This window comes from Oryza glaberrima, chromosome 9 (genome assembly GCF_000147395.1).
Source record: "Oryza glaberrima chromosome 9, OglaRS2, whole genome shotgun sequence".
In the NCBI taxonomy this organism is placed as follows: domain Eukaryota; kingdom Viridiplantae; phylum Streptophyta; class Magnoliopsida; order Poales; family Poaceae; genus Oryza; species Oryza glaberrima.
Window position 1 is genome coordinate 2,014,448 of NC_068334.1, and position 71,760 is coordinate 2,086,207.

The 71,760-nt window shown below is 41.9% G+C and overlaps 5 protein-coding genes across 5 annotated transcripts; 2 read left to right on the forward strand and 3 right to left on the reverse strand.

The window, feature by feature from the left end:
• Positions 1-20,042: 20,042 nt before the first annotated feature.
• Positions 20,043-35,671, forward strand: LOC127784106 (GDSL esterase/lipase At4g26790-like). Its single transcript, XM_052311297.1, has 3 exons — positions 20,043-20,447; positions 32,056-32,545; positions 35,303-35,671. Exons 1-3 carry the CDS (start codon positions 20,076-20,078, stop codon positions 35,494-35,496), a joined length of 1,056 nt encoding a protein of 351 aa, XP_052167257.1. The 5' UTR covers positions 20,043-20,075; the 3' UTR covers positions 35,497-35,671.
• An 11,167-nt stretch (positions 35,672-46,838) lies between these two features.
• LOC127784859 (multiple organellar RNA editing factor 8, chloroplastic/mitochondrial-like) lies at positions 46,839-50,548 on the reverse strand. Its single transcript, XM_052312263.1, has 4 exons — positions 50,163-50,548; positions 48,601-48,698; positions 48,429-48,494; positions 46,839-47,712 (listed from the first exon to the last, which is right to left on the reverse strand). The coding sequence occupies exons 1-4, from the start codon at positions 50,519-50,521 to the stop codon at positions 47,039-47,041; spliced, it is 1,197 nt and encodes a 398-aa protein (XP_052168223.1). The 5' UTR covers positions 50,522-50,548; the 3' UTR covers positions 46,839-47,038.
• Positions 50,549-56,041: 5,493 nt separating this feature from the next.
• Positions 56,042-58,817, forward strand: LOC127784860 (GDSL esterase/lipase At2g42990-like). Its single transcript, XM_052312264.1, has 3 exons — positions 56,042-56,509; positions 56,614-57,103; positions 58,361-58,817. Exons 1-3 carry the CDS (start codon positions 56,135-56,137, stop codon positions 58,552-58,554), a joined length of 1,059 nt encoding a protein of 352 aa, XP_052168224.1. The 5' UTR covers positions 56,042-56,134; the 3' UTR covers positions 58,555-58,817.
• Positions 58,818-59,673: 856 nt separating this feature from the next.
• Positions 59,674-62,688, reverse strand: LOC127784223 (upstream activation factor subunit spp27). Its single transcript, XM_052311410.1, has 2 exons — positions 62,280-62,688; positions 59,674-60,451 (listed from the first exon to the last, which is right to left on the reverse strand). Exons 1-2 carry the CDS (start codon positions 62,454-62,456, stop codon positions 60,320-60,322), a joined length of 309 nt encoding a protein of 102 aa, XP_052167370.1. The 5' UTR covers positions 62,457-62,688; the 3' UTR covers positions 59,674-60,319.
• Positions 62,689-66,843: 4,155 nt separating this feature from the next.
• Positions 66,844-71,647, reverse strand: LOC127785243 (tropinone reductase-like 3). Its single transcript, XM_052312674.1, has 6 exons — positions 71,272-71,647; positions 71,085-71,201; positions 69,725-69,859; positions 69,500-69,625; positions 68,483-68,584; positions 66,844-67,180 (listed from the first exon to the last, which is right to left on the reverse strand). Exons 1-6 carry the CDS (start codon positions 71,401-71,403, stop codon positions 67,031-67,033), a joined length of 762 nt encoding a protein of 253 aa, XP_052168634.1. The 5' UTR covers positions 71,404-71,647; the 3' UTR covers positions 66,844-67,030.
• Between the last annotated feature and the right edge of the window lie 113 nt (positions 71,648-71,760).

Sequence of the window (71,760 nt, forward strand, 5' to 3'; positions counted from 1 at the left end):
TTAAGCGCATGAAAGTACTAGGTGCATTAGTCAAACCAAAAGTCATTACTAACCACTCATACAAACCAAATTTAGTTTTAAAAGCTGTTTTCCATTCATCTCCAAGTTTCATAATAATTTGTTGATAGCCACTACGCAAGTCAATCTTTGTGAAAATTATAGAGCCACACAACTCATCAAGCATGTCGTCTAACCTAGGAATAGGATGATGATATCGGATAGTAATATTATTAATGGCTCTACAATCAACACACATTCGCCAAGAACCATCTTTCTTAGGAACCAAAATTACAGGAACTACATAGGGACTAAGGCTTTGACGTACATACCCGCGGTCCAAAAGGTCTTGAACTTGCCGCTGAATTTCCTTAGTCTCCTCTGGGTTGGTTCGATAAGCAGCACGGTTTGGCAATGATGCTCCGGGAATCAAATCAATTTGATGCTCTATCCCTCTCATGGGTGGCAATCTTGGGGGTATCTCTGCTGGAAAGACATCCTCAGACTCCTGCAAAAGGTTAGTAACAATAGGAGGTACCGAACTAGCAATATCATCTAAAGAAACCAAGGCTTGTTTGCATATCAAGAAATAGCACATATCATCATCTGAAATATTAGCAATGTCACATTTCGTTGCAAGCATAATTCCACCCTTCAACTTAATTCCCTCAACCTTAGAACTAGGTGAAAGCTTATCCTTTTTAGGTGGAAAGACAGATTTAGCCACTTGCTGATTTTCAGATTCATCAAGTTTCAAACTAGCAGCTTGCTCTTTATCAGCTTCTACAATTTCAGCAGGAGTCAAAGGTAGCAAAGTAATTTTCTTCCCATTATGCAGAAAAGTGTATTTATTACTCCTACCATGGTGTGTAGTATCATTATCATGTTCCCAAGGATGGCCCAACAAAAGTGAACAAGCTTGCATAGGAACCACATCACAATCAACAGAATCTGTATATGAGCCAATGGAAAACGTAACCCTACAAACCTGTGTTACCTTTGCTCTTCCGGAATCGTTTAACCACTGAATATGGTAAGGGTGTGGATGTGTACGTGTAGTCAAGCCAAGCTTCTTGACCAAATCAGAACTCACCAAGTTGTTGCAGCTACCTCCATCAATGATCACACGTGCACGACGGTTGTTGATGACGAAGAAAATCTGAAACAAATTATGGCATTGCAACCTATCATGCTGCTGTACCTGCGTGCTGAGCACCCGCTGCACAATGATGGTCCTGTAGTCCGTTGTGTCATCACGACCAAAGACTTCGCCATCCTCATCCTTAACTTCTTCTTCCCCTTCTGTAGCAACATAGGCCTGTTGACTAGGGCAATCTTTCTGCACATGCCCAAATCCTTGGCAACGGTGGCACTGAATACGTCCCGTCGAGGCGACAGATGAGGCACTCTCGGCGGGTACCTGCGAGGAACCTTTACCTGACTCTGCTGGTCATGGAGAAGGTTTTGGTGCCGCAGAAGCTCCGGATGCAGCTGGTCGCTTGCTTGCTAGCTGGGAGGACGCTCGAAAAGAGACGGCCTTGGGCAATCTCACAGATGGCGTCGTGCACGGAGTGTATGTGCTTGCCTTGCTCTTGCCCTGATGGTCGCGCCCCTGTAATTCCTTCTCTGCAAGCATAGCAAACCGAAACAACTGGTTGACAGAGTTAAATTCCTTATAATCAACAATGTTCTGAATTTCCTCTCTCAAACCAGAATAAAAACGACAAATAGCATCCTCGACCCCCTCCACTACGCCACAGCGTCTCACCCCTTTTTGTAGCTCACCATAGTAATCCTGTACAGATTTATTCCCTTGTTCCAAACGCATCAGTTTCTTGCGTAAATCTCTATGATAAGATGGAGGAACAAACCTATCGCGCATAGCTACCTTAAAGTTCTTCGCAAGTAATAGGTAGTACCCCCTCATCAGATAACCCAGCCCACTACATAATAGCAAAATCCTTGAACTCACTACTGGCTTGTCTAACTCTATGTTGCTCGGGTACAAGGTGGGCATTAAACTTTTGTTCTACTGTCATCTCCCAATCAAGGTTTTTCTCAGCATCATAATATCCCCAAAAAGATGGTATTTTAAACTTAACCTTAGCATAAGGATCATCGGGCACACGATTATTATTATTACCTTGTTGGTGGCGAGTGCCACCCATACCTGTGCGGTTTGTGCGTAGGCGACGTCGTAGCCGTGCTTGCCTTGTAGCCGGTGCGTCAATATAGCCACTGGAATCATACACCATGTCTTCAGGATGAGCATCGTCGTCACCACTCACCACTTCCTCATTGGAAGGTGTCTCCAACACGGCGACCCGATCAGTTAGCGTGGATATCTGCTTGTCCAACCTCTCCATGTGGTTCAGGAAGCCGATTTTATTGAAGGCATCTTGGACAGACTTTGCAACGGCCTCCGTGATGTCCTTTTGAGTATTTTCTTGGAGAGTTCGTAGTTGCTCTTGACTGACACAGTCAGCAAAATCCTGGGGACTCTTCTCACCTTCGTTACCTGACATTGAAACACCAAAACAGAAACAAAACGGTGAAGGTTATCCCTAATAATCTACTACACAGGTGTAGTGGTGCCTCTCAACGATTCTCAGCAATATGGAGTTCCTAACCAAGCTCTTATAAGGTTCTTACCAGCAAAGCAAATGATACCTGGAAGGCGTAGTCAGCGATTGCTGGGATCAAGAACCTGTGCTGTCCAGAAGTAATATGTAGAGCTAGGAAGGCCAAATATATGTATATGAGTGGTACACAATCTGATGACAGATAGTAATGCTGAATAAAAATCCCAATTCACTTGCCCTTAGTTGCTGGTCTACTCGTGTCCTAGACAGTAGTGGTAACAATTATGGCTCAAGAAAAAAAATGACACTAGTAAGCAGCAAAGAAGGACTTGCAGGCAAGCTTCGGCGAGTTTCAGCAAAAACTACAAAACCGAACTGGTACATAAGCTCAACGGAGCGCGTCGTGAGCTCAATGCACTAGTGGAAATCAACTTTTCTTTTTTTTTCTTTTATTTTTTTGATATTTTTTTCTTTTTCCAGAACACGAAAATAGGCACACCTCCAAGTTACAGCTCAATCGGAGTAGATATGTGGCCTATGGATTTTTCTGAAACCACTATAAACAAGGTGTAGGAACTTGTGAGCTCGAGCAGACAATTTTGCAAGCCAAATTTCGGAATTTTGGATTCGCCAAACCCGCCAAAGTTAAATTTTGCCTGATTCCGAGTCCGTATGCAAAAGTTGTCTGTTTGAAGTTTCGGCTTCCGGCTAGGTTTTCCAGAGGGGATATAACCTAGTCTATTATGCGGTGGAATTAGGATATGGTGGCAGCGGAGTTGTAGGGTGTTCTGGTGATGCATGGTGATTTGGATGGGTGTTTATGATGGCGGAAATGGCTCTCAAAGGATGAACCCTAACACACGGTGAAAGGTAGCGGCTAGGGTTACAAAGGACAAACACACGACTAGACTAAAACACGCACTAGACCAGCAACAGGAACTTAAACTAGGACTCAAACTCAATACTAAGGACTCTGAAAAAGAATCATGCAAAGGCTAAACACGGTCTAGGTTAAGGAAACTATCAACTAATTTTTTTTTGGCTTTTCTGTAGACTCTAGGATAAATGCGAAAAACAAAAACTAATCTAGAGCAAAGAAACTAAGCGAACCTGACGGTGAACCTAGAGCTCTGATACCACTTGATGTGCACTAGGCTTCCCGATCTTCCGAAAGGTTCTGATAAACAACGATTTGGGCGGAGTCGCGGCACAAATTGATCCGGCTTCTTGAACACGCACGCTCTTGAGTCCCGCAATCGCAGCACCACGTCTCCTCTAGTTATCACCCGTATCGAGACACGGATGACCTCGCCGAGAAGGCTAATCCCTGTTTGCCAATTGAAGAACACAAACAAGAACGAGATAGAAAACAACCAAAATTGCAGATGAATGATTAAGCTCATGAGTTGGGGTCTTACAAACCGATCTAGCGGTGAAACTGTTCTCGACTGATTAATCTAAGCAAAACCCAAAAACCTAAAGATGGCGGCGGGTACTGATATATAGAGTTTAGGGTCATGCAACCCTCTCTCGACGCAACCCTAATGGTTTCCAACACGATACACGGGCCAAAGGCCCAAATACGGTAACGCAGCACCGGAACAGATTCTGGACGTCAACTTGTTCGGTCAATTCCTATCGACTTGGAGAGAATTTGGACGTGGGACCAAAACCATTGGAAAGGTTATCTTCTTAGCTTTCCGTACATATAAAGAACGCCCCAATCCGAGGACGTATGCGAACATGGGCGCCCGTTTTAGTGCAGACTGGTCCTGGACTCCGAATTGCACCCGACGTCGACTTGGTTTGGGCCTCCACCTTGACTTGGATGTCCTCGATGATCCTCCATAGCTCTAAGTCCTTCTCCAAGTGTCTCCTTGTCCCCTCCATTGTTCCTAATCACAATATAATCATTAGGTAGCAATCTATTCTCGAATTCATACAAAGAAGAACATAGGAACGAGCTCACCTCTAAATTTAATTGTCGTGCACGAGCTCTTGTTGTCGGTCCTTGAATGACTGTTGGAGGATTGTTGTGTGTATCCAAGTTAGTGATGTCCGCATCACGCACGGTGAACTTTTGTCAATTAATGCCAATATTGACTTATATTGGCCCACGTGGGTGCGATGTTTTTGACCGGAACGAAAAAGTTCACAAAGCACCAAAACATGATTTTTGGACATATTGGAGTGTATTGGGAGCGTTCGTGCTAAAAACTCACTTCGTGATTCGCGCGGCGAAATTTTGTCAATTAATACCAATATTGGCATATATTGGTGTTGACAGAAAACACGAGGCCTGGGAGATCTGCTTAACTCCAGTGCAGGTCCAAAACTCGCCTTTGGATGTATGAGCGTACCAGTTGATTTGATCATGCAATCAACAAGAAACAAAGACAAAGAAACCGTGATCAAACCCATAAATGATAACCGATCGGCTAAATGCCGATGACACATCATTTATCTTTGAGCCGATGTCATATATAAATCGATCGGCAAGTGTTAAGTAAACAAATCAGAACTAAATCTATTCGATCGGCTGTAGATATCAATAATATATAATCTTTATATCGATATATACTTGAATCAAGTGATTGGGATAGATCGGTCACCTTGCCGAGACAGTATAAATCACTTAGATCGAAATACATACTAATAATGAGATTATATATATATTCATAGCATAGCCGATCAAGTAGATCTAGCATGTATCGGCTAATACTCCGATACCGCTTCGTGTTAAGATATTAAAGCAAATAGAATATACCAAACAGAAGCCTAATATACTTAAATGCAACAAGATCTTAACATGAAGGGCAGATCTAACATGTCAATCGATCATATAGGATAAAAGCAGTTAGATCAGATAAGATCGGCTGAAACTCCGATACTACCCTAATCGGCAACCAGTAGGCAGGCTAGAGATTGAAATTCTAAGCACGACTTAATAGATCAAACTCAACTGATACAGCATTAAGTATGAAAAGAAGAACAATATCTAGACAATCAAGCCGTTGGACGTTTCATAGAGTGGTGGATATCTCATATAATCTAAGCCAACGTCGTTATTTAACATAATCGGCTGCCTTCTGGTAACAGATGTTAGCCGATTGTAGGTTAGATGACGATATTGTCAAGGATTATACAAGATATATGATAACTTGACAGATTACATAAACAAGATTAGAGTATCATAAGGATGGAAGCACTAATCTCGAGAACACAAACCGCCATGACAAGTTTTACCTCTTGTTGAAGATCGAAACTGATGCAGCTCAACCCGAAAGCAAGAACTCGTCGAAATAAAGCAAAAAGGGTGGCGATGCGCCGAAATTGTATTGAACATGTGTGTTATCAATTACATAGGGCTCAGGGTCTATTTATGCCCGAGAATTATAAGATATGTCCATATTGGACACGACTCTTATCCCTAACAAACTCTAAGATACCATAAGTCTTTGCGACAGACTTTTGCCCACATTTATCTCTAAGGAATTTACACAAATATCCTAATTAATAGATACAATTGCCTTCCCAGGACTCTATCCATGCGTGGCAATCATCTTGAAGCACATCAATTCGAACCCGATGTCGTATACAAATCATATTATCGGAATCGGCTGTATCACTTAACTCAATCTGACTCAAACCTAGCCGATCCCAATCGTAGCCGATCCGGACTCCAGCCGATTCTTACTCTGTTTCCGCAACAACCCTTATCTTCGATTCCGCTTCGACCCCATCTTCATCTCCGATGTTGATATTACCAAATTTGGTCGTTAACAATTGGGCCACGTGGATATGATGTTTTTGACCGGAATGAAAAAGTTCAAAAACCACCAAAACATGATTTTTGGACATATTGAAGTGTATTGGGTGCGTTCGTGCCAAAAACTCACTTCGTGATTCACGCGGCGAACTTTTGTCAATTAATGCCATTATTGGCGCACGAGGGTATGATATTTTCGACCGAAATGAAAAAGTTTAAAAAACACCAAAACATGATTTTTGGACATATTGGAGTTAATTGGGTGTATTCGTGGCAAAAACTCACTTCGTGATTCGCGCCGCGAACTTTTGTCAATTAATGGCAATATTCGCATATATTGGCCCACGTGGGTGCGATGTTTTTGACCGGAATGAAAAAGTTTAGAAAGCACCAAAACATGATTTTTTGGACATATTGGAGTGTATTGGGTGCGTTCGTGGCACAAAATCATTTCGTGATTCGCGCGGCGAACTTTTGTCAATTAATGCCATTATTGGCATATATTGGCACACACTGGTGCGTTTTTTTTGACCGGAATGAAAAATTTCAAAAAGCCCAAAACATGATTTTTGTACATATTGGATTGTATTGGGTGCGCTCGTGGCAAAAATTCACTTCGTGATTCGCGCGGCGAACTTTTGTTAGTTAATGCCATTATTGGCACACGAAGGTACGATATTTTGGACCGAAATGAAAAAGTTCAAAAATCACCAAAACAAGATTTTTGGACATATTGGAGTGTATTGGGCGTTCGTGGCAAAAACTCACTTCGTGATTCGCGCGGCGAACTTTTGTCAATTAATGCCGATATTGTCATATATTGGCCCACGTGGGTGCGATGTTTTTCACCGGACTGAAAAAGTTCAGAAAGCACCAAAACATGATTTCTGGACATATTGGAGTGTATTGGGTGCGTTCGTGGCAAAAACTAACTTCGTGATTCGCGCGGCGAACTTTTGTAAATTAATGCCAATATTGGCATATATTGCCACACACTGGTGCGTTGTTTTTGACCGGAATGAAAAATTTCAAAAAGCCCCAAAACATGATTTTTGTACATATTGGAGTGTATTGGGTGCGCTCGTAGCAAAAACTCACTTCGTGATTCCCGCGGCGAACTTTTGTCAATAAATGCCATTATTGGCACTCGAGGGTACGATATTTTGGACCGAAATGAAAAAGTTCAAAAATCACCAAAACAAGATTTCTCGACATATTGGACTGTATTGGGCGTTCGTGGCAAAAACTCACTTCGTAATTCGCGCGGCGAACTTTTGTCAATTAATGCTGATAGTGTCATATATTGGCCCACGTGGGTGCGATGTTTTTGACCGGACTAAAAAAGTTCAGAAAGCACCAAAACATGATTTTTGGACATATTGGAGTGTATTGGGTGCGTTCGTGGCAAAAACTCACTTTGTGATTCGCGCGGCGAACTTTTGTCAATTAATGCCAATATTGGCATATATTGCCACACACTGGTGCGTTCTTTTTGACCGGAATGAAAAATTTCAAAAAGCCCCAAAACATGATATTTGTACATATTGCAGTGTATTGGGTGCGCTCGTGGCAAAAACTCACTTCGTGATTCGCGCGGCGATCTTTTGTCAATAAATACCATTATTGGCACACGAGGGTACGATATTTTGGACCGAAATGAAAAAGTTCAAAAATCACCAAAACAAGATTTTTGGACATATTGGAGTGTATTGGGCGTTCGTGGCAAAAACTCACTTCGTGATTCGCGCGGCAAACTTTTGTCAATTAATGCTGATATTGTCATATATTGGCCCACGTGGGTACGATGTTTTTGACCGGACTAAAAAAGTTCAGAAAGCACCAAAACATGATTTTTGGACATATTGGAGTGTATTGGGTGCGTTCGTGGCAAAAACTCACTTCGTGATTCGCGCGGCGAACTTTTGTCAATTAATGCCAATATTGGCATATATTGCCACACACTGGTGCATTGTTTTTGACTAGAATGAAAAATTTCAAAAGCCCCAAAACATGATTTTTGTACATATTGGAGTGTATTGGGTGCGCTCGTGGCAAAAACTCACTTCGTGATTCGCGCGGCGAACTTTTGTCAATAAATACCATTATTGGCACACGAGGGTACGGTATTTTGGACCGAAATGAAAAAGTTCAAAAATCACCAAAACAAGATTTTTGGACATATTGGAGTGTATTGGGCGTTCGTGGCAAAAACTCACTTCGTGATTCGCGCGGTGAAATTTTGTCAATTAATGCCGATATTGTCATATATTGGCCCACGTGGGTGCGATGTTTTTGACCGGAATGAAAAAGTTCAGAAAGCACCAAAACATGATTTTTGGACATATTGGAGTATATTGGGTGCGTTTGTGGCAAAAACTAACTTCGTGATTCGCGCGGCGAACTTTTGTCAATTAATGCCAATATTGGCATATATTGCCACACACTGGTGCGTTGTTTTTGACCGGAATGAAAAATTTCAAAAAGCCCCAAAACATGATTTTTGTACATATTGGAGTGTATTGGGTGCGCTCGTGGCAAAAACTCACTTCGTGGTTCGCGCGGCGAAGTTTTGTCAATTAATGCCATTATTGGCGCACGAGGGTACGATATTTTGGACCGAAATGAAAAAGTTCAAAAATCACCAAAACAAGATTTTTGGACATATTGGAGAGTATTGGGCGTTCGTGGCGAAAACTCACTTCGTGATTCGTGCGGCGAACTTTTGTCAATTAATGCCAATATTGGCCCACGTGGGTGCATTGTTTTTCACCGGAATAAAAAAGTTCAAAAAGCATCAATACATGATTTTTGGACATATTGGAGTGTATTTGGTGCGTTCGTGCCAAAAACTCACTTCGTGATTCGTGCGGCGAACTTTTGTCAATTAATGCCATTATTTTTGGCACACAAGGGTACGATAGTTTCGACCGAAATGAAAAAGTTCAAAAAACACCAAAACATGATTTTTTTTTTGACATATTGGAGTTAATTGGGTGCGTTCGTGGCAAAAACTCACTTCGTGATTCGCGCATGAACTTTTGTCAATTAATGCCGATATTGGCATATATTGGCGCATGTGGGTGCGATGATTTTCACCGGAATGAAAAAGTTCAAAAAGCATCAAAACATGATTTTTGGGTCATTGTTGGATCCATGCCAATTGTTTTGTTCCTTCTACCTTGCATCAATGTTTAATTCAATGGGATGGCGATGATATTGAAGCGGATACATCAGCCGAGGTTGCAATGACCGATGCTACAATTGAGTGGCGACATGGGAATATTCAATGCTTATCAGGGTTAGATCTTTCTAGCTATGATTTCATTAGTGTCTCCAATAGCAAATTTGTACCTATCTCTGTAAAGCCGGATAGCATAGCCGGATTTCATTAGGGCTAGGCCATATTACTTTGTACAATGAGTAAAGAAGCTAATTTAGAGTGGTTGCAAAAGAGGGTGCAAGAATATCGGTCTACAAAAGAACGATATTGGTGAAACTATTGAAGATTTTGATGAAGTAGAAAAGCTTGGTCAAGGGTTTACATCAGCCGATCCGTTGGAGGAAGTAGACATAGGTGATGGAACTAAACCAAGGCCGACTTTTGTAAACAAAAACATGAGAGCCGGTTATAAGGTTAAAATAATCGAGCTACTTAAGGAGCATGTTGATTGCTTCGCATGGGAGTATCATGAGATGCCGGGTCTTAGCCGTGATCTTGTCGAGCATCGGCTTCCAATTAAACCGGGTTTTAGGCCTTATAAACAACCACCTCGTCGTTTTAATCCTTTGCTATATGACTGGGTCAAGGAGGAGATTGATCGGTTATTAAAAGCCATGTCGTTATGCGGAGTGGGTATCTAGTATCGTCTCGGTGGAAAAGAAGGTGAGTAGTATGATTAGAGTTTGCATAGACGTTAGAGAATTAAATAAAGCTACTCCAAAAGATGAATATCCTATGTCTATAGCCGACATGATGATCAATGATGCCTTGGGTCATATGGTGATTAGCTTTTTGGATGGTAATGCCAGCTACAATCAAATCTTTATAGCAGAGGAGGATATGTACCAGACGGCTTTTAGGTGCCCGGGATTTGTTGGTTTATTTGAGTGGATTGTCATGACTTTTGGATTGAAGAACGCTGGTGCAACATATCAAACGGCAATGAATTTGATCTTCCATGATTTGCTAGGTATTATCTTAGAAATCTATATTGATGATATTGTTGTCAAATCGGATGGTATGGAGGGACATATAGCCGATTTGAGGTTAGCTATTTAGAGGATGCGCCGGTATGGTTTGAAGATGAATACTCAAATGTGCTTTTGGTGTGTTGGCTAGGATGTTCTTAGGGTTCATGGTGCATGAGAGAGGAGATAAGATTGATCCTAAGAAGATAGAGAAGATTCGTGATTTCAACACGCCGACATGCAAGAAAGAAGTTCAAAAGTTGCTATGTAAGGTGAATTATTAAAGGAGGTTTATATCTAACCTAGCGGGTAAAATCGATGCTTTTGTCCCTATACTTCATTTGAAAAAAGAAGCTGATTTTACTTGGGGGGCAAAACAACAAGAGGTGTTTGAGGGATTGAAAATGTATTTATCTACTCCACCATGGTGCGAGCGCCTAAAGCCGGAATGCTGTTTCGGTTATATATTGCCTCCGAAGACAAAGTCATTGGTGCTGTTTTGACACAAGAGGAAGATGGCAAGGAATATATCATTACATATTTGAGCTGCCGTATTTTGGATGCCGTAACGAGGTATGTCTTTATAGAGAGACTTTGTTTATGCCTATACTATGCTTGTACCAAATTGCGGCATTATTTGTTATCTAGTACATGCATAGTTGCTTGTCAAGCCAATGTTATTAAACACATTTTGCAAAGGCCAATTCTAAGTGGGAGAATTGGCAAGTGGGCATATACTTTGATTGAATATGATTTGGCTTATGGACCATTGAAATCTATGAAAGGCCAAATTGTAGTTGATTTTATAGTAGACCGTCATGTAGATATTGCTTATGAGAAAGAGGTTTTCTTGGTTGAAGTTATACCTTGGAAGATTTATTTTGATGGTTCTTCTTGCAAAGAGGGTCAAGGCATAGGAGTAGTTTTATTTTCACCTAATGGCATGTGTTATGAGGCATCGATTCGTTTGGAATATTATTGTACAAATAATCAAGCCGAATACAATGCTTTATTAGTCGGCTTACAAGTGATGGAGATTATTGGAGCTACACATTCGGCTTACACAAGCTGATGGAGGCATGTGTAGTTTTGGCGGAGAGTGCCCTGGATCGACTCCAAGTGCTCCCCTAGGTCCGACATTCGCGCCTCCAAGCCCTGGCATTGTCGTTCATGCCCCGCCACAAGTTCCTTCATCTTTTGAAGGTCCTCGCACGTCACCTCGAGGTCGTTCTCGAGTTCCTTGTCGCAGTCTCCTGAACTCATTCTTCTTCATGCGCATCACAGCGGCAAGCACGAAGTTGTCATGGAAGGCTGTAGCGAACTCCTCCCAGTTTGGTTCTCCAGCATCTTCTTCTCGGCTTCTTTGTAGGTGTCCTACCAGTCTCCGGCTGGTCCATCCAGTTGGTTAACCACGAAGATCACTTTGTCAGCTTCACGCACTCGAACAAAGGTCAGCTTCTTCTCAATAATCCATAACCATTCCTCTGCATCCATGGGCTTTTCGGCTGTGGCGAAGGTGGGTGGCTTGGTCCTCATGAATTCTCCAAAGCTCGATCCTCCACGATTATCTTGATTGTTCGCCATGGCTTGCAGAAGTTGGGTTTGGGTGGCCATAACTCTAGCTAGAGTGTTTAGGTCGGGTTCTTGAGTTTCTTCATTGTTGGTCGACGCCTGATGTCGGCTAGCCCTCTGTGTAGATCGTTTGGGTAAGTAACCTAATTTCCTAACTAACCCTCATGGTTTTATCCAGTTAAGGGAGTTCTTTTGATGTGAACTTTGTTTAGTAAGCATGGTGGAATAAACTCATTCATAGCACAACAATAATAATATGATAAAGAATATCACAGAGTTCCACAAATAGTACATAAATCATGATGCAATCGACTGCATAAGTACGCAGCCCAAATAGAGTTCATCCAAAAGCTACATCGAACTAATCATCAAACTACTCGTCAATCTAGGTGGGGGATGTGTCTCGCGCTATCCAAAAACCATATGAAGCGAGAGCGAAGTCGTAGTAGACCTCCATTCTAGTCGTCCAACCATCCGCAGGATCCTGGCGCGGGAAGAGGGTAGTCGCTGGCTCATGCAAATCTGAGTCCCCACGGCTCAGAGGTGGTGGCCTCCGGATCTGGCTTGGGCTTCTTGCCCGGGGTCGTGTACTCTTGCGGGCAATGCTGAGGGTGCGAGGGCGTCCGACGAAGGTGATGCGGTAGGTAGGAGCCTTGTCCTCTGAAGGGTCGGTGATGTCCGGCTCTATCTCCTATGGCTCAGTATCGGTCCCCTCTGTCCCAAAGTCGACCTGGATCGGAGTCTCCAAACTATATCCCGGCTGCGGTGAGGGAACAGGGATCAGTGGAGTGTGCACAACCTCTATGGCTGTCGGCTGTGGTGCAACAGGATCCACCAGGTAGGGTCCCGACTCGATGGCTAGCATATCAACCTCCTCTAACAGAGCGTGGAACGCTAGCGGGTACAACGGAGTAAGGAAGAAGTAGCGGTCACGCCCTATGGCTCTAGAAGTGGAAGCTCATGCGGTGCTGACTGTAGCGGCTCGAAGCTGCTCCTCAAGCGGGCTGACGTGCTCCTGGCTCTTTCTCAGCTGCTCCTCGAGTGTATCCATCATCCCGCGGCGGTCGTTGTACTGATCAGATAGTTGCTGAAATTGGTCGCCATGGACCTGGAGCTGTGCCTTCAGTGAGTCTATCTCACTGCCCCAAGCCTGGTGCTCCTCCTCAAGCTGTAGCTGCTGCGCTGTGAGGTCGGTCACCCCTGTCTCCAACTCTCGCAGACGCCTCTGCTGATCGTCGATCTCCAACAGAGCCTCCTCATAACAATCATCGACGGCCTCGGCCCATTGGGACAGTCGGGTCACCATCGGGTTGTAACAGCAAGGTGTGTCTCGAACTGTGCAGACAGAGTTACCCTCCTCCCGGTACGGGTGATGAGCAAACCCGGTACTCACCAACTTAGCTTGGTGAATAGAGCTAAGTCAGAGGAATGCCACCCGGGCTGCGTCCTGCATCGCAGTCTCAGGCGAGTCGCGACGGTAGCACGTCAGGAAACAGTAGGGAACCTCGGGTATCTCAAACACCTCATCATACGGTGCAACTCCAAAACATACCCCTCTGCACGTGGTACCTCCATCTCCAAGGTAGAGACACCACTATGCATGGATACTGCCTCTGCTCGGCTATTTCCGCTAGGTCTATACCCATTCGAGAAGTATGGTTGTACGGAGGGTCGTTTCATGCTTAACTTCATGGCTCGGTCCTTACCTAACCAGGGACGACACTAGCCTTTTCCGGATACCACCCAAATCCTCCATCCGCCCCAGTCGAAAACAATTGTTTAATTTTATTTTTCCTGTCACAAGTCATGTCATCAATATCATGGCAATATGGCGCTCATGTCTCCACATGCCGTATCTCAATTACCTTCTCAAAGGTAATTGCCCAAGCATAAAGCATTTTCATAAATTTGAGTATGCAAGATTCTAGAGTAGCATTTGTAAGCATTTGTCATAATTGACTAGGGACTCATATGTAAACATGGTTACAAGGGAATAAGGGGTAAACAATAATTAAGGAATGGCATAATAACAAGTAGGATATTCATTATTGCATGCAACTTTATTTGTAAACAAATTAATTTTGCAACTTGGGATCAACATGCTCAAAGAATAGTTATAACTTGCCTTGCTCGAAGTCTAGTGGGTCTTGTTCCTCACTCAGATCTGCAACTCCCTCTGGGTCTAAAAATACGTGCGGACAATTGATTTGAATTCGATTAGAATTCAAATAAAATCCAAATAAATCCAAATAGAAAGCGAGCGTGGAAGTCGGTTTTCTATACCGACCAAAATTATTTATTGATCGACATATACTATTTTAAACACCTATTTTACTTTCCTTCACCGATTTAAAGCATTTACTAATGCGATTCACCTAATTAATCCGCCAAAGATTTAAACCCTAATAATTAACCCGGAATTCCTATCACAATACAATTATACTCTAGAAATTCCAAAAATAACCTACGATTGATCCCCAACTATTTTATTTTCGTAATCCTCTCCTTTTCCTTTTCTCTTTTCTTTTCTTTCTTTCTTTTCACTCTCTTCACCTTCTCCTCTCTCTGTTTCCTCCCTCTCTTCTTCTCTCTGCCTACTCGAGCAGCAACGGCAACCAAAAGAAAAAAGGGGGGGCTTACCGGCAACTACGCAGCAGCGGGGTGCAAGGTAGCGGCGCTCCAGCGGCAACGGCGCAGCGCGGCGGCACAAGGGCGGCGGTGCGGAAGCGGTGTGGGGAAGAAAGGGAAAGGACAGGGAAATGGGATGGGGAAGAATGGGGAAGGGGAGGGGGTATTTATAGGGCGTGGGGAAGGGGTGGCCGGCCTTGATTGGCGACGGGACGGCTCAGCACGCGGGGCTCAAGGCGGCGATGGCGACGCGACGGTGCGGCAGCGAGGGGCTCGGCACGGTGACACGACACGATGGCGACAGTGCACGGGTGGCACGGGGCTCGGCGCGGTGCGATAACGGAGACGACGACACGCGCGGCGATGGGACGGCAGCGATGGCGACGGGCGAGCGGCGCGCAGCGTGACAGGCGGCAGCGGCGCACGGGACGCGAGGGCACAGTGTGGCAGCGGAGAGCGATGGCGACGCGCGACGGCGACGCATGCGGCGCAGCAGAGCACGGTGCTCGAGGGCTATGTGGGGCACGAGGCACCGATGGGACGGCAGTGAGGCGACGGCGCGCAGCAGGCGGCAGCGGCGCATGGCGATGCAACGATGATGGCGGTGCGGGGCCCGAGGGCGCGGTGGTGCACGCAGCAGTGATGGCGATGGCGCACGGCATGGCAGCGGCGACGGGACAGCGACGGCGACGACGGCGCGGGGCTCGGGACGGCTTGGTGCGGTACGGCAGAGGAGGGGAAAGGACATAATGAACAGCACCTTTCCTATTAATTATTCTCTCAAGCCTATTTCCTGTTCAAATCCTACCCCATAAATCCCAATTCTTCTCACAAATGGACTAGCCCAATATTTGTGTGGTTCCAAACATAAGTTATCCAAATTTTGTTATTTTCCATATATATATTTATATATGTTTTGTAACCTACTAATTTAGAAAATAAGTTTATTCTAACCTAAATTTAATTAAAGTAGGTAAAGCGCCCATATAGAATATTTTATTTATTTCGAACCATGCCTACACTCTATGTTAAATTGTATCACAATTATATATTTTGTTTATTACTATTTAGGGTTTATTCCCATTACGTTTCTTTATATTAAATGTTTTAAATTAAACACCGCAACAGAAATCCCAAATAAAATAGGCAAACAAATCCGGCATGACGCAATTTATTCAAAAGTTTTTGAAGGTCCGTATTTTAGGGTTTTGATTTCGTTGGTCGAATTTTCAAGGTGTTACAGCTAGCCATCTGACCAGTGGGTCCTGGCTGCCTGTAGCTAAGTCCTGTCTTTCCTCGAGCGATATTGAAGAACACATAATTTGATGGTTTAATAATAATTAAATAACTCAAAAATATCCACTTTAATTGCACCTAAAATTCGGATGGTTGTTTCTCGGCCATACGACCTCCTAATTGACCCTTTTAAATTGTTTATTTTTTGTTATAACTTAAACAAGCCGTGTTTGTTGTTTTTATGTATTGCTCTCGTTTTTTCTTAGAGTTATAGCCTTGTTTTGTTGTTCGTGTAGTTGCCGCCATTTCAGAGTCTCCCGCGGTGCAGTTCGAGTTCGTCGCAAAACCTTCCGAAGCCCTCCTTTTCTCTGAGCAAGGCAAGTCACACTCTCCTTGAGCATATTGAATCCCAGTTGTGAAAAGTATTTTAATTTAAATTATTGCATTCGCTTTATTAAATTTACCGCGTTATAACTGTTTTACTTAGCCATTCCTACATTTTCATGTTATGGCCTTATTTATTTAATATTGTGTATTTACCTTTGACAACCCTAGGTAACAAAAACCAGCTAGTGAGAACTCTATATGTGGTGCTTACTAGGCATTTTAAGATTATGCTTAGCCCTACTTAATTAGAAACATTGTAGTTGTTTTATAATAATCTAGATTTTGGGGAATGACTCTATAATCTTGATAATGATGGATTCGAGGCTTGTTAGCCTGGACAGTTTGGATCTCTCCTTTCAAAATTCCCAAACTTGTTTTCGGCTAGGCTCGAGGTGCATGGTTTTGTTTGTCGCACCTCGGCTGACATAAGGACCGGTCTTCGGGGCACGATTGCAAAGCATATTCCGTACTACCACATGTCTAGTGGGTAAGGCTTAACGTAGCGGTTAGTGCGGTCATGAACATGGAAGACACGGATAGGGATGGAGGAAGCCCAAGTCTAGGGCTGACATTCCTGGCAGTTGCGCCCGGGGACATAGACTGTCCACCTGTCCCAGAGTCTACTGGCCGTGGAAGTCTATGTCGGTCTTCTTTGTTTAGGACAGTACTAAACGATGGGTTATGTCGCGATCTTGGCTCTTCGAGTACCTTTCTAGTATCGCGATGCACGGCTGACGTGTAGTCAAGACTGCGTCTTGTGGGTAAAGATGTACACCTATGACCAGAGTTAAATCTATTCAAATAGCCGCGCCCTTGGTTATGGGCAAGCGGAGCAATGACCCAGATGAACCGTTGTCCTCGTCCTCGTCTTCGCCGTCATCATCATCATCATCATATGATGCGAGCGGAGGATCCTTCTCATCGGTGTTCCAGTCGTCCGATACGTTTACAAAAATCGTTCCAAAGTAGACAAATCAATACGTTAACGTCCGAAATACCCAATGATCTATAGGAGTAGGCTCGATCTGTTACGAGTATAAGGTTCTTACGGTGAATAGGTGAGAAATCACTTCTTTTAGTATTCTTTTTATAAATAATAAAACAATTTCCCATGCATTTGCGCAGGCTTCCCATGCGATCTCCGTGTACACGTATAGTGTGCACGACTCGTGAAATAGCATGCGTAGATCCATCACAAAGGGAGGTTTAAAATCAAAAAAAAAATGCATAGCAAGAGTGGAAAGGCATGGATCTAACCATTGTAGAAAAATCCCCCGAAGATTTCGAGTTCAAAACCTCCCCCCCCCCCACCTCATCAACGGGAGTGGATTTTGATCCCTCGAGGGGATATCCCCTCATTGCTTGCATGTCACTCAAACAGTTACGAAAAAAAATTGATAAGATGTAGTAACATATGATATATCACTCCACAAACATGCAACTTCAAATTCATTTTCTACATCTCGCAATGAAAAAAACAAATTTGACTGTGAATATACATTAACTAGCTGTAGTTTAATTTGTTTTTTCGTTGCGAGAGGTGTAGAAGTTGAATTTGGACTTGCATATTTGTGGAGTGATATATCAAATGTTAATACATCTTCTTAATTTTTTTCATAACCATTTGAGTGACATGTAAACAACGAGGGTACATCCCCTCGAGGTATCAAAATAGTTTCGCCAAAACAAGTGAGACCCACATTTCCGTCTGTGCAGAGTATCTTGTTCCCACATGGCTTCGTGCCGCTTCTCCCTTGTTGTGATCTACCACATCTTTATTTAACTTAATGTTGTATTTTGGGGTAAATTTACTATCCTTAAGATGGTAACTAGAGATACCATATTTTTTAGTAAAATTTTGGTACCTTTAGGTTCTAAGAATATCAAGGTACTAAAAATTTTAGTGTAAAATTTAGGTACCTTTAGGTACCTTCCCAAAGAATGTAAAATTCCTCTATATTTGGAGAGCTCAAGATTTGGATAAGAAACTATTGAGTAGTTAGCCTGGTGAGAATCTAAAAAAATAGTTTTCCAGTTCATTTTCTCGATTCTATAGCTTCAAATTCTCATAATCTAGATGAGATCTGAATTATTTGGAGGAGATAAAAGGTTCTAGAATAAGCTCTAGCAACTAGAAGCTCTCTCAAATGGAAAATAGGTCCTTTCTTAGATGGCAGTTTCAATTTAGGGCATGTGGCCCTCATTTGGATGGGTTTCATTTTAGCATGAAGGACACTATTTGTCTATAGATTCATTAACATCTATGTGAATATGGTCAATGCTAGAAAGTCTTATAAACTGAAACGGTGGAATACTTTTACAGGAACTATAAGAAACGGTCGGAAAATATTCATTTTTGTGAGTTTTAACTATTTTGGGCCAACTTGAATGTGACAGGGACAGAAATTGAAAAAAAAATAAATTTTAGAAATGGTAACAGTTGGTGAAGAAATTATTATTATATTTGTTTTTGCAGAAATGGTATCAGCCATGACCGGAATATTTCTTTACCATTCCCACCCCTAGTCATGTTTATAGATCTAATATATAGATTAAATTCTCTTTTTTTTAGAACTCACAAACGTATTACTCCCTCCGTCTCATAATATAATATAAGGGATTTTGAGTTTTTGTTTACAATATTTGACCACTCGTCTTATTCAATTTCTTTTGAAATTATTATTTATTTTATTTGTGACTTACTTTATTATCTACAGTATTTTAAGCACAACTTTTTGTTTTTTATATTTGTAAAATAAATTTGAATAAGACGAGTGGTCAAACGTCGCAAGTAAAAATTTAAAATCCCTTATATTATGAGACAGAGGGAGTATACGGTGTAGCCTAAAATTCAGTGAACTCTGCTACTCTGCTAGGTTGAGTTCAAACTTCAAAGCAGCACTACTTTCATACACATGTCCCACAGACAATAAAAAATACGTCCGGACTGAAGCGGATGCTGGAAATCATGAAAATCATGCTAGCGTAGCAGCTAACAAGATACTCCCTCTGTTCTATAATAGGTAACGTTTTTGACTTTTTATTTGCAACGTTTGACCATTCGTTTTATTTGAAAAATTAGTGCAAATATAAAAAAAGATAAGTCATATGTAAAATACTTTTGATAATAAAGCAAATGATAAATAAAATAAATAATAATTTCAAAATTTTTTGAATAAGACGAATGATCAAACATTGATAAAAAAAACTCAAAAAGACAATTAATATGAATCGGAGGAAGTACTTGAATGCAACCAGAAATTTAATTGAATTGAGCTGGAAGCCAGAAAATTAGTTCAAGGAGAGTGAAGAGAAGCTTAGCTGAGCTGTCACTCTCAGGAGCGTTGCCCATTCTTGTCAAGCGGAGCAGAGTACACCGCCTACAACGACAGAAATCTGTACAGAAAAGAGACCTAACATGTACGTATGAATGTTAATTTTCATTTGCATCCTCCACGAAAAACAAAGTTTACTTCCTTGCTTAATTCTCTTCTTCATCTAGACTTAAATTTATTGCATGATGTAACAACAACAATCGTACTAGCTACAGTGCGTACATCCTAACTATTAGGGCGTTATCTTTTCTGTACTGATGATTTGGTGATTGATTTCATATCAGCTTTCACGTCCCTTCAATGCAAACGCAGGCATCCAACCACTATATAAATATGCAGTGTCCCTCTGATGACTAATGCAAATCAGTGACAACAACTAAGATGACCTCACAGCAATTAGGCTGCTGCTGGGTCCTCCTAATTGCCTTGCTATCGTGCAGCGCAGCCACTGCCAGCGAGGTCCCGGCGATCATCGTGTTCGGGGACTCGACGGTCGACAGCGGCAACAACAACTACATCCTCACCGTCGCCAAGGGCAATTTCCCGCCTTATGGTCGCGACTTCGACGGCGGCGTCGCCACCGGCCGCTTCTCCAATGGCCGCCTTGTCACCGACTTCGTGTCGGAGGCGCTGGGGCTGCCGTCCTCCGTGCCGGCCTATCTCGACTCCACCTACACCATTGATCAGCTTGCTACTGGTGTCAGCTTTGCTTCAGGCGGCACCGGGCTCGATAGTCTCACTGCCAGAGTTGCAGTAAGTTAACTCATCTCCCAACATATAACCTTGCACTTGTCTTTTTTGAAAGGAAAGCGGCAAGAGTATTGCCGAATATATTAGAGGAAAAGAAAATCACGGTTTACATGTTGGTGATTACACGATCAAAGCGAGATGCAACTTATATAGAGACCAAGACCTTAAAGCCTGGTGCGAAAAGAGAAAGACTACGATCATGGCGGTTGGAAGCAAAGCCGCTTTCCTGAATATCTTGGATGATCTGGTGTGATGTCCTTCACACATCTGGTTCTTCTCCTCTGAAGATCTTTGCATTCCTTTGGAGCCAAATATGTTACCACGTCTTCACTAGAGCTCCCGCCTTTCTCTTTGCTTCCGTCTTGCTTTTATTCTGCAAGATACACCTCATCCATTCTGTTATGGAGCAGTAAGTCTGGATATTTTGAATTCCTTGGGCAGCAGTGACAAGATTCCACGTTTCTTTAAAGAAATCACATTATCGAAACAAGTGGTCAGTGTCTTCAAAAACTCCTCTACAAAGAGGGCAAATCTAGTCACACTCCCAATGCCGAATTAGCATGTTTTCACTGTTAGAACTTTGTGATGTAGAATGAGCCAGCCTAAGAATTTTTGTTTTGGAAGAGCTGACGCCTTCCAATTCAAAAGGAAAACATTATCCGGCTGTGATCCTATGAATTGAAAGAGATAGGCACTTTTAGCCGAATATATGGCCGCGTTATTTCTTTTCCATGAAATTGTGTCTTCCGTTCCATTTAGCAAAGTAACTTGGCTCAGGAGTCCTCCTAGTTGGATGAGCTCCTGGATCTCTTCAAAATTTGAAATTTGTCTGAGAGAGTGAATCCATCCATCATTTGTGAGCTCGGTGCCAACATTTCGATTCTTCCTCTTTGCCAGTTTAAAGAGGTTTGGTGCTATGTCCTTTGGACGCAATCCATTGAGCCAGTTGTCTTTCCAAAAGATTGTTCTCCTTCATCCCATGTGAATCTGAGTGCATGCTTGAATGTCCTTTTTAGTGCATGGCAATTCCATCTTGTCCCATGGCCTAGATTGATCATGCCATCTCATCCACAGCCATCTTATTCTCAATGCCGAAGCAAATCTTTCTAGGTCAATAACTCCAAGCCACACCCCCCCACCCCCAAATTTCCTCTGGCCTATAGACTACTTTCCAATTAACCAGGCTAGCCCCTGGCTTTACATTTTCAGATTCTTCACCTTTCCAAAGAAAAGCCCTTCGCATCTTATCGATTTTTTTATGACCCATTTAGGGGCAGGCAGAGCAGTCAAGTAATGAAATGGGCATAGAGATCAGTACAGATTTCACCGGCGCTTCTCTTCTAGCCGAAGAGTAAAATCTTCCCTTCCATCCTAGAATCTTTGCTCCAATTTTTTCCAAGAGAGGAATATAATCAATTTTCCTTAGCTTGCGAAGATGTAAAGGAAGACCCAAATAATAGGTTGGAAAAGAAGCCAAGGTTCCAGGTAAATCTTGGGTGATGGCAGGTACATCAATATTTGCGCAAGCAATCGGCAGGATTTGTGTTTTATGAACATTGTTGGATAGGCCTGAGATCATCCCAAAAAAAGTCAAGAAGTGATCTGAGGTTTGCAAGATCCTGGTTTGTGGGTTTGATGAAAAGAGCAACGTCATCTGCATATAAAAAAAAACCCTGAAACCAAAAGGGTCAGCTAGGAGGTGTGAGAGGACATTCAACTCCTTAGCCTTTTTTAAAATATAATTGAGTGGCTCCATTGCCAATATGAATAGCATCGGTGACAGGGGATCTCCCTGTCTCACTCCCCTAGGATGCTGAATGCTCTGGCCCGGTTTACCATTTAGGAGAATCTAGGAGGAGGATGATCTAAACAAGGCACAAATCCATTCTCTCCACCTTGACCCAAAGCCGAAAGCTTCAAGAGTTTCTAGAAGATACTGCCAATTGACAGAATCAAAGGCTTTGGTTATGTCAAGCTTAAGCATTAGAGTTGGTTTCTTGGTCCTATGAAACCTCTTGACCAAGTTTTGAATGTACAGAAAATTTTCATAGATGGCCCTCCTTTTAACAAAAGCACTTTGATTTGAAGAGATCAACTCAGGGAGTTGTGGTCCTAACCTGTTTGCAAGGATCTTGGATATAATCTTGGCAAAGCTATGAATGAGACTGATTGGCCTAAATTTATCTGCTACAGTGGCCTGCTCATTTTTTGGTAGAAAGAAAATGAAGACCGAGTTTAGGTCGTCCAAATGCTCTGAATTAAGATTGAAAAAAACCTTTTATTGCTCTAAAGAGATCCATCTTGATCATGGTCCAGCAAGATTTGAAGAAGAGGCCAATATAGCCATCTAGACTAGGAGCCTTCAACCTTGCACTTGTCGATCGATGTTTTGATGGGTTGGGTGCTATATCACATTTCGAGTGGTTACAATTCAAAATCTTTTGCTGAACTTTAAATATAAATATAACAGAAGGCCATTAGCCTCATTGCCACAGCCCTCTCTGTCACAAAGCTCTGCATGCCTAGCTTTGCTCATTTTCAATCTTCAACACCAATATAGCTCGGATTGACAAGCGCCTCGCCGACTTGTCTGACCAATATACCTTCGTCATTCGGCATATACCTCATCCTCCTTTCCCCAAGGTACAATTGATGCTATTGACAAACGACGAAAGGTGTCCTTTTGGACAGGAGAGAAGCACTGCCGTTGTGGCAATTGCAAGGTAGCTTGGGATTTGGATTGTTCCCCAAAATCAAAGGAAGCCGTCGGTGTTAAAAATTTACAAGTCCAAAACCGCTGCCTTCTCCAAAATTTCCTACTAAAAAGGCACGATGTAGGCACGGTGCCGTGGATAAACTGTTTCAGACACCACTACGGCGGGTCTAAAACTCGCAATCTTGGATATAGACTCCTGTCTCCGGAGTTACGCCGCATCTTCAAATATCTGGTCGACAATGGCCGGTTCTCACCATCTTCTAGCATGACACTTGGGTCAGCGATCACCCCATCGCCCAAATTCTCCTCACCTTTTATTCACACGCAATCCGCCCCAATGTCTCAGTCGCGGATGCAGTTACATCCCTGAACTAGACCTCCATTCGTTTCACCATTGCAGTGGTCACACTCACACAGTCACATTGAACATAGAAGCACCGATCCTCTAGACATCACCTGCAAACACCTGCAAACTGCCCTTGAGTGCCATGGCGTACGAACTCAATTTCTCTAAACATTTTTTCACGAACGTGCAAAAGGATTACACGTCAATATATTAGCATAAAAAGAGTTTTTGTTACCCAACACAACCGGTTAGACAAGCCTATGCCACGGAAGGGAAGAAAACAAAAAAAAACAAGAACAAGAGCTGCAGCTAAGTAAAAGAAAGGTAAACTACTGTGAACAAAAGCTACTCCAAATTGCGAGAGGGTGAAGGCGGAGCCACACTACACTCCCAAAAAATCCTCAAAAGTAGCAAAGCCGGCGGAAGACCATAGATGACCCTCCGAGAGGACGGACTCTAGTACCACGAAGACCGAGGAGAGTGCCGAGTCGAAAACCCTAGAGTTTCGCTCCTTCCACAGGTACCAAGAGACCAGGAGAACCAGAGAGTCGAAGCCGGCGTGAAGATACTCAGGTAAGCAGGCCCTAGTAAACGGACACCAAACCTGCAGTGAGCTGCCACGCGGGGGGGGGGGGAGGGGTGAGAGGGCAGCCCAGCCGGGCGATAGCACACGGTGCTAGATCTGCCGAGAGAACACACAGTCGAGGAGGATGTGGTTCGCCGTCTCAAGATCCTGAGAGCAAAAGGGACACTCAGAGTGCCTATTGATACCACGTTTCTGAAGAAGATCAGTCATCCAGCAGCGCTACTAAAATGCAAACCAAAGAAAGAATTTGCATATAGCAGGGCCCTTCATGTGCTAGAGCAGATCAGCACAAGCAAAGTAGTGCTGGCCAAGGAAGAACGCCCAGTACGCCGAGCGTGCTGAGTAACATTGGTCACTCATCTAACGCCAAACAAGTCGATCCACAACACCAAGCGAGAGCTGGGTAGGAAGCACCGCATCCTAAACTAGAAGGAACCGGGACAGTGAGAGCACCGTGGATGTCACAAATTCAGGAGTTGTTCGCTAGGCCGGAAGCAACCGTGCAGGAACCATGGAGATGCGGGGGCACGTCGAGGAAGAGATCAGGAGCCAAGGAGGCCACCGAGACAATTTCTGGAAGCCAATCTGGGAAAACTAAGGCCAAACCAAGTGCAAACTCTTACTATTGACCGCACACAAGTGAGTGGACCTACACCTACACAAGTAAGGTGAGTACAGGTGACCTCGACACGCAGCCCATTTTAGCCTTCTGCTCCTACGACAAGAACGTTGAGCACCTCTTCCTCCAATGCTTGCGACAATCTGGCTCTTGCTAGGACTCGGTGACCAATTGGTCGCCTCCCAACCGCGGATCAAAGACCTCTGGGACCTCCAACCATCATGTAACAAACCAGCCCTCCACAGGTCTAGCCACCATTTCAAACAACTTAAAGCATCAAGACATCTTCAACTCCACCAATGACTCCACACTGCGCGTACTAAGGCATTGCGCCAACAACATTGCCATGTGGTCACATATTCACATATATAACCACCGAATGGCACACGAAAACAACATCTTACCTCATGGGCACATACACTATCTATAAAAGGTCTCCTAACAACCCTAAATTCTAGAATTGTAAACTTTTTTCTTTCACCATTATCAACAATAGGATGGCAATACCTGCCATAGTTTCCCTTCAAAACATATTCTATGTTCTATATATACAACATCAATATATATATATATATATATATATATATATATATAGTGATATCAACAAGTTTGATCCCTTCTGGTGTCTCATAGATTGCTTTCGGCTTTATCTCATACTATTTTCAATTCAATTGCTTTCACATCTCTCTCTATCCCCTTACGTCTCTGTTTGATCAAAGCCAAGCTTGAAGGGACTCACTTAATAAGCATACTAGTCTATTGCCTGATGTCATCCATGACCTCCTTCATGATATTTGTCATGCATTTTTATACTAGTGTTCATGTTTAGACTCTTTTTTTTTTTGCAATGATGTTAATATTGAAATTCAGAATCATCTGTTTTTTGTGTCAGTTTTTTTTAGAATCACTCCTTTGTTAATCATGCATATGCCCTATCCGGCTTTTTTAGTGACTCTTTTATACTTTCACATTTCTTTAGATCTGACTTTGACCATCTTTACATTAAGATGTGACATTATAATATAATTAATATTATATATCATAAAATCATTTGTAACTAAATATCTTTCTAGTTTGTTTTGAACATGCTGCGTGTTGTACATTTACTCTCGTCACAATTTTTTTTTTAATTTTCCTGTGGTTTTGGTCCTGATCACTCATGATAAGCGCAAGTTCAATTTGTTAGGCTGAGTACGGATCCTACGTCCTGCCACAATAAAGAATTAAACGGCAATTAAGCCATTACAATTATCAGATCTTAAATGGAGCTTCATCTTCAAAGTTCAAGCGCATTTAAAACTTCTCAACCTTTGAAGTTTACTTAAGTCGAGATTTCTTTGACACCACACCTTCTAAACATCATAAAACATCTCTTTACAAGTTTTAAAGGCAGGTATGATCGGAGTGGGTATGACATCTCTTGCACACAATATAAGAAATGCTATTTTAATTTTCAAAATTTCACTCGCGAATATAAGCATGTTTTGGATTACTTCTATGATCACTTGAAAAAGTTACACACCCAAGAGTAATAAGTACCCACATTAATCTAAAATCTGCATTATTCATATCATTTCAGGATAAATGGACAACAGAGGGAAATATTGATTAAGCGTTGCTCTCAAACTTTAATTACTCCACTGTATATATACATGCGTGCGACTAAGATTCGCGTGAAGTTTCCACTTTTCATTTCAGTGACCAGTCAAATGTTTTACTACGTATCTTGCGATAAGTGACTAGTGACGTGCTGACACATATATGTGATAGTATTAAGACATATACATTACTTATCACTGGATCCAACATTTTGTCCTCAAAATTAAACTACTCTTATCTTACGTCAGGAAGGGAGATGTTGATGTATATCCCTACCACCCAAGTTCATGTTCACTTAAGCTCATTTGAGTGCTTATTTTCATCTTATACAATACTACATCTGTTTTTTAATATATATATATATATAACATTATTGACTTTTTAGATACATTTTATCATTCGTTTTATTAAAAAAAATTCCTTGACTTATACTTTTTTATGTTTGCACAAAGAATTTGAATAAGACTAATAATCAAACCTATGTAAAAAAGTTAGTGGTGTTGTATACTTCCTTCATTTCATAATGTAAGACTTTCTAGCATTGTCCATATTCATATAGATGCTAATGAATCTATATATATTATAATGTCTAGATTCATTAGCATCTATATAAATATGTGCAATGCTAGAAAGTCTTACGTTGTGAAACGGAGGAAGTATTAAAAAAGCTAAGGTAGTGTATGATATCCTTTATTTTTATTCTTAAAAGAACTCTTGTCTCTTGCGTGCCTCACATCTCCCTTTCCCCATTATTTCAAATTCTCACACCCCTCTGTCTGTTGGATCATAGCAAAGTCAAGGTGAGCTGGGCGGGCGCTGGGTATTCCATGTATTCACGAGAATATCCAAAAAAAAATTAGGAAAAATAGTTGGTATAAGTAGGTGTATATTACATATGTATATACTCAACTAGGTCTCTAATACTTTATTTTTGGCCTTTTGTTTCTCGGCAAATTCACTCGTCATAGGCTCCAAGCACACAACACTTCTAATTCAGTAGCCAACTGTCTTAAATCCCCTAACTCTAGCGCCCACCATACACCAGACACATGACGTAAGTGAATATCTGGCCAATAAATCTTGGAGATGAGTGAGAAGCCAATTGCTGCATGTTGTGCATGATGACCAATCATAAGACCTGGTGATTAGTTCACCTCTTCTAGTCATTACAAAAGAAGTTCCACAGTGCCTACCATTGCAAGCCATATATTCTGAAGGAAAGAGGATTTCTCTGGTTTTGATTATGCCATTTATACTAACTAGGAAGGAAGCCCGCGTGATGCGTGGGCATCATAGTTATTGTTTATAAAATAAAATTAGAAGAAATCCTATGATACCATATTGTAGATTACCTTAAATCAGAAAAGAAAGATCATCTAGCTATACTATGAAATAGACCATGGATTTTGATATTAAGAATGTCTCCAAGATTAAAAAAATGTCACTCTGTGCCAGTTATCTCTAAACTCATCTATCACCACGACTTATTATCATTTTCTTGTAAACTGGTTGTCCATTTAATTGATGAAACTGCATCTCTACGACCAAAATAAACCTAACACATCATTAATACACTAAAAAAATTCATCCTACTTCATACCTAAGTGTTCATGTATCACCTTTGTCCAAATCAACGTGTGAATATTCCAAAAATTAATACCACACTAGTTAATTGGATAGCATCGTTAAACTTACAAACGAATGCCCCTCTAACTAGCAAATACCGGCAGTCAAGGCTTTATTCTCTAATGGCTTCAAACATGGCTCCCATATCTAAATAGTCATCCCCTCAAGACTTGCGTGCATGGAGCATAATATTAATGTGTAGTTCACTATCTCACCAAACTCATTTAGGATTGTGTTGATAAATAGGCCAATTGAGCTCAATTGCCAACAGTGCCCAACCAGTATGACCACCTCAACTCAGCCATATGCATACCGCTACGATACTTACAAGTATCTTGCAAGCTCTATTATTTGTACTCTTGAACCATCTAGGGTAGCATAGAGAGAAGATGCAGATCATGAAAGTAGATTTTTTGAAAAAATATATGTTTAGTCGATTTGTTGTATATATATATAGACACAATTTTGTTTATAGCGTTAATTGGTTCTACTTAAATTTTACTAGGATAGATATAATTTTTCTCTTTTGAAAATAAACGGGGTTGATCATTCAACACTAGTTTACAAAATTATAGCTAAAGAGGTTTAACACTACAATAATTTCTGCAGCACCATCATCGTTGTTTATAGCCTAGCACCGAGTTTGTTTTCAATACCTGTTGTTCATAATTTCTTTAGAAATCTTTACTATTTTTAAGAATATATTTATTTTGACAAACATAGCTAAAGGGCTAGATGTTTTCCTTTTCCCTTAGAATTTCTTAGATTTTTCTCTATCTTGTTAGAGTCACATGGCGGTCCAAAAGCATTTGTAAGAAGTTTAAAATATTGGTTAGTGTTGACTATTACTATTTCAACTTTGAGCATTATAACTCAGCCATGTATATCTCTAAGCTATGACAGCATAATCTACGTTCTTTTTAGAACTATTTGAACAACATGTCAAGGGCTAGAATGTGAATCTGCGTGCCCAATTTTTGAATCAAAGTATAGTAGTTGATATGCCTTTTTAAGGAAAATTTGACACTTTATTCAATCACACTGTCCAGATTAATTACAATCTGCCTCTGGAAAAATTAATGGATTCGGCAGCAAGAACCATGTGAAAACAATATTTGTTTGAGCAATAATCCTTCATAAATATATGGGTTAATTTGAGTTTTGATTTTTTTCCATTGTATTATAGATCTAATTTAGCTATTGATGGGTTATGATGTAGTAATTTATGTTTTAAAATTTATTTAGAGATTAATTGGAAGACTATTTGGATGAAAATGCCATGAAAATGATAGAATTTGGTTCATGCGATATTTTTAATGAAAATATAGTTAATTTGAGATTAGATGTGAAGGATTAATCATGTTTTCCCAATAGTACGTACATAGTTTTTCTCATAGTTTTTCTTTGGTAATCTTTTTCCATAGTACATAACACGAAAGATTTTCTTCTAGGGTTTTTCTCCGGTGAATAGTTATGCTTTTTTTCTCACGTATGAACGCATGGGAAATTTAATTTGCTGGGCAACTTTTTTTATAGATCTAATTTATCCATTGGTTAAAATAATGGGTTCACCGTATTAAGTGAAAACCAAGTGCCAAATATTTTTTTCTCGGAATTTCTTGGATTTTCTCTATTTTTCTAGAGTGCCATGCGGCGGCTTGAGAGTATTTGTAAGAAGTCTAATAAACTTTTAGTATATATTAGACTTTGAAATTTAAACTAAAAAATGTTTTTTTCAGCTCTTTTTTCAATTTGATGGGACATAAATCTTGTTATTATATATTACCATATGCATATCACCTGTTATCCATTTTTTTACAATAAAACTTTACTTTTCACTGGTTTTTCATCTTGACATTAAACTGTGATATAATGATGCAGCCTCAATTCCACCTAAGTAATCTAAATTGTTTTGGACGTGATAGTGATAAAAACTTTTGATGCCATCCCTGGTATCATGCATTATTATGTTCACCATTAGTTTTTGTTTTCCTACGGTATTCATCATTTTCAGTTTTCAGTCTTAATCATTCACACTCATGCATGCTGTAGCCAACCAGTCCGGAAGTACAGCTAGCACATTTAACAATACCGTATTCGAGCGCTGATTTTAGGACAAATTAAGATATGTATACAACAGAAGGAAATATTTAAACGTTACTCTCAAACTTTATTTTAGACCATGTGTTCTTCAGGATTCGGATCTGCTGCAATGGTAACTGCAACTTAGGCAGTAGCTTGTATTGCTCATCTTTGGATGCAAATTGGATGGTCCCGGTTAGCACAATGTACTGGTCGTTGTAATGTAGCAAAAGTTAATTTATAGTTCAAAAATGCCGTTCTTAGCATTACTGTAGGTCCGAATATTAACCTGGTAATATATAATCACTGAAATGGATGGCCGAAATTGCACGCAGTTCTTAAGTTGGTTGCAGTCACTTGCCAATCTAAATTCTGTTCCTTTTTGGTGCAACCGGAACTATTTATAGGTCCATTTAGTGTGTGTTCAATACTCCTTTCCATCTTATTCTCTCTTGTTCTGTAAGCATGTTTTCCAAACTATTAAACAATCTGTTTTAAAAATAAAAATTCTATAGAAAAGTTAATTTTAAAATATCTTAATAATCTATTTTTTAGTTATTTTAGTTAATATTTAGTTAATTATGTGCTAATGAGTCGTTCCGTTTTATTTACATGTCTACAAGTGTTACAAAATTGTGTTACAGTATTCAGGTTCTGACGTAGTGTTAGCCTTAACCTTATGATATTTAACCCCCAAAATTCAAAAAAAAATTATTTCCAGAATGTAAATTGTTTCGGTTTTTATCCTAAATCAAAATTTTGAAGCTCGACAAAATTTATAGAAAAACGTAGCAACATTTTAGCACCCAACAAATATATTATTAAAATATATTCAATGGTGGATTTTAATGAAATAGTGTTGCAGATGTTACTAATTTTTTTCAACTTGGTCTGACTTAGTATAAAATCAAACTTACATTCTGTATGAAAAAAAATAAAAGTTGTATTCTCACTAAAAAAAGAGAGTCAAAAAAGTCACCTTGAAACTTTGTCACTCTACTAGTATATACATAACATAACGCAAAATCTAATTCGAGAGCACTCTCGATTTAGTCATAACTAGCGACGCCTATCCAAAATCTAGATATGTGTTAGCTGGAAGAATCTTACTTTACTATAGTACTAATCCATTAAGTAAGTAGGGGAAATATTCCTATCATCTATGCATCAAATAAAATTTTCTCTTAAATTACTCATCCGATTTATCTGATTACACCGTTGTGTTCGTAATAATTAAATCTTTACAACAAGATCTCACATGATTATATTTTGATGAAAAATCACAAATTACTTTTATGATATGTCTAAATTACTTTTAGATTTCACTAAGTTACTTCTTAGACATATAAAAGTAAATTTAGTAAAGCCTAAAAGTAATTTACATATATTATAGAAGTAACTTATAAGAAAAAGAAAAATGTCTTTTTTCATTGAACAAATTATCATATATATAATTTACTTCTAGATTTGATTAAAATACTACCTATACATTCATGATTGCTATGAGGTGATTACTTTTATTATCTTTTTTAGTTAATTTTATAATTTGTGCTGATTAATTTAATTTCTAGATAGAGTCATGTTTTTATCTCTACAACGGATTTACTTCAAATGACATGCCAAAGTTACCTTCGTTTTGTTCTAAGTTATTTCTATAATATATGTAAATTACTTTTAGGCTTTACTGAATTTATTTTTATATATCTAAGAAGTAACTTAGTGAAATCTAAAAGTAATTTAGACATATCATAAAAGTAATTTGTGATTTTTTATCAAAATATAATGATGTGAGATCTTGTTATAAAGATTTAATTGTTACGAACACAACGGTGTAATCGGATCCGTAGATCGGATGAGTAGTTTAAGAGAAAATTGTATTTGAAGTATAGGTGGATGGTGTCTTTTATAAATAGAGTGGTAGCTGATCTAGACAAACCAGCTACCACTAGCTGTGTAGATACGTCCATAACATAAATGCCTACGACCGAATTTCTGCTACTACTTGCTAACGAGCATCTATGTTCTTACTAATTACAGTCCGTGATACCACTGAGCCAGCAGCTGGAATACTTCAAGGAATACATAGAAAAGCTAAAGCAAGCCAAGGGCGAAGATGTCGCGAACGAGATCATCACCGAAGCGCTCTACGTCTTCAGTATCGGCACCAACGATTTCATCATCAACTACTTTAATCTGCCTCTCCGGCGCGCAGTCTACACCACGGCGGAGTACACCGCTTACCTCGTTGGCGAGGCTGCAGCCGCCGTCCGCGACACCCACGAGCTCGGTGCCCACAAGATCATATTTGCCGGGCTCGCGCCGATCGGGTGCTTGCCATCGGCGAGGACGCTGAACCACGATGCGCCGGGGGAGTGCAACGAAGAGCACAGCCAGGTGGCGGTGGCATTCAACACCGCACTGACGGAGGCCATCGGCAAGCTCAACGACGAGCTCACCGGATTAAGGGTGGTATATTCAGATACTTACAGTGTTTTGTCCGCCATCCTGTCCAACCCGTCATACTACGGTTAGTGCTCAATCTTGCTCGTGTTTTTTTTTTTCATTTTTAAGACCTAAGGTCCGTTGAAAATAAATCCAATAGATTATGTGTTTTATAATTTTATTTGAAACAACCCGTATTAGATAGTGTGACGTTTCTATTGATATAGCATGAAAAAATACAAATCTATAGTCCTGGGTGACTATAGTCCAGAAAAAGAAAAAAACAGCCACACCACGCGTATAACACAGATCCTGCAGCTAAAAACAGAACAAGCACGCAACACACTTAAGGAACGGAAATGCTACTGGGCGAGCGATCGCCCAGAGCGATCAGATCCGATCCCCCTCCCCCTCCTCTACGTGGGTTCCTTTTTTGGCACCGCATTATTTTCCTATTTTAGTAAATTTATACATCTAAAGTTTATACACCTCGAGTTTATACATGTAAAGTTTATACACCTAAAGTTTAGAGACCCAAAGTTTATAAGTCAAAAGTTTATATATCCGATTCAAATTTGAATTTGAATTCAAATATTTTTTATATATAGTATTCTTATACATCTAAAGTTTATACACCTAAAGTTTATAGACCCAAAGTTTATAATTCAAAAGTTTATATACCCGATTCAAATTTGAATTTGAATTATATTCGATTCAAATTTGAACTTGAATTCAAATATTTTTTATATATAGTATTTCTATACATCTAAAGTTTATACACCTAAAGTTTAGAGACCCAAAGTTTATAAGTCAAAAGTTTACATACCCGATTCAAATTTGAATTAAATTCAAATTTGAATCGGGTATGTAAACTTTTGACTTATAAACTTTGGGTCTCTAAACTTTAGATGTGTAAACTTGAGGTGTATAAACTTGAGGTGCATAAATTTACTAAAATAGGAAAGTAATGCGGTGCCAAAAAAGGAAACCAGGTGGAGGGAGGGAGGGAGGGGGGAGGGGATCGATCGCTACCCCCATCTCCAGGCGATCGATCGCCCATGAGGATCCCCCCTTAAGGAATGGGTCTTCTAAGCAACACCAAGAGTGCCACCGTCGCTATCCTAAAGAACCAGGGCATGGTTTTCACCGGAAGAACCCACTGAGAAAGGAGAGAAAATGCAGTAACACCCCGAGGGGAAAGCGACGCCCGCACGTGTCACCGTTGCCGGCCCGAAGGCTAGGCCTTCGCCCGTAGTTCCTACTCTCCCACACCAATGAGTGCATATCTGATTCAGCCGAAACCAACAGCTAGTTCCCTTCAACACGCAGCGACCGCGTCGACGCCTCGCCGCTAGCCGGTCATCAAAGTAGGATCTCAACCTCCGGAGCGCTCCAATTCCATCCACGTTGGTGGGTTGGAGAGGTAGAGGGTGAGAGAGAAGAATGGATCCCCTCTTCCACCCCACCCCCCTCCCCAACTCGCCCGTGCAACGTGGCCTTCTTGCGGTGGCAAGCCGCCACCACAAAAGGACTGACGCCTGGAAAGGAGCTCGCTACAGCCTTCAACGCCCACCTGGCGCTACCGTCGTCGCCACCTCGACCAGCCTGCCCGTGTTTGCAACAGGCCGCCTGGTCATCACCGTCGCATCCGTCATCCCACCGTGGCAGCCTCACCGCCGCTGCGCCCTAGCCGTGCTATGCTCCTACCATGGCAAGCTCATTGACACACCGATCCAGCCTCCACGCCACGCTCGCTAGCCACGTGGCCTCCGCTCCACGGTCACCACGCACTCATCGGCATCCCACCGTCGGCGTCGCCCGCATCTGCTGCCGCTCACCACAATTCCTTCCTCCGGCTAGCTTCTACCGTCGCCCACGCCGGTCGAGCCAGCTAGCCGCTGACATCACTCACATCTCCCGTCGGCCAACCACCTGCGCTTCCCGCCGTCCAGCAGTTGTCGTCGCCTGCGCCTCCCACCAGTCACAGTGACCTCTCGATGTGCCGCCCGTGCCTCCTGCCGCCATCCACCACCACCTCCTGCTGCCGTCTGCTACCATCTCCTGCCACCGTCGCCTGCGCGTACTCTTGCCGCCATCGGCTCACCGCGCCTGCTCCTTCGGTCAGCTCCGACGGCAGCGACACTAGATCCAATCGGGGGTGAGGGCGCCAGATCCGATGGTGGCGGTGCCGGCTCCGCAGCATCGGACTGCACCATCGCTCGGCCTTCCGAGTGCACCATGCCGCCTCCTCGCGCCGGAGACGGACCGCCAACGAGATTTTGGCCCCGCCGCCACCATCTAGGTGAGCTGCGCGATTTCTGGTGGCGCTCCGGTGGTGGCGAGGCGGGGGGAGAGGAGGGGAGGGTGGCGGCAGCGGGGGATAGGGTTCGCCCCCAGTGGTCTGCGCGTGGACGATGCGGGAGCGCGAGAGGCCCATAAAGCTCATATGTGCTTTATAATAGTCTCTACTAGAAGTAAAATCAATGTAGATGTTCTTATTTTCTAACCTAATAGATGATGCTGCCACTTCAATTACTGGCAGAAGAAGTCACTACTTAACGACTTACATCTCTTTTACTACTAGTGACATATACTGATAGTACAAATGTAGAATACACAGGGTAGTATAAAACTTACGCATGCACAGAAAGAATCAGAAATCACACATACCAAATCATCAACTTGATTATTTCTGTTCCATGACACCAGAAGCAAGACATCATCGATCTGCTTGTATATCTCATCGAAAATTTAAATATGTATTTTTAATATATTATTTTAATGCCATATTACCTATGTGTCAATTGGCCAGATTAACTCTACTAAATTTTGTGGTGATCAGGGTTTGTGAATATAGCTCAAGGTTGCTGTGGCACAGGACTTATTGAGACATCCGTCCTTTGCGGCTTCAACGATCATTTGACATGTCAAGATGCTGATTCTTATGTGTTCTTCGATTCAGTCCATCCGTCGGAGAGAACATATCAGATTATAGCTAACAAAATCATTAATACAGATCTTAAATTAGTACTATGATATGTATGTTCCGAGTTTACATGTAATGATAATTGAAATCTATACTGAGATATAAGCTAGTTGAACTTTACTACAGCCATCCACGAAAAAGTGTACGCGATCATTCCTGACCGTCTGATCTCAAGATTCAATGGCCAAAATCGATTCCATGCTCTTCTGGTGAAATCATCTGTTAACTTCCCAATCCTACCTCACCTCTTTGTACCCCCTCGTCGTGTGTGTTAATAACTAAATTTTAACTCCTAAAGTAAAAATAAGAAAACATGATTATAGAAACACCCCAGATTAAATAAAAATTGTGTTTGCTATTTGAAAAGACAGCACGAATATTTAGTTGAATGGGGTCTCAACAAAACATAAATAAAACGGTAACCATCCAACCTCATCGCTGGCCTATCAAGTCAAATAGCAAACACATTATGAAACCCGAAGCGTCGAGTAGAGAGCATAAGAGATATTGCTAGGGACAGCCAATTCCAGCCTAGGACAAACCCGTTGCACCACACAAAGGTGGCAACGAGATGTGTCACACATCTCAATAGAGTGACAAATTGCTAGAGGTCTATGACATCTCAAATGCTCTAAACTCACACTCATGTGAAACTAGTTTTCAGGCTAAGCACTTGTCTCGCATTTTCATCTAAGCAATGATAAATCAGAAATAAGGCATGAATGTAAACTAAGATTCATATTACAACTAGTTTAATTATAAAGTGGCTGACTAGCCAAATATATCGAGTCCAACAGAAGCTTGTATACCCATCCCCATAAGCGGATGATGTGGACATCACTCCTTCCAATACACGCAACAATCCTCCAACGGTCATTCAAGGACCGATAACAAGAGCTCGTGCACGACAATTGAGTTTAGAGGTGAGCTCGTTCCTATGTTCTTCTTTGTACGAATTCGGGAATAGATTGCTACCTAATGATTATATTGTGATTAGGAACAATGGAGGGACAAGGAGACATCTGGAGAAGGACTTCGAGCCATGGAGGATCATCGAGGACGTCCAACTCAAGGTGGAGGCCCAAACAAAGTCGAACTCGGGTGCAATTCTGAGTCTAGGACCAGTCTGCACTAAAACGGACGCCCAGGTCGCATACGTGCTCGGATTGGGGCGTTCTTTATATGGATAGAAAGTTAAGAAAATAACATTTCCAATGGTTTTCGTCCCGCATCCAAATTCTTTCCGAGTCAATGGGAATCGATCGAACAAGTTGACGTCCAGAATCTGTCCCGGTGCTACGTCACCGTACTTGAGCCTTTGGGCCATGTATCGTGTTGGAACCTATTAGGGTTGCGTCGAGAGGGGGTTGCACAACTCTAAACTCTATATATCACTACCGCCGCCATCTTTAGGGTTTTTGGTTTTGCTTAGATTATTTTGTCGAGAATAGTTTCGCCTCTAAATCGGTTTGTAAGACCCCAACTCGTGAGCTTAATCATTCATCTGTAATTTTGGTTGTTTTCTATCTCGTTCTTGTTTGTGTTCTTCGATTGGCAAATAGGGATTAGCCTTCTCGGTGAGACCATTCGTGTTTCGACACGAGTGATAACCAGAGGAGACGTGGTGCTGCGATTGCGGGGCTCAAGAGCGTGCGCGTTCAAGAAGCCGGATCGATTTGTGTCACGACTCCGCCCAAATCGTTGTTTATCAGAACCTTTCAGAAGATCGGGAACCCTAGTGCACATCAAGTGGTATCAGAGCTCTAGGTTCACCGTCAGGTTCACTCAGTTTCTTTGCCCTAGATTAGTTTTTGTTTTTCGCAATTATCCTAGAGTCTACAGAAAAGCCAAAAAAAAGTTTAGTCGTTAGTTACCTTTACCTAGACCGTGTTTAGCCTTTGCATGGTTTTTTTTCAGAGTCCGTAGTGTTGAGTTTGAGGCCTAGTTTAAGTTCCTGTTGCTGGTCTAGTGCGTGTTTTAGTCTAGTCGTGTGTTTTCCTTTGTAACCCTAGCCGCCACCTTTCACCGTGTGTTAGGGTTCATCCTTTGAGAGCCGTCTCCGCCATCATAAACACCCACCCAGATCACCACGCATCACCAGAACACCCTACATACTCCTCTGCCACCATATTCCAATTCCACCGCAAAACAGACTACATTGTATCCCCTCTGGAAAACCTAGCTGGAAGCCGAAACTTCAAACAGCCATAACTTTTGCAGATGGACTCGGAATCAGGCAAATTTTAACTTTTCGGATAAGAGAAAAAATTTTTACATCTGTTTCTCCCCCTTTTGGCGGGTTTGGCGAATCCAAAATCCCGAAATTTGGCTTGCAAAATTGTTTGTTCAAGCTCACAAGTTCCTGCACCTTGTTTAAGTGGTTTCAGAAAATTCCATAGGCCACATATCCACTCCGATTGAGCTGTAACTTGGAGGTGTGCCTATTTTCGTGTTCCTGAAAAAGAAAAACAAATATCACAAAAATAAAAGAAAAAAAAGAAAAGTTGATTTCCACTAGTGCATTGAGCTCACGACGCGCTCCGTTAAGCTTATCTACCAGTTTGGTTTTGCTGTGTTTGCTGAAACTCGCCGAAGCTTGCCTGCTAGTCCTTTTTTGTTGTTTACTAGTGTCATATTCTTTGAGCCATTATTGTTACCACTACTGTCTAGGACACGAGTAGACCAGCAACTAAGGGCAAGTGACTTGGGATTTTTATTCAGCATTACTATCTGTCATTGGATTGTGTACCACTCATATACAAATATTTGGCCTTCCTAGCTCCACATATTACTTTTGGACAGTACAGGTTCTTGATCCCTGCAATCGTTGACTACGCCTTCCAGGTATCCTTTGCTTTGCTGGTAAGAACCTTATAAGAACTTGGTTAGGTACTCCATATTGCTGAGAATTGTTGAGAGGCACCACTACACCTGCATAGTAGATTATTAGGGATAACCTTCACCGTTTGTTTCTGTTTTGGTGTTTCAATGGCAGGTAACGATGATGAGAGGACTCCCCAGGATTTTGTTGACTGTGTCAGTCAAGAGCAACTATGAACTCTCCAAGAAAATACTCAAAAGAACATTACGGAGGCCGTTGCAAAGTCTGTCCAAGATGCCTTCACTAAAATCGGCTTCCTGAACCACATGGAGAGGCTGGACAAGCGGATATCCATGCTAACTGATCAGGTTGCTGCGTTGGAGACACCTTCCAATGAGGAAGTGAGTGGTGACGACGATGGTCATCCTCAAGACACGGTGTATGATTCTAGTGGCTATATTGATGCACAAGCTACCAGGCAAGCACGGCTACGACGTCGTCTACGCACAAACCGCACAGGTATGGGTGGCACTCGCCACCAACAAGGTAATAATAATCATGTGCCCAATGATCCTTATGCTAAGGTTAAGTTTAAAATACCATCTTTTTCGGGATATTATGATGCTGAGAAATATCTTGATTGGGAGATGACAGTAGAACAAAAGTTTAATGCCCACCTTGTGCCTGAGCAACATAGAGTTCGACAAGCCAGTAGTGAGTTCAAGGATTTTGCTATCATATGGTGGGCTGGGTTATCTGATGAGGAGGTTTTACCTACTACTTGGGAAGGACTTAAGGTAGCTATGCACGATAGATTTGTTCCTCCATCTTACCATAGAGATTTACGCAAGAAACTGATGCGTTTGGAACAAGGGGATAAATTTGTACAGGATTACTATGGTGAGCTACAAAAGGGTGTGAGACGTTGTGGCATAGTGGAGGGGGTCGAGGATGCCATTTGTCGTTTTTATTCTGGTTTGAGGGAGGAAATTTAGAACATTGTTGATTATAAGGAATTTAACTCTGTCAACCAGTTGTTTCAGTTTGCTATGCTTGCAGAGAAGGAATTGCAAGGGCGTGAGCAGCAGGGCAAGAACAAGGCGAGTATATACACTCCGCGCACGACGCCATCTGCGGGATTGCCCAAGGCCGTCTCTTTTGGGGCGCCTTCCAAGCTAGCGAGCAAGTGACCAGCTGCATCCGGAGTTTCTGCGGCACCAAAACCATCTCCTCCACGACCAGCAGAGTCAGGTAAACATTCTTTGCAGGTACCCGCCAAGAGTGCCTCATCTGTCGCCTCGACGGGACGCATTCAGTACCACTGTTGCCATGGGTTTGGGCATGTGCACAAAGATTTCCCTAGTCAACGGGCATATGTTGCTACAGAATATGGCTACGTCACCACCTCCGGCGTGGAAGAGGAAGAGGAGGAAGAAGAAGTTGAGGATGAGGATGACGAAGTCTTTGGTCGTGATGACACAACGGCCTACAGGACCATCATTGTGCAGCGGGTGCTCAGCACGCAGGTACAACAGCTTGAGAGGTTGCAACGCCGTAATTTGTTTCAGATTTTCTTCGTCATCAACAACCATCGTGCACGTGTGATCATTGATGGAGGTAGCTGCAACAACTTGGTGAGTTCTGATTTGGTCAAAGAAGCTTGGCTTGACCACACGTACACATCCATATCCTTACCATATTCAGTGGTTAAATGATTCCGGAAGAGCAAAGGTAACACAGGTTTGTAGGGTTTCGTTTTCCATTGGCTCATATGCAGATTCTGTTGATTGTGATGTGGTTCATATGCAAGCTTGTTCACTTTTGTTGGGTCATCCTTGGGAACATGATAATGATGCTACACACCATGGTAGGAGTAATAAATACACTTTTGTGCATAATGGAAAGAAAATTACTTTGCTACCTTTGACCCCTGCTGAAATTGTAGAAGCTGATAAAGAGCGAGCTGCTAGTTTGAAACTTGATGAATCTGAAAATCGACAAGTTGCTAAATCTGTTTTTCCACCTAAAAAGGATAAGCTTTCACCTAGCTCTAAGGTTGAGGGAATTAAGTTGAAGGGTGGTGTTATGCTTGCAACAAAATGTGACATTGCTGAAATTTCAGATGATGGTATTTGCTATTCCTTGATATGCAAACAAGTATTGGTTTCTCTAGATGATATTGCTAGTTCGATACCTTCTGTTGTTGCTAACCTTTTGCAGGAGTATGAGGATGTCTTTCCAGCTGAGATACCCTCGAGATTGCCACCTATGAGAGGGATAGAGCATCAAATTGATTTGATTCCGGGAGCATCACTGCCAAACCATGATGCTTATCGAACCAACCCCGAGGAGACTAAGGAAATTCAGCGGCAAGTGCAAGATCTTTTGGACCACGGGATTCTATCGCCGTTTCGTCAAAGATTTCAACACCTTTGCTGCACCATTGAATGAGCTGACGAAGAAAGGGGTGGTCTTCCATTGGGGAAAGACATAGGAGAAGTCGTTTGACACTTTGAAGGACAAGCTTACACACGCACCATTGCTACAACTTCCAAACTTTGGTAAGACTTTTGAGTTAGAATGTGTTGCTAGTGGAGTTGTCATTGGGGGTGTGTTGATGCAAGATGGTAAGCCTGTTGCATACTTTAGCGAGAAGTTGCATGGTCCTGTTTTGAATTATTCCACGTATGATAAGGTATTGTATGCTCTTGTACGTTCTTTAGAAACGTGGCATCATTATTTGTGGCCTAAAGAATTTGTTATTCACTCCGATCGCTTAAATATCTTCGCTCTCAAAATAATTTGAATCGTAGACATGCTAAATGGGTTGAATTTTTTGAATCTTTTCCTTATGTTATTGCTGATGCTTTGTCTAGGTGCTATACTTTCTTGTCCCAACTTGATTGTCAGATTTTTGGACTTGAATCAATTAAAGAACAATATGCGCTTGATCTTGATTTTAATGAAGTGATGTTGAATTGCAAAGAGGGACGTACTTGGAACAAATTTGTGATCAATGGTGGATTTGTTTATAGAGCTAATCGTCTATGTATTCCAGTTGGTTCCGTTCGTCTTTTGTTGATACAGGAAGCGCATGGAGGAGGGTTGATGGGACATTTTGGAGCTAAGAAAACGAAAGATGTTTTGGCCTTGCATTTCTTTTGGCCAAGGATGAGAAAAGATGTTGAGAGGTTCATGGCACGTTGCACCACTTGTCAGAAAGCTAAGTCTCGTTTAAATCCACATGGTTTGTATATGCCTCTTCCTGTACCTTCTATTCCTTGGGCAGATATTTCTATGGACTTTGTTTTGGGATTGCCTAGAACTAAGAGGGGGAAGGATAGCATTTTTGTTGTGGTGGATCGTTTTTCTAAGATGGCACATTTCATACCATGTCATAAAAGTGATGATGCTGTTCATATTGCTTATCTGTTTTTCCATGAGATTGTTCGCTTGCATGGTATGCCTTCTACTATTGTTTTAGATCGTGATGCAAAATTCTCAAGTCATTGTTGGCGCACACTATGGAACAAGTTGGGTACAAAGCTATTGTTTTCTACCACATGTCACCCACAAACAAATGGCCAAACAGAGGTAGTCAACCGTACTTTGAGTACCATGGTTAGGGCTATTTTGAAGAAAAATTTGAAGATGTGGGAAGAATGTTTGCCTCATGTGGAGTTTGCATACAATCGAGCAACACATTCTACTACCAAGGTAAGTCCTTTTCAGGTAGTATATGGTTTCAACCCTCGTGCTCCTATTGATATCTTGCCTTTACCTACTAGTGAGAGGGTTCATAATGATGCAAAAGCACGTGCTGAATTTATTTTGAAAATGCATGAGACAACTAAGCATAACATTAAAAAGATGACTGAAAGGTATAGAATTGCTGGTAGTAAAGGTAGGCAAGAAGTTAAGCTTGAACCGGGTGATTTAGTTTGGTTGCACTTGAGAAAGGATAGATTTCTAGAATTGAGAAAGTCTAAGTTGATGCCTCGCGCTGATAGTCCTTTTAAAATTGTTGAGAAGATTAATGATAATGCATATAAACTTGAGTTGCCTCCCGAGTTTAGGGTTAGTCCCACGTTCAACATTTCAGATTTGAAGCCATACTTGGGAGAAGAAGATGAGCTTGAGTCGAGGACGACTTCAATTCAAGAGGGGGAGGATGATGCGGACATCACTCCTTCGGATACACACAACAATCCTCCAACGGTCATTCAAGGACCGATAACAAGAGCTCGTGCACGACAATTGAGTTTAGAGGTGAGCTCGTTCCTATGTTCTTCTTTGTACGAATTCGAGAATAGATTGCTACCTAATGATTATATTGTGATTAGGAACAATGGAGGGGACAAGGAGATATCTGGAGAAGGACTTAGAGCCATGGAGGATCATCGAGGACATTCAAGTCAAGGTGGACGCCCAAACCAAGTCGAACTTGGGTGCAATTCAGAGTCCAGGACCAGTCTTCACTAAAACGGGCGCCCAGGTCGCATACGTGCTCAGATTGGAGCGTTCTTTATATGGATGGAAAGCTAAGAAGATAACCTTTCCAATGGTTTTGGTCCCGCGTCCAAATTCTTTCAGAGTAAATGGGAATCAACCGAACAAATTGATGTCCAGAATCTATCCTGGTGCTGCACCACCGTACTTGGGCCTTTGGGCCGTGTATCGTGTTGGAACCCATTAGGATTGCGTCGAGAGGAGGTGGCACGACCCTAAACTCTATATATCAGTACCCGCCGCTATCTTTAGGGTTTTGAGTTTTGCTTAGATTATTCTGTCGAGAACAGTTTCGCCGCTAGATCGGTTTGTAAGACCCCAACTCGTGAGCTTAATCATTCATCTGCAATTTTGGTTGTTTTCTATCTCGTTCTTGTTTGTGTTCTTCGATTGGCAAACAGGGATTAGCCTTCTCGGTGAGGTCATCCGCGTTTCGACACGGGTGATAACCAGAGGAGACGTGGTGCTGCGATTGCGGGGCTCAAGAGCGTGCGCGTTCAAGAAGCCGGATCGATTTGTGTCGCGACTCCGCCCAAATCGTTGTTTATCAGAACCTTTCGGAAGATCGGGAACCCTAGTGCACATCAGCAGCCGACTAGGGGTAGAGCCCTATCAAACCAAGTCATAAAAGAAACAATCGAATCCGAAGCACTCAACTTAATTTAAATCTAACATGTACAAACAAGATTAGGATAGTAACGCAAGAGTCAGTGCATTAACTTGCACTGGCAAGCTCAAGTCAAACTAAACCCAAAATTTAAAGCAAGGTTTTCTTTAGCTCAAATTTTAACATAAAGATAAATTTTGGTTCGCAAATAGTTGTAAAGGAAGTTGACAATTCAATTAACAAAGTATACTATGAACAAAGATGTAATATAATATTCATCGTATCATCATCATAACCATACCCTTGCTGCCCCTCCTGGCAACAAGGCATAATTCCATCATCATTTTCATCCAACCCAATCCAATCCATCATTTCCAAGTTCACAATTCACAAACACAATTCATGACCGTGAGTACAGCTAATCGATTGTTTTTAGAACTCTATAGAGTTTATATATATTTACCTACATCATATGAACACTCTAGTTTATTTTAAGCTTGCATTGCTTCACCACACTCTGCACGTTGAATGTGATCTAAAGGTCATAACATAGCTTTTACATTATATAATGCATAGCCTTGCACAACACAGTAGGTGTGAATACACCCTGGCAATGACCCAGAACTTTAGGTGGTGGACCTATGCCTTAAACCTAACACCGTGGCACTCACATCCGTTCCCCCACGAGGCACTATACTATTGAATTGGACAAATTTAGACGCCTAAACTATCCAAATAAAAAGTAGGGTAAATAGGTAGTTCTTATGAATCATCGCTCAGACTAAATCATTCTTTCCCGGCCTACCAAAATGTAAGGCTAGACATTATATAACTTAATTAGCTAAGACCACCCCATAAATAGCACATGTGAATGTACATAATGCTTTAGTTAGTGATACGAAGTTCAGTCCTTAACTGACTCAGGCGAACACTCCCCCTATCGATGTGCATCTACTACCATATGCACACCACTTGTCGCCCAAGTCTAAAATCATTTTTTCTCATTTTGGTTCACAGATACTTAGCATTTTCATTTTCTGTCCAGCAATAAACAAATTCCCAAAATTTCAATCATGAGATGAGAGGAAAGGCTATTTGCTTAGTTGTAGGCATGACTAAGCAACTAGCATAATTATAAGCATATTTAAACCCAAATGAGCATTTAGAAAATTCCCAAACTCAACCTATGGTTACAAACAGCGGGATGTCAATATGTCAAGGTGGATTATGTAGCAATAAGGTTATAGCTACCATCAACCAAGTTTTAAATAAAATATCGTTTTTATAAAATGTCAACATGTGCAGTTTCACAAACAACACATTTCATCTCCCAAATCATTGGTTTCATTGTGATCAAAGGGAAGGGAAGGTAGAACTTGCCTTGTCTTTGGATATGTTGGACAACACCTAATTCACTCCTTCACCGTCAATGCAATGATCTATACAAAATGCACAATATACAAATAAATACTTCCTCCGTTTCATATTATAAGACTTTCTAGTATTGTCCACATTCATATATATGTTAATGAATCTTGATATATATGTGCCTAGATTCATTAATATCTATATAAACATGGGCAATGCTAGAAAATCTTATAGCCTGAAACGGAGAGAATATCAAATTATGCGAATAATAAAAAATGCTCCGAAATGCATGATTTATGCACAGTGGGCATGTACTGGTCTAAAATGATTTTAGGTGAATGAATTTATATTTTATCTATTTTTATTTGAGAGTTATGAATTTTATAAATTATGTATTATAGTATTTATCCCTTAGGAAGATATTTGGAATGGGTTTAAGAGGTAGTTTTGTCAAATTCTACCTTACAGTGATGAAGTGTTTAGTTTTCTAAGATCAACCTAATTGGTTTCACAATTTTTTGGAGTTTGTATGATTTTATTATGTATTTTACAAGTAGTAGTGTGGTATGTGTTAACAATTTCCTATATAATATTTTAGAGACTTATTTTTTAAAAATAGTATTGCCATATGTTTTTGCTAATAGAAGAAGATGGTTCTATTAGCCTAACAAAGCTGAGTTCATAATATTTGAAGCTAATATGAATTTCCTATGAATTTTTTAAGTTGGATTATGTGTGTGACTGTGATGATCATTTTACTATACAAATTATTAGTGCTGATTTTGGGTACAGAAGGTGTTAAATTTTATTTTACCAAATTGAATTTCACATTCTGCTGGTTCTACATAAATTCGGGTTCATTCCATTTGGAGTAAAAATGAATTTTCTATCAATTTTACAAGTTGAAGCATGTTTTATGGTTCTTATACTACATTTTACTACATTAAAGTTCAAAATCTTGTGATTTTACAGAAGTTTAGTTCAATATTAAAAGGAGTTAATGTGTATTTTATATGAATTTTTAAATTTATAACAAGTATTATGTCTATTATTTCTTATATATAACTTAGGGGACTGCTAGATTCTGCTCAAAAACATCACAAAGAAACTCTTCAACAACAAAACCTACTCCACAATGCAATATCCGCCAAACACTCAGCACTTCATGAACCCGTCGCCACCTCCCTTGTCATTGCCACCATACCCGCCTCCCTCGTCCTCCTCGTCGCCACCATGTCTCCACCACCACCCCAATCGCCACTATCATCGCAACCCTAGAAATCACTCTAAGAAGACAGATTTGGGGACGGACTCCCTCATCCTCCTCGTCACCGCCATGTCTCCACCACCACCCCAATCGCCACTATCATCACAACCCTAGAAATCACACTAAGAATGCAGATTTGGGGACGGAGAGAGGAGCCACCACCACCCCAATCCACTAAGAATATCATCGCAACCCTAAAAATCACACTAAGAAGGCAGATTTAGGGACAGACTTCCTCGTCCTCCTCGTCGCCGCCATGTCTCCACCACCACCCCAATCGCCACTATCATCGCAACCCTAGAAATCACACTAAGAATACAGATTTGGGGACGGAGAGGGAGGAACCTAAATGCAAATATGCTCACACTAGACCGGCAGATCGCCACGTAAGACAATCAATCCGATCAAACGTGCTTTGGACCGGCCACGTGAGACAGTCAACCCGATCAGACGTGTTTTGGACCAGAATTATTCACTTAAACAAGATCATGGATCATAATGTTGATTTTACTATATCATTGACATAAGTGACACCATACTCCAACTTTAAAGACCGATCATGTAATTTACTTAAAAGTAATCATGTTCATGTATCCTTCCTCCAGCCACGAACAAGTGTTTCAAAGAGCACTACTGCACAGGGGCGTGGCTGCCAATTGTACAACTGTTTGGTTGCACCCAGATGTAATCGAGCAACATCAACAGAGACAGAGCACACATATGACAACAATTTACAGCTCAATAGAAATGAAACTAACAGAGCTGCTTCCGAGCTCCGTGCGAGAGCAGTTAGCAGTGTATTTATTTGGACAAAAAACACTAGTTGACTAAACATTTATAATGCTAGAAGTGCCTCAAACAATCGCCAGTTTCAGACACATCGAAGTAATTAGTCGACACATAAGAAACTGAGTTTGCAAAGCAGGGTAAGAGTATACATGCGATAGACTCCAAAACAGACAGCAAATAGCGTTATGCTCGTACTAGACTCTACATATTATTTGTTCTAGCAGTGTTGTTCTACTGGTAATTCCTCCCTGGCTCATCCCTCTTATAGGCCGGCGCACCGGCATTGTAGTTATCGCTGCCTTGCTGGTAACTAGGGTTGCCTCCTTGGCCTTGGTAGCCTGGTGCACCACCAGCAAAGACAGGGTTGCCAGCTTGATAAGGAGGTGGGTTGCCGGCTTGATAAGGAGGTGGGTTGCCACCATGGTAACCTGGCCCTCCTCCCTGGTATCCAGGGTTGTTGCCCTGGTAAGCAGAGGGTGGGGGTGGGGGTGGACCTCGGTATTCCTGGTTGCCACCTTGATAGCCAGGGGCTCTACCTTGGTAACCAGGCACACCACCCTGATAGTTTGTATAGCCTGCTTGCGGATTTGGTGCATGGGGCTGGTAGCTTGGAGGAGCACCTGGATTTGGTGGAGATGGAGGTGGAGGCATCGGAGGAGCATCACGAGGCAGGACTGGGCCCTGCCCTGGTGGGGGAGGGCTGTTGAATCCCTGCCCAGGAGGCACATCTCTGTTCTGGAAGTTGTGCATGTTCTCCCTTCTCCTCTCGAAATTCCTTGACCTGTCAAAGTTTCTAGGCCTATCATTGCGTCGGGTCCTTTCATTGGCACGTGCATTGTTTCTCACCCACTCCTCATGGTACTTAGGGTCATAAGGAACAGCTTCTCCATTTATAAAAGGCTCTCCTGTGATAAAAGATAATATGTCAAATACACCAAATGATCATAGATCACATCTCTATGATTCCATCACATGGATAAAGACATTACAAAACAGATAAAAGTAATTATGAACTCATAAGATTATGCTAGATACAACTATGAACTCAACAACAAACAACACACTAAGAACATATTTATTCAAATTCTCAACCACAGAAGATGGTACTGCCACGGACAGCTCACAATCAGTACCACTACCATGACATATGTAAAGCTACAACCAAGGTTACCATTTACTCCCTCATAGCAAGATAACTAAATAGATATTACTGACTCAAGTTTATAAAGTTTGCTTGAATCAGTTGATTTCACTGCGATGAGTACTGATAATCAAGCAATCAACTTATCAGATGGTCTAGGAAAGAAATAGCAAACTAAATTAAAGATATCCTTAGTACTATGAGATTTCACAAGATATAGGCTCCAAATAAAAAGTTTAGTGGTATGCTAGAATACAAGGTGACACCAGAGCAATCAGCAGAAGAGTACTCTACGGTTAAGCATATACTTGATGCGGAAAAACATAACCTCTATAAAAACAAGTCAGATATTATCAGTTCAAAGCATTGCACAGGGACATTAGAATTAATCATTTTAGTCATAATATGCAAATGATGTAAAAACAGTTCCAAAAAAGAGTGATGATCTTTTAATTCAATAAGGAACAGAATGAACAATACCTCCATAGTCCTTATTTCTGACATCCAGATATGAGTCTGGAAGAACCCAGCGGACCTTGGGCAACTCTAGCAAAATAATTTAAAAGCACAGCATTAAAGCAAAAACAAGTGAAACCCACAAAACATCCCCTACAAAGAATTTCACATAACCATATCACATAACCATAAATACCTTTGAGTTTGTAGGAGAGTTCCTCAGATACAAGAGCACCAAAAGCAAAGTAATGCCGAGTTGACACTGAGTATATCTTATGCCGTGCTTCGTCCTCACTGGAAAAAAGGGTGCATTTGGTTTAAAAAACTTATGAACAATTTATACAATGGCTAATACCCAGGGCATATATCAAGAAAATGAGAAAAAAAATAAGCACATAAATTGTTCTATAGAAAGACTTACATGATGCGATAGTTAAAGAGAAACCAGAAAAACTAGCACATGCTACCATAAAGATGGACGCCTAAATATGTCAATGGTCGACAGATTTGATATAACACATCAATTTTCAAAACAGGGCATGAAGTATGCTTAAAAAACATCCTGTTAATAACAGGAGGACATTAACACAATCAATGTTTCAGTTCCCTATCGAATCATCTTAACTGTAGCTGTGACAGTAGCCTCAGCTGAAAGAAGCTTCTCAAAATTAAAGTTATTGAAAAACAATTTGAGATCAACCATGTCACAAGAAAGATTAAATGGCTTGGCTATGTGCTGCATTGAGAAGAATGTCTTGGACAATATTGATCTTGAAACCATCATTAATGATTTTGCATCGAGAAATGCCCGAAGGAGTTTTTTTTTTATGAGAAGCAAATGGATGTCTGTCATCTTTTCTTTTGTCAAGTATTATTAATGAAGTCCCTGGAGCTTGATCCTTATTCAAGATTTCAAGGTAACCGTATTAATTCCATTTTAATGCTTTTTTTGGTATTTTTAGCAACATATATAGAGGATATTATCAATACTTCCTCCGTTTCACAATGTAAGTCATTCTAGCATTTTTCACATTCATATTGATGTTAATGAATCTAAATAGATATATATGTCTAGATTCATTAACATCAATATGAATATGAAAAATGCTAGAATGACTTACATTGTGAAACGGAGGGAGTATTTGTTTTCACCATGATTAGCTGATGAATGCTTTAAAAGTACTATACTTTAAAAGTGCCAAGCGCATCTGTGTATATATAGAGAGAGCATACGTCTTAAGGGGCCATGTCAAGGAGTTCGCCTAGGGCCCTCAAAAATTTAGAGCCAGCCCTGCTGTTAATAACAGGAGGGCATGACCTCCCTTCTAATTTACAAATTACCCCCCACAGAAATACTAATTTATTCACCCATAATAATTTACTACTACATGTAACACCATGAGAACATATTAATATGGAAACAGCAGCAAGTTAAAAGAAATTGACAAATACATGTGGAAGTTGAATATCTAAATAAACTCCCAGTTACATCTGTGAGAATAAAATGAAATATGCATCAACAACATAGAATACCCTATCACTGAAACAGATATTTATCAGCCAATCCACCACAGATGAAGTTAACAAGTAACACCATGGAAAAACTTAACATATCACCTAATTATAGTATCACCAAATCAACTTCCCCCGTCCCATTTCCTCACCCCCAATCACGAACCATCAGATTAAAACGAGAATCTAACGGATGTGAGATGCGCATGAGAGGAAGAAGGGGGAGGATTGCCAAGATGGCTATACCTTCCAACGATCTGGGCGAGGGTTTTGATGTAGCCGTCGATAATCTCATCGCGGGTGGGCTCGGGGTTGGAGGGATCGCCGGGGGGCGGGTCCATGACGACCAGCCAGTGCTCGAAGTCGCACCCGTCTAGGAGGATCGTCTCCTTGGGGGGCCGGTTGCTCCAGTTCGGCGACGAGTCCCGCAGCGACGAGGTCGCCGGCTGCGTGGCGAAGCACCTGGCCCCCGCCGCGGGCGGGGCGAAGGGGGCAAGCGCCGCCGGCAGGAGGCTCCCCGCGGCGGCGAGCGGGCGGAGGAAGCGGGAGGAGGCGGCGGCGGCGGGGAGCCTCGAGAGGAGGACGAAGCGCGATGCCGACACCATCGTGAAAAACCTAGATTGGGGAATGGGGGAGGCGAGGGTTTAGCCGCCCATTTTATAGCCGCATATTATACACGACAGTAAAAAGTGGCTACTATCTATCATCGCGAAAAACCTAGATTCGGGAATATGGGGAGGCGAGGGTTTAAGCCGCCCATTTTATAGTCGCATATTATACTCGACGGAAAAAAGTGACTCCTATCTATCATTCCGATTTTTTTTGAACCATCTAAATCTAGCAGCTCAGATTCTATACAACAAAAAAATTAGACAAAAACAGAAACTCCAAACACAATTCGATCAGCGATTTGCATCCGAACCCATTAAAAAGCCCAAGTAATCAACGGAGCTCATTTAATAGCGGAACCTAAAATTTATTGTTCGTGTTATATTAACGTTTTCTTTACAACAAAATTACACCAACTATTATTTAACATCATTTCGCCACGTGTAATTTTAAATTGATATATTTTTTTTCTCGTTGCAACAGACAGACACCCAACTAGTATTTATAAAAGCCCAAATATCACCCAAGCCTTTCAAAAGGCCAAATAATGTCAAAATCCAAATAGAATCCGAACCCATTAGAAAGCCCAGATATAATAAAAAGGCCCATTAAGCAACTCAAAGCCGAACACAGGCCCAAACAAATTAGAAGAAACACAAGATTGGAATAAGTTCACTTTAGGTCTCTCAATTTGTCATCGAGTTCAATATTCACCCTGGACCACAAAACTAGTGCAAATGAGATTCCTCGACACTTTTGTCCACCGTTTTAGCTGATATGACGTCTACGTGGCTCCTTTGACTAGGTATTCATCCCACGTGGCCTTGATGTAGTGCTTACGTGGCAATTTAATCTGGAAAAATAATAAAACTTGTGGGGCCCACATGTTAGTGACACACAGAATAATAATAAATGGTGGGGCCCATGTGGCCCCACATGTCATCTTCACTACTCCCCTCTTATCTCTATCCTCTCTATCCCCTCTTCTCACTATCCTCTCTCTCTCCGCCCATTGGAGCTAGCCGGCGGAGCGGGGTGGCCCCACATGACATGTATTATGTATTGTTGATGCATCTTGTCGAGAGGGTTCGACGAGATCTCTCGGCGAGTAGCCTTCGCGTCCTCCGGCTTCGTAAACTATGGTGAGTGTGTCGGTACTATGATTCGATGATCCGAACCCCTTAGGGGGTGTGCCTTTTATAATGTGAGTTGCCTTAGTCTCCGAGTAGAACTCGGAGACAATGAACCCTGCATAATATAAAATAAACCCAATCCTCTCCGAATAGGACTCTATTAATCACCAGCCCATGAGGATATTTTCCATAATATCTTGTAGATTTCGTTATCACATATGGAAACATACCATATACACGAAGGTATACCGTACCCGTATTTTCCATAAGGTGTGGGATAGGAGGTATGCCTTACATGTAACCATGACATATGAGAGGACGTGCCATGGAATAAACAATATTTATCTTTCTTGTATTTTTTTTCTTGGTGGAAAACCTTCATCGTCCCCTATCTTGCATTTGAGTTTTTTTTGGAGGATTTGGACCTCTTCGACCGACATGACTTGCTTCCCCTTGTCGCTCCGAAATTTATTCCATGTCATGGGCGCTGAGCCTTGCTGTGATAGTGGAGCCATGTTTGCCTCTGGTGGGCTTATTTCGGCCTAAGCTGCCTCCTTGTCGAACTATGCATGGATTTTGTTGTGGTGTTTTATGTCTTCCTCTTACCTGGCGTAGCCATCAATGATGCAAAAGAGGTGATCCAGGGTTTTTGGTTGCTTTCGAGTAATCTTCCTTGTGAGGTCACCTACGCGAAGGCATGCCGAAGCAGTGTTGTTGACCGAGGCTTCGGCAATGTCTTGAAGTTATCATCTTGCTTGGGAGAACCTTCACGCGTACTCAGGTGTTGATTCGCCAAGTTTTTGTCGTATTCCGCACAACCCTTGCTAGGTCTTGCATTCTTCGTAGCTTCCCCGAAAGTTTGTGGCGAACACATCCCTCAACTGCTCCCCAGAGTAGATCCTACTTTCTGGGAGATTGAAGTACAAAGACTGGGGAAAACCATCTAAAGCGAAGTGTATGCCCTCTGCTTTAGTGTTTTCGTCCCCATGAGCTACTTTGATTGACGATTCGTAGATTGACAGAAATTTGCTTGGATCTAATTCACCTGTGTACCTTGCCACATATGGGTACTTGAACTGGGGTGGGATTGGGTGATTCCGAAGGATACGGGGGAAGCCCGACCTTCTCGATGTAGGATCCGGATATATCATGAAACCTCACGAAGTGCTACTCGTGCAACGCACCTTTCACCATGAATTCACAAAACCACACATTTTGATAGGTTGATCCACTCAACCATGCAAAAGTGAATCTATTACCCCCCCCCCTTAATTCCCTACAAGGAAAAGCAAGAACAATCTATGGCAGAACTCCTAATTCCTCTCTCTAGTTTGGCGGCGGTGGCACAAAACCTAGGAGAAGAACAAGAGCAAATTTGCTGAAATTTTCATTTGGATAAACGTGATCTACCCTGTTGGGTCGTGTACAAAGGCATATATAGCCTATACATGGGTTAGAAACTAACTAGAAACTATATATAACATAATCTGGGAACCTATATGCAACACGATTGGTTTGTTTCGGCTCTTGCGGTGAAACCAGAAGGAATTTGTATCGGTGCGACTCTCCATCACATGGGCCATGAAGTTATATTTCCATCAAGTGCTCACATGTTCAAAACAGACTCTGGACGAGAGAGAAACAAATGTTTTAGTCCAAGTATGTCAAGGCTGGCCCCAACCAAATCCGAGTTGAATATTTTTTTCTTATTTTCAAAATTCATTGCTTTGAAAGGCTTCAATCCGTGAGGAAGTTGTAGGTGGACTCCTTCCCAACCCAATATGGGCCTTGAGATAATAGAACTCCATCCAAACATGTTGTGCAAGGCCCATGATCATCATCAATGCCGCTACTTGCGCGTCAACCAGTCTGCTTGCGCAACATATCTTCATCTTGCAATTGCTGCTGAAAAAAAACTCCGAATGATGTGCCATTGGATCCATTGGAAAGTAGACTTGATAAAGTTTCCAAATATCCAAGCCATGCATGTTGAAAGCCTTCACATCAATGCAGAATATGCCATGAACTCCATGAATAGAACAACAATCGATCTTCTCCATGTGCACCGCTACCTCCCTCACCGCATGTTGTTTATGCATGCCAATAGTTTAAATTTCTCATGTCAGAAAGTAATCAGGTAACAAACATTATGTAACATCAAATTCTCATATATTTCACGCATAGACTTTGAGAGAAACGAGTTCATCTTATGTTATGATTCGCATGCAAAGGGCAATATTCAATTGATAGGTAGATCTGCATCACCGAAGGCCCCAGCTCAAGGGTAGCTTCTTTTCACCTCCGACACTTGATACAAGCCCTTAATGCAGTTGGGGCGAAAGGCTTAGGTATGGTGGAGCGAAGGGCGAAACCAAACCATGGACATGTGCTTGCGGTTAGCCTTGGATTGCAACTGGGAGAGGAATCAAGGGAGTGGGGCCGACCAAAGTGGCTTAAACTGTGGTGGCGGCTGGCGGGAGCGTGGTAGGGGCCGAACGTGCTGCGGGTGAGTTCACTGTTTGCCATGCCACCGCACCTTGACTTGCTCCTCCAATGGCCAGGGTTGGTGAAGGCACGACTACCAAGGTGGCAGTTGTGCATTGTGGGGAGGACTCGAGCTTAGCTACTGAATGAAAGCTTGAAACTGGGCTTGGATGACAGAGGTCGCATTTGGTGTGGAATGGGACGCCGAGGCTTGGGCCAAGTGAGCTGAAGGTGGTGTCGGCTAAGCAGGTTGCAAGCGAACCTGAACCTGTGGTGATGCAACCGGTGTGGGCACAGGCGTAGGCAGTGGAGGCACTAGCACGGGTAGCATGGACACAGGCATTGTAGGAGGTTGGGCGATCGGTCTTGTTGTTGCGGCGGATCTTGCATGCATGGCCGCCTTCTGTAGCTGTTGTTGTTGCTGCATCTGCCGAAGCCATGCATTCATCAACATACAAATTCACATATCCATTCATCAACAAATACACAATATCATAGCCACATTCATTCACATTCTGTTGGAGGCAGGCCATGAGGACCTTTCGCCATATAGATATCGGTTTTTGTTACAAATTGACACCTATAGTTTTTGCCACGTGTTTAGGCTGGTCAACAACTGACACCTATATGCTATTTATAGGCGCCAATTGTTTTAAAGAACCAACACCTATATGAACAGCCATGTGGCACTTTAGTTTAGAACCGACACCTATAATATAATACCATATAGGTGTCAGTTCTTTTCTAAAAACTGGCACCTATATGTCTTATAGATTCTGGTTCTATAACCGGCACCGATGACCGAAGTCATCAGTACCGCCTGCTGGGTGCCGGTCTGAAAATCTGGCAACTATGATCGATTCTCAATTAGCACCAAAGTCAATTTATGTAGTAGTGACAAGGTGTAGGAAAAAGTAAATAAGTGACCATCATTAATATAAAAGTTACTACTATTGGGGAATGATAGCAAAGAGGTGGGCGTAGCATGACTATGAAGTAGATTTTTACGTGGATAGCGGAATTGCTCACTTAGAGCATCTCCAACAGCATGGCTATCCCACTCTCCAAGCCAAAATTTGGCGATTTTGAGCCAAAGGTGGCCAAGCCATCCAGCTGGCCAAACTTAGCCAGCTAAAGTTGGATGGCCAATCGTCGGTCCAACCATTATCTCCTCTCTCCCACATCTCCACTTCATCCTTCACACAATCATACCTGACTACTGTTATTGCCTCCTCTCCAGTCTCCGGTGCCAATCGATGCCTCCTCCGACCACCCGTCCGTCCCGACCTCCTCTACAGTGGTGCCTACCCTAGGCCTCCTTTCTAGCACCAGCCATCTCGCCTCCATCATTGCTTCCACCGCCGCCAAGGGCACGCTCCTTGCTCGCGTGTTCGGCGCAGTACATGTTGTCATCGGGGAGACGAGCTATCGACCACTCCGACTTCCTCTCTCGATCGTCACCACCGGGGACACGTCCTTCTCACCGTCGACCGCCCCGACGTGGAGGTTCTTTGGATTTGGAGGACGGAAATTTTAAAGTTTTTTTTAAAAAAAGTTAATTGTTTCGAATAAAAATTCTGTAAATTCTAGTTGCGTGAGTCGAAACAAAAGTTGAGAATGGGGGCTCATAAATTGGCAACCATCCAGCAACGCGACAGAGGCAGCATCTATATTTTATATACATAAAGGCATTGTAGAGTGAATAAATGCAGGCGCCTCAGATGCAGCTGAGTAAAACCTTCTTTTGATCTCACTAGCGACTCTCACTCCTTGCAGCTAATCATACTCTCAGTTAGTACGATCACATTGATTGTGCTCCATGCCGCTAATTAATCCAAATTACCCGCCGCCGCCCTTATATATATTTGGTACATGATGGGAGCAGGGCGGCCACCTTAATCCCCATCCCTTCCCTATCCGCGCTGTTCCGCCTGAGTTAATAAGTGATCGGGCGGCGAGGCGAGGCGAGGTGAGTAACAGATCGATCGATCCATGTCGCCAGTCGGGTGGCTGGTCTTGTTGTTGCCGGCGCTGCTGCGGCGGGGCAGCAGCGGGGTGGCTGCGGCGGGGAAGGTGCCGGCGGTGATCGTGTTCGGCGACTCGTCGGTGGACACGGGCAACAACAACTTCATCCCGACGATCGCGCGGAGCAACTTCTGGCCGTACGGGCGCGACTACGCTGACGGCCTCCCCACCGGCCGCTTCTCCAACGGCCGCCTCGCCACCGACTTCATCTCCGAGGCCTTCGGACTCCCTCCCTGCATCCCTGCCTACCTCGACACCAACCTCACCATCGACCAGCTCGCCTCCGGCGTCTCCTTCGCCTCCGCCGCCACCGGCCTCGACAACGCCACCGCCGGAGTCCTAGTAAGTAGTCTGTATAGTCGATCGAGTCTTTCTTCTCAACCGCGCTCCGGCGGCTTGCACTGAGCTGCATGCATATATGCATTCAATATTGATATGATTTGCAGTCCGTGATCACGATTGGCGAGCAGCTTCAGTACTTCAGGGAGTACAAGGAGAGGCTGAGGATCGCCAAGGGGGAGGCTGAAGCCGGCGAGATCATCGGCGAGGCGCTCTACATCTGGAGCATCGGCACCAACGACTTCATCGAGAACTACTACAACCTGCCGGAGCGGCGGATGCAGTACATGGTGGCGGAGTACGAGGCGTACCTGCTGGGGCTCGCCGAGTCCGCCATCCGCGACGTGCACTCCCTCGGCGGCCGGAAGATGGACTTCACCGGGCTGACGCCGATGGGGTGCCTCCCCGCCGAGCGCATCGGCAACCGCGACAACCCCGGCGAGTGCAACGAGGACTACAACGCCGTCGCCCGGAGCTTCAACGGCAAGCTTCAGGGGCTCGCCGCCAGGCTCAACAAGGACCTCCCCGGCCTCCAACTCGTCTACGCCGACACCTACAAGATCCTCACCTCCGTCGTCGACAAACCGGCCGACTACGGTATATATGTGACACAGCAATCCATGCATGCTACTGCTTAATTTGCTCCTCCATTAACTCACAAATTAACTGCACGGAAGTGATCGCGCGCGCGGGGCGGTAGCTAGGATTGCATTCATGGCATCGCGTTGATTTACGGCCGGTGCTGCAACAGGAGGTCGGCATGGATGCCACCTGCCTTCCTGCCGTGTCACGGCGTCTTGCAGTTGCTGCTGTTGCAGGTCCTACAGTACGCATACACATTAACGTTAGTTGCTATGCTTGTTAACGGCTGGACTTGCGCGCCAACTGCCGGGTAGGTAGATGTAGCCGGTTTAGATTTATTGGCTTACACTTTTAAATCAATTTATTGGTTTATATAATTTATAAGCCGGTGAATTTAATGCCCTAATTAAGTTTAATAATAGAGTCATACATTTATCTCACATGAGAAAAAAAAACGTATCCAACCTAGCTTTTGGTTTAATAGTGCTAGAGTGGCTTATGACTTAAAAAACCAAACAAAAAAGTCATTTGTTTGTTTAGATTGAAACTTTTCAACTTATAAGTTGACTTGCCTAAACAAAAAAGGCCCATAGAGTAGAGCCGTACGTAGAATTCTGGTTAGACTCTACCGGCTTTTGTCCTTGTTTCACAACGAGAAAAATGTTGATTACCTTTTACATACACTGTATTAGCTAACTACTTGGCTAACTACTATCTCAAACAGAGGTACTAGTAGTAAATTCGGTGTTGATTTGCAAAGCCGAACATGTAAAATATCAAGAAAAAAAAAACCGAAACCTCGGTCTCAGTTAGACCAAATGTCCACCCTATAGTTAGCACTTTGTTTTCTTCTAGATGTGGGTAAGCATGTTTGATCATTATTCTCATTAATACTTGTTGTATAATTATTAATAGTTATAGTATATGAAATTATCTTCATGATTAAAAAATCATGTATCAATGTTAATATTTATTTTTATGATTACAGACTTCCAAGTTTGATTACACATTGATATTGTAGGCTTGTAACCTATTCCAAGTTTAATTTCCAACAAAAACGTAGCGGCACGGGCGCACGGCAGTAGGTGTAGAGAACTCAACCAACATAATATAATTTCCTGAAAAAATTGGACCTTTTTGAACTCTTATGTGAAAGTACTAGTGATGCATCCAATACAAGAGAGAAATGAATTTAATATGTACAGTTGTACATATGTAAATTGTGTTGAGATCTATACTTAGTTTCTCCTCTCTTTTTTTCGACGTGAGCAGGTTTTGAAAATGCAGTGCAAGGTTGCTGTGGGACAGGACTCTTCGAGGCCGGTTACTTCTGCAGCTTGAGCACCTCGTTGTTATGTCAAAATGCCAACAAATACGTCTTCTTTGATGCAATCCATCCCACGGAGAAAATGTACAAGATCATTGCCGATACAGTCATGAACACCACACTTAATGTGTTCCTATAAAGTTTATTAATTTTGTGGATTGATGGATACATATATATACGGGCGGTGAAAGTACTGTACAAGTTGCTTAATGCGTAAACTAAACAAACACCATAGATATTCACTCTCTTGGGATCATATATATACTACGTGATTGTACAAGGATGAACGGACTACTGTATAAATCAAAATATGATCAGTTTTGTAATTAAAGCATGGACGCCAGTTTCAATGCCAGCCACACTTTAGTGCTTTACCACCATTTGCCAATAAAAGTTGACACATTTGCCCAAATTCATATGATCAAATTATGTGCCACACTTTAGCAAGCCAACTTTTTAAATTATTAATATATATATGGGACCTAACTTGCTGTTAGAACGAACTCTTGTCATAATTGTGGCTGCTACTAAACAGCTCACCAGTTAATTAAACTTGTCAAACCTTCTTCTCAAAGCTTAGGCGTGGTAAATGACAACCAAGCTCCCCTATATGTATCCCTTAATTCTTTAATTCGTTACCATCATTCCGCTCGTCTAAACGGAGCCATCAATAAGCGAAACTGTATATTTACAAACGAACAGTAATTTATGAATAAAACTTTTATATACGTGTTCTTAACGATTTAAAAGCAAAAGCTGAAAAATAAATTTCAATGAAAAAACATCAAAATCTTCTCTAAATTTAAGATTGAAAATTCAAATTTTGGCTGACAAGTATAAGCGTAAGCGTAAGCGAAAAGATATGGCCCTTTTAATTATAGCTCCATGATTGTGTGAACTGGCGCTCATCAAGCTACTATAGGAGGTGGTAGGGATTTTGATAAACACACAAAACTACTTATGGGCCGATTAGCTAGTTTGAAGAATGATTGGAAATAGTCAATTGATTACTAATGCTACACGTACGTGCGAGTCCTTTGGTATGGGAAAAAGAGAATGGATTGATCAATCAGAGTACCTCATCGTCAAAACACAAAGGAGTGTGAAGTCTTCTCACTGAATTTGTTTCTAGGAGATTACATGATATATTAACTCATCCTACAACCTAATCTAGAGTTTTCATATTACGGTATTTTCTAGAAACCGTGGTATATACTACTTTAAATTTCAAAACAAAAATCCAAACAGGGTATTCGTGCCAAATGCTGCAATCAAAGTTCCAAATTAATGTTGCAAACAGCAGGGAAATAACACAACAATTAGAACCCTACAGTTGGCTGTCGTTCTCCACCATACCAATGGGTCCCTCAGATTCAGAGGTCAGATCTTCAGCCGTATCTTAAAAAACAGAGCAACAATGCACTCTTCAACTATCCAGACCTGCCCTACTAGTTGTTGCAATTTGCAGAGTACAAAAGCATAAAGCAAACCAAACAACCATCCAATTCATTGTCTACGTTTGACTCTAAGTTCTGCCGAAGCATGAAATGTAGGAAGCCATAACCAACAAATTCCAGCATGCATTCAAGAGCCGCCTTCTTAAATTCAATTCTGGTCAATTCCACAATTCCGAAGCTATCAAAGACAGTGACAGCAATCATGCAGCACAGATTTCCTTCTATCGTTCTGTTTCTTCAACAAGATACTAACATGACAAATTACATATATCGAGTGGGCAGAACTCAAGAGTCACAGAACTGCATCGTTCATTGCACACATGTTAGCTGATAGTAACGGGCATTTTGGAAACAAATTCACATTGGCTTTGCTGCTTATCTGAGGATACAAGAAATAAAACCAGCTTCCACAAAATTTAGTTATTAAAAGCTGTGACTTTTATATTCTTATGACTTTGGAAATTTGGGAAAATGCAGCTTGACAAGCATTGGGAGTTCAGAGAGCTCCACTTTAGACCTACCCAATAATACAGTCTTCAGCTTGTCATCACAGTTTACAATGTTTCTATTAGATGGGTCCTGCAAAACAGGATTAATTTCATTTAGTACTAGTAACAATTCCATGTGGGCATTTATTGATACAATTATGTATATATGAGAAGGAAGAAAGACTATAAAAACAAAGCTTTTCTTCAAGCAAGTCACTTCATTTCAAACAAGTTTACTATTATTATCAATTGAGAGAAGAACTGCAAGAATAAAGCTAAAGAGGCTAAGAAGCACTTTTGAATTGAAACTGTCATTCTGCAATCTGCTTAGACTAAATTCAATTATGTGACTGAGAGACCATGAGACTAAAATACATATTACATAATGCCAGATGTTTTCCTTCAGTATTTTCATTTTGAACAATCAACGGCAATGCTTTAGAAATACAGTCAAATTATTTAGTAATCAGGGGAAAAGTGCATATCAAGGGTGAGTTCTAAACTTCAACTACAAACTACAACTTCCTCGTTTTTTGTTAACACGCTTCCCGAACTGCTAAACGGAGCGTTTTGCGCAAAAAGAAAATCATATAGAAGTTTTCTAAAAAAATCAAATAAATCCATTTTTAAAATTTATAATAGTTAATACTTAATTAATCATGCACTAATGAGCCGTCCCTTTTTACGTGCAGCTTATATGCTACTCCTATATGGAGTTTCACACGGGCCCTAAGTCTCAATAGACCTGCTAAGATCGTCTTCTGCGTATTTCCTAAAAGAGAGTCTTGCTCAGACCGTAGTCCCTTCACACTTTTCTGGGTGTAAGCATGCGTAAACAAACATTCACACGGAAGATGGGACCATAACTATTTTCTTTCTCCACTAAATTAAATTTGGACCATAACTGTTTTCTCCACTAATTTTAAGTCAAAATGGTGACAATAAGTAAAAAATGGTACCATCCCATTGGATCACCTAAAAGACAGTATATTGCTATTTACGTTAAGAATATCCTGTAAACCAACCAGCAGTATCTTCTGAGTAGTGTTCAAAGGGCATAAGGGATGTTGAGGCGTCAAGGCCAAGAAGAAATATAATGAAACATAAATTCCAAGAATTCTGAGCAAAAAACCACGAGCTTGCTTGGTTTATGACCCACTGCAAACCGTATAAACATATTGGTAAGCCAAAATTTAGGCTTTGCAAAAAATTTTTGTAAAGCTAGGCAATTTAATGTTATGCCAATTGAAGGTTTAGGAGGATTAATTGAGCTCTTAATTGGTTGCAGCCATCTAGACTATCAACGTACATGTTACCAAGATTCTGGGATTGTAAGGTTGGGCACTACCCAAAAATTGGTAACAAAAGAAATGATTTCAAATTTATTGGCATTGCCAAAGACTTGTTATGTTCATTTGGGCTGATCAAAACAAGCCCAATCCCTAAAATCAATATAACAACGATTCTTTATTCAAATAAAGTGGCAACAATTGCCTCGGGTGGTAGATATGCCAACACTGTCTGCTGGGCATTGATGCTATATTAAAAGCTCACAGAAATTCTACGGAAATAGCACTGTAAAATGCAACCCTTTTAGGATGTCAGAGTGAGATTGTTTGTCCACCCTAAACAAGAACCTGGCATGTCCAACTAATCATTTCTTCTTTCACCATGCACACATCAACCCGCATCGCAGTAGTTCACAGTATGCAAGAAGAGAGTTTTATTCCCCCAATTAAGAATTTTTGACCGGATTCCCTAATTAAGAAATGATCTGAGACTTACAAATTCTACAGGCTACCAAAACCTGCGACAATAATGAGCTCAACCAATTCCATGCACCGAGCGACCTAATAAATTTGTGAGGCAAAAGAACATGCAAATCTTGGTTAAGAAAGGAGGAGCATGATGTAATGTACCTGGAGGTTGTTGCTCTTGATATGTGACCAGACGCGGAGGAAGAAAGAGAGGTGGGACATCTGGGACTGGCCCCCCGCGAACTCCCTCAGGGCTGTCGGAAGGTTCACCAGGTCCACCAGCTTCGCCACCTTCTTCGGGCAATCGCCCACCGCCGCAGTAGCCCGCCGCAGCACCATCTCCCCACTTCAGCCCGTTTCCCCTCGGAAGTGGTTTTAGAACGGCAGAAGGATGATGATGATTAGAATCGACGTCGCTTGAAGACGAGGTATGGTAGCATGGGGCAGCGGCGGCCAGCGGGGGAATAGTTGGCAAGGGAGCAGGGCGACGGCGTGGGGAGGCGGCCGCGACGGTGCACGCGGCCTGGGAGAGGAAGCGGCGGCTGTGTGGGCAAACTGATGAGAGGGTGGAAAGGAACCACCACAATGTGTAAATGGGCCTCATTACCTCTTATAGGGCCCCAGCCGGGGGGATTTTTTTTGCAGAATAAGTTCATTTCAGGTCCCTTAACTTTATCCGAATCCACTTTTTCTCCCCAAAACTAGATACAACTGGTACCTGAACTATCAAAACCGGTGCAAACGAGGTCACTCGGCGGTTTGGAATACGGTTTTGGCTAACGTGGCATCTATGTGGCTGGTTTGACTATGTCTTCGTCCCACATAGCATTGACGTGGTGCTTATGTGGCAATTTTATCTCAAAAAAATAATAAAAACCATGGGCCCACATATCAGCTAAAAAAAATTTAAAATGGTGGGACCCACATGGGCCAGCATGTTAGCTAAAAAAAATAAAAATGGTGTGCTCCACATGTCATTCCCTCTCCCCTCTCCCTCTTCTTCCTCACCGTGCCGCGGCGCTGCCTCACGGCCATCGCCGCCGCCGTTGTCGTCCCAGTTCACGCTACCGCTGCCGACGAAGAGGTGGGGGACGAGGGAGAGGGATTGGTCAGAGGGAAAGGGCAGGGGAGGGTAGAGGCTGGCGGCGGAGTACGCGGCGGTGTTCTCCAACCTCTAGATCTCCCGCAACCCTATGCCGCCGTTGGGGATGGCAATGCCGCTGCCAGCCGCACGTAGCCTGCCGCCACCGACCCACCATTCGCGCGCACCTCGCCACCGTTCGGTGGCCTCCCACAGTTGCGGCGGCGCAACCACGTGTGTTTGGTGGGCCATCGAGGATGGTGTCCCAGGCGGCGCCTCCGCTTGCGCCGCTGCCGGACTGGTTCCTCCGTGGCTGTGGTTGCTGCGCACCGTCCCTTCTCCCAACCGGCCACTGCCCTTTGGTCGTCGTGCCTGGAGAGAGAAGAGAGAGGAGATTGAGAGAGATGAAGAGAGGGGAGATGCCGAGATAGGGAGAGGGGATGAAGAAGAGGAGGGGAGAGAAAATGACACGTGGGCCCACGTGGCCCCCATCTTTTTTTTGTGCGGTTGACATGTGGGCCCACGGTTTTTATTATTTTTCCGAGATAGAATTGCCACGTAAACGCCACGTCAATCCCATGTGGGACGAAGACCTAGCTAGTCAAACCAGCCACGTAGGCGCCACGTCAGCCAAAACCGCCTTCCAAACCGACAAGGGACCTCATTTGCGCCGGTTTTGACAGTTAAAGGACTGGTTGTTGTATCTGGCTTTGGGGTTAAAGGATGAAAATCGGATTCGGTGTAAAGCTAAGGGACCTAAATGAACTTATCTAATCCCCACCCAAAAATCACCACGTGAATTCGGGTGTGTTTCTTCTCCAATTTTCAAACTTATACCATGATTCCTAAACTGCTAAATATTCTTTTATATAAAAAAAAATTCTATAGAAAGGTTTATTTAAAAATTCATATTAATCTATTTTTTTAACTTTTTTATGTAATTAACCTATCCAGATTCCTTGTAGGTTTCTCATCTAGACTTATTTCTTTTATATATTGAGACAGAGGAAGTACTTAATTAGTCATGTGCTAATATATTGTTCTATATTACATGTCGACGAAGAAGTGTTCCTAACCCCTAAGATAACATATTACTACAAAGTTACTTTTCGCATGTGGCCAAAAATATGTTTTCACTAGCGGCTGCCACAACCGCCAACGACCTATGGCCAGGATAAATCGACGATTTTCGCTGGTGGTTGCGGTCCACATGTAAAAACCGATTTTTGCATGTGGATCTTTAAGAATCGCAGGCGGCACTACTATGAGAACTGCCAACAAAATGGTTTTTACCCAAAAAAAAATCAATTTGCAACATGCAAACATCAAGACATCCACATCCAGAGATTCAAATCCCACATCATATCCAAATTTAAATCCACATCCAGAAATCGATTTTACACTGCTTTTCAATATGCAAACACCAAAACATCCACATCCAGAAGTCGATTTTACACTGCTTTCAACTTGCAAACATCAAGACATGAAACAAAATCGATCAACACTTGTCGTCGTTGTGTTGGGTGCGTCATCGTCGCAGGCTCACAGCCGCCATCACCGTTCTAGCCATCGACGCAGGTGGAGTGGGAAAGGGGAGAGGGAGAAAGATCGCACCGTGCCGAACCAGGGGGCCATTGCCGAGCCGCACGATGGGAGAGGCTACCACCGCCACACCCTCTTTCGTCGAGAGGGAGGAGAGGTCACCGCCGGCTAGATCTGGTAGAGGGAGGAGCGGTCACTGCCGCCACCGCCCCATTTGCCGCCACCATACATGAGCTTCGCTTGCCGGCAGCGACGAGGATCCACATTGCAACCGACGTCCGCCATCGCCAAGGACCACCGCCGCCACATCCCCCAGATCTGGCGTTCTTAAGCACCGTAGCTGCCAGATCTGGAGTTCTTGAGTCCCGCCGCTGGTCGTCTTCCCGCTCCACCTCATCTTCGAGCCGTCCGCCGTCTCCGGCCAATCAGATCGACCAACAGAGAGCTCAGGGTCGCTAGATCCACCCGGTGGCCTTGGCCTCACCATTGGCCGATGCGGCGGTGGTCCTCGGCAACGACAACTTGGTCGTGGAGGGAGGCGACGATGGTGGCGCCAGAGAGAGGGCTGTGGAGAGAGGGCCGAAGAGAAGGCCAATATTTAAGGGAGAAAAAGAGAGAGCACAGGGAGGGCGGGGGATAAGAAGTGAGGTGGGGATTGGAGACTTCGAGAGTCATCAGTGGGCGGTGGCTTTTAATATGGTGGATTTTCTTTACACGGGCGGTTGCTTAAGAAGTTCGTCATCAAACATAGGATTATTTTTGCAAGCGGATTTCTTAAGCAACCGCCAACAAAAATGTATTTTCGCTGGCAGTCCTAAACCCTTCACCCCTCGTTACAATTTTGCAAACGGAGCTCTCATATAACTAATAGCGAAAAAAATAGGGTACCGCCATGAAAAACCCTTTTCAGTGACACAGCCAAACTCGATGAAGAATCCTTCTCTCTCTTATGTTTTGCTTTCTTGTTTTTCAGTAACAGTAAGGTACTCTTACATGAGATAGTATTATTTTTATTTTTTGTACTTCCCACTTACTCTTGTGCCATATCAAATTTACACCATGTGTAGCGGTATTAATAATTGAATACCACAAACACTAAATGACACGGAGACGTACAAATACATTATTGAGGAGTAGAGGTATCATCATGCTTCAACTTTGCAGCTCTTGATTTTTATAACTATCTGAGTCTGGGAATTTTAGAGCTAAGTTAAATCTTGTTTTTTTTTTCCAAACAATCCTTGATGAGAACTGCTGGTCTGATATGATGTGTAAAAGAAATCTTGTCTTTTTTTTTTAAAAAAATGAGTTAGCTTTTTTTAGGCTATAAAGAATGCAAAACGTAATTAAAGGAAAATACATTTAATTTGGTATTACTAGGAAAATGTCTTTTTTTTTGTTTCACTCTTTTTTACTGCTGGATTTTTAGATCTCATCGCTTCCAATGGTTCCACTTTCACATTAGTGCTTGTAAAATTGCACCTTTTACCAAAAAAAAAAAGAAGTAGAGGACAAGTTAGGAACAATAATGCAAACGACATAAGATTGATTTAATTAAGAACGTACGGAAGTGCCAGAGAAAAGATAAAATGTGGAAATGTACATCAAATTTTGTAGACAAACCCGACCAATCCATCTAATGGAAATGGAACTACTAAGGTCCTGTGTTTAGTTCCCAAAAATCGAATATTTAGACACATACATGAAGTATTAAATATAGATTAATTTAAAAACTAATTGCATAGTTAAGGGAGAAATCGCGAGACGAATCTTTTGAGCCTAATTATTCCATGATTAGCCATAAGTGTTACAGTAACCCACATGTGCTAATGACAGATTAATTATGCTCAAAAGATTCGTCTCGCGGTTTCCAAGCGAGTTATGAAATTAGTTTTTTCATTCGTGTCCGGAAAGTCCTTCCGACATCCGGTCAAACGTCCGCTGTGACACCCAAAAATTTTCTTCTCCCCAACTAAATAGGCTCTAAGGACTAAATTACGATGCTATCCGAATGCCATATTCTAGCACCGCGTTAGACATATTCTAGCACCGCGTTAGACGACGACAGTTCACAACAGTTCCCGCATGCGCACACATAAACAATGACATATTGACATGGGTGACTTCAAAGCAACGAAAAAAGTTCCGGTCACGATTTAAGCAGTTTAACATCGGTCCTTGTACATATAGTATTATATTGCCTATAGCAAGAACTATAGGTTATTTACCAGCAAGAAGTGCACTTTGTAAGTCGCCAGCCTGTCAAACCATAGCCAAGCCCAGCTTAGATCTACAGCCTAGATCGAGTTCCTCCAGCAACAACAATAGTTTCAGCTGTAATGAATGATGCATCGTCTGATGCCAAGAAAGCTGCGGCTGCAGCCATGTCTTCCACAGTACCCAATCTCTTAAGTGTGCTCCTGTCAATAAGCTCATTTTTCTGCAAAATGTTTCGGTTCGTTTTAAGTACATATACATGGACTGGATAAAAGAACAAACAAGGTTGACCTATTAAACAGTATACTATAACCAATGTAGTACATATACAAATAATATCAATCTAAAATATGTTACATTCATAACAACCAATGTAGGAGCACTAACCACATCAAGCTAGAAACACAATTCACATCTCAGTGTTTTCACCTTTTCTATCTATGGAGAACCTTCTTATAATTTAGTCTTTTGACATAGTCAAGGAATGGCTTGGATCTAAAATCCACTCTAGCACCACCTATATATAGAACAATGCAACTATTCATTGGTAATCTACAGGAAGAAGGGATCATCTTTTTCTTTTTGAGGGATAGGGATAGTTCATTATATACATAGAATAATGATTTTATCATTGTACCTAAGAATTCCAAAACAAAAGGAATACAAACAATAAATTTAGGTGAATCGGTAACATACCTAATGAAGGCAAACAAATTAGCACTCATAGCTAACGTTTTTCACCAATCTGAATAAATGGTAGAGGTGCCAATGTTGATGATACAGTGATACACATTGAAGCACTAGATTGGTTACATCAATGATGCATGCTTATGGACCATCTGGTGAAATTATGAATTTATGATATTACAGAATTATTTGGCCTAATACCATCTGCGTAAATTTTACAAAACCACACCACATGATGTGGCTCCGCCACTGTCTAGTAAGCCTATTCAATTTTTGTGAGCCATCAAAATAGGCTACTGATGATTCATCCATGCCATTAGAATTAGGCAGGGCACTTCCATCACAAAAATGTCAACTGTAGCCAGTGATCGCAAATTGTATTGTAGGAAACCAACGGCATGCTAACTTTAGTCTGTATCCATCCTACTCCAGCTGATGTTATGTGCCACTTTAGTCTAAAGCCCAATGGTTTTTCACGTCTTTTACCACAGATCTAGTTTTTCTTTGAAATTCATTATCGCCCATTTTGGGTGCTGCATAATGTTTACACATATCCAAAAATTCAAACAAACAGTAATGTCCTTATCAAAGCAAAAGGATTCATGGGATGTCCAGTGTGTTTCTACAGCAATGCTGTAATGGTGTTAGTAGAGCACAAGGTTCCAAACAAAATAAACAATCTGTTTAAACAATGATTAGCAATTTAATCATATTCAGAAGAGATAAAATTTGAAAATTTGGAGTTGTCCTTTTTTGACTGACTGGTCCTTTAGATGTGAAATAGTTTTTTTCTTCTGTAACCAATTAATTCTCAAAATGGTATGCAGAAATTACTTACAATGGTGTCATTAGTTGTGAGGAAACGAGCAAAATTTGTAGGAACAAAACCAGGGGCTATACAGTTAACACGAGTATTTGGCCCCATCTCAGCAGCAAGAGCCTAGAAAATAAGAACATCCAATAGTCAGTGGACAGATAAGTTCATCAGGTGTAAAACAACCATATACCATAACAACAAAATATCTTCAGAATATTTGACTGGCAAATAGTGTGTTGATGAAAATGAACTGCCCTATTTTTAATACAACATAGCTTTATGGCAGATGTGCATGCTGTCCTGAGAAATCTTAGTCATAAGAACATTGTTGGATTATGAACTTGGAAATATAGCTCCGATGCAATAAAATTTGGTTGTAGCCTGCTAGTCAAACATAATAATATCTGGCGGTGTGTTCTGTATAGCAGCTATCATAGTATCACGCTACTATATTAACTTCATATTTCACATTCCACTTGTGCGTTAGTTGCATATCCATTCACATATATAAAGTGGCAAGACCTTCTCTAGATGTGAATCTGGTTAACTGGGATATAACATCACAATATTTTAGAAGACATTATTCGTGGCTCCCTGAAGATTAGGAAGAAATCTGGAAGCAAAGGCAAACTTTCTTGAGGTGATCCAAAATCGAAGCTCTTATATAGGCACAAAACACCAAGTAGAGAAAATTTCACAACATAAACTTCACAAATTTCTTACTTCTTAGTACTAGTCCATTTTATTTATGTTTTGGAGGCATGCTCCCACCCTGTCAGTGTATAGTTTCCCGCCCCGAGTGAAGCACACCTCCAAGGGGCAATACCATAGCAATTCATATGCTACTCCTTCCAGTATTGAACAATTGACAGCTTATGTTAATGTGCTTTTTGCTGTAATGTATTTAGTAGAAAAACTAATAACACCATTACATCAGCAGTCCAGCAATATAATTTTTTTGCCCATCTTGAAATAGCACAGGACTAAGAAAATTTTGATACCAGGAAACATGGAAATGGAAAATGTAAAAGCATGTACCTTTGTGAGACCAAGCAGGGCAGTTTTTGTAACAGCATACATCGACAATGCTGGTTCTGGATTATAGCCAGTAATTGAAGAAATCAATATCACGGATGATCCCTTCCGCAAATATGCAGCAGCATCCTAATGAGAAAATGAAAATAACAATTTAGTCACGCAAATGCTGTTTTTTTCTTCTTCTACAAAGTTGTGTTTATGATTTAGGATGAAGATCTTGTTAACCTGAAGAAGAAGAATAGATGCCTTAACATTAATATCCCATAGTTTGTCAAGGATAGGCTCTTTCATTTCTAATATGTTATCTACGGAAGGATTGGCAGCAGCATTGGAGACAACTATGTCGATATGCCCAAAATTCTGCAATAATATAACAATTAGTTTATTATGTAGGATTTGCAGTAGCATTGGAGACAACAATATCAATGTCCAAAAATCTGAAATAGTATAATGGATCTTCACTATGTAGGATTTGAAGTAACATTGGATTGGAGACAGCTATATCAATATGCCAAAACTTCTGAAATAATATAGCGATTAATTACTATGTAAGAATGTAATACTACATGATCACTGCAGGAAAAACCTGCGCAAAGTAATACATTGGCAGAAACAAACAATGTGCAATTTTCAGGATAAGCATAGCTTAGATGAACCAAACCTCTAGGTCTAAACTACCAACAGATAAAATCTTTTGTTTCTATCATGCAACCTTTTTTAAGCCACAAGGCAGAAACTCCAGTCCTATTTTCCACTAAGAAGAGAAACTGAGAGCAGAGTAGTTTCAAGCTCAGTTGAGCTGCAAAAAAAACCCACTGTCCATACAGTGAAAAGAAAAATAAAAGGATCACAACAATTGTGGAGCCCATGCACTCTATTTATGGTTCCAAAGCAAACAGTGCACTCTATTTCTGGTTCCAAAGCAGACGGGGGTAAAATTAGGCCATGTTTAGTTCCCACGCAAAAACTTTTCACCCTATCACATCGAATGTTTGGACACATGTATGGAGTATTAAATATGACAAAAAAAAACTAATTACACAGATTGTGTGTAAATTGCGAGACGAATCTTTTAAGCCTAATTGCGCTATGATTTGACAATGTGGTGCTACAATAAACATTTGCTAATGACGGATTAATTAGACTTAACAAATTTGTCTCACAGTTTACAGGCAGATCTGTAATTTGTTTTGTTATTAGACTACGTTTAATACTTTCAAATGTGTGTCCATATATCCGATGTGACACGTCAAAACTTTTCACCCCTAGAACTGAACAGGGCCTTAAGAGTCCTAATCTCGCGTTGACCAATGCAGATGCTGAAATCTAGTATAGTATACTCCTAATAGAGTAATGATTGATCAAAGCCTTGTCCTAACGAAACAAAATACGTCTTGTATTTCTATAAACGGAGGGAGTATTTTGGTACTAGTATACTAGTACGATCGATTTAGAGCAATCCCCATGAATTGGAACCCAGAATCCGGTACAGACTAATTTATTGAGCCCCGCAAATCTGGAGGCAACCATCTTACTGAAAGAAAATCGCAGTGGATCAGCCAGGGCAGAAACCCCCAATTCTCACCTTGACCGCCGTGTCGATGAGGTTCTTGCGCTGCTCCGGGATGGAGACATGGCAGACCACCCCGACGACGGTGATCCCCTTCGCCCTGAGGCCCACGACCGCCTCGTCGACGTTCTTCTGCAGCATGCGAAGGAGAAGCAAAGATGAGGACAAACGAGATGGAGAGGGGAGGGGGTTTGAGTTGGACCTTCTTGCGGGAGGAGATGACGACGGCGGCGCCCTCGAGGCCGAGGCGCTCGGCGATGGCGAGACCGATGCCCTGCGTGGAGGCCGTCACGACGGCTACCTTCCCCTCCAGCCGACGGCACTTCACCTCCATCGCCGGCGCTCCTCGCTTCTCGGCGACAACTTGGTCGGAGTAGACTAGCTAGGCCTAGGAAGGACGAGGCGTCGATGCGATATTGCGAATTTGCGATGCGACGGAGGAAACCAGAGCGGGGTAGACTTGCCGTACGATTTGTCCGCACGTAGCTTTGGTCCTCCAAGGCTCCAAGCACGCCGTGCGACGACACAACGACGACGGATTAATCAAGGCAGGCGGTTGGACGGCAAGAATCGGCAAGAATCCCACAGCGGCACAGCCTGTGCCTGCCTGGGTTCAATGTCTTGTGTTTGGAAATTTAGTTATAAGATGTTTAAATATTAATTTGGAGTATTAAATATAGATTAATAATAA

Excerpts from the sequence above, each read along its gene's own strand:
- LOC127784106 (XM_052311297.1), top strand. The coding sequence starts at position 20,076 with ATGACCTCACAGCAATTAGGCTGCTGCTGGGTCCTCCTAATTGCCTTG. Across the intron at positions 20,448-32,055 it reads GTCTCACTGCCAGAGTTGCA|TCCGTGATACCACTGAGCCA; the intron begins GTAAGTTAACTC and ends TACTAATTACAG. Across the intron at positions 32,546-35,302 it reads GTCCAACCCGTCATACTACG|GGTTTGTGAATATAGCTCAA; the intron begins GTTAGTGCTCAA and ends TGTGGTGATCAG.
- LOC127784859 (XM_052312263.1), bottom strand. The coding sequence starts at position 50,521 with ATGGTGTCGGCATCGCGCTTCGTCCTCCTCTCGAGGCTCCCCGCCGCC. Across the intron at positions 48,699-50,162 it reads CTCGCCCAGATCGTTGGAAG|TGAGGACGAAGCACGGCATA; the intron begins GTATAGCCATCT and ends CCTTTTTTCCAG. Across the intron at positions 47,713-48,428 it reads CAGAAATAAGGACTATGGAG|GAGAGCCTTTTATAAATGGA; the intron begins GTATTGTTCATT and ends CTTTTATCACAG.
- LOC127784860 (XM_052312264.1), top strand. The coding sequence starts at position 56,135 with ATGTCGCCAGTCGGGTGGCTGGTCTTGTTGTTGCCGGCGCTGCTGCGG. Across the intron at positions 56,510-56,613 it reads ACGCCACCGCCGGAGTCCTA|TCCGTGATCACGATTGGCGA; the intron begins GTAAGTAGTCTG and ends TATGATTTGCAG. Across the intron at positions 57,104-58,360 it reads CGACAAACCGGCCGACTACG|GTTTTGAAAATGCAGTGCAA; the intron begins GTATATATGTGA and ends CGACGTGAGCAG.
- LOC127784223 (XM_052311410.1), bottom strand. The coding sequence starts at position 62,456 with ATGGTGCTGCGGCGGGCTACTGCGGCGGTGGGCGATTGCCCGAAGAAG. Across the intron at positions 60,452-62,279 it reads TCAAGAGCAACAACCTCCAG|GACCCATCTAATAGAAACAT; the intron begins GTACATTACATC and ends CCTGTTTTGCAG.
- LOC127785243 (XM_052312674.1), bottom strand. The coding sequence starts at position 71,403 with ATGGAGGTGAAGTGCCGTCGGCTGGAGGGGAAGGTAGCCGTCGTGACG. Across the intron at positions 69,860-71,084 it reads TCATCGACACGGCGGTCAAG|AATTTTGGGCATATCGACAT; the intron begins GTGAGAATTGGG and ends ATATTATTGCAG. Across the intron at positions 69,626-69,724 it reads CATCTATTCTTCTTCTTCAG|GATGCTGCTGCATATTTGCG; the intron begins GTTAACAAGATC and ends TTTTCTCATTAG.